The sequence below is a fragment of the Rhinolophus ferrumequinum genome, chromosome 23 (assembly GCF_004115265.2).
Source record: "Rhinolophus ferrumequinum isolate MPI-CBG mRhiFer1 chromosome 23, mRhiFer1_v1.p, whole genome shotgun sequence".
Lineage (NCBI taxonomy): Eukaryota > Metazoa > Chordata > Mammalia > Chiroptera > Rhinolophidae > Rhinolophus > Rhinolophus ferrumequinum.
Genome location: NC_046306.1, coordinates 25,746,550 through 25,801,754, shown reverse-complemented (window position 1 = coordinate 25,801,754; position 55,205 = coordinate 25,746,550). Strand labels below are relative to the sequence as shown.

At 46.9% G+C, this 55,205-nt stretch overlaps 2 protein-coding genes and 1 pseudogene across 5 annotated transcripts; 1 reads left to right on the top strand and 2 right to left on the bottom strand.

Annotated features, from left to right (window-relative positions):
• Positions 1-15,938: 15,938 nt before the first annotated feature.
• On the bottom strand, positions 15,939-27,137 carry MAVS (mitochondrial antiviral signaling protein). 2 transcript variants are annotated; one of them, XM_033095016.1, is made up of 8 exons: positions 27,039-27,055; positions 24,764-25,010; positions 23,662-23,845; positions 21,961-22,135; positions 20,604-20,776; positions 19,740-19,896; positions 17,277-17,791; positions 15,939-16,403 (listed from the first exon to the last, which is right to left on the bottom strand). In XM_033095016.1, exons 3-8 carry the CDS (start codon positions 23,776-23,778, stop codon positions 15,954-15,956), a joined length of 1,587 nt encoding a protein of 528 aa, XP_032950907.1. In that variant the 5' UTR covers positions 23,779-23,845; positions 24,764-25,010; positions 27,039-27,055; the 3' UTR covers positions 15,939-15,953. The 2 variants fall into 2 exon arrangements, with proteins under 2 accessions (XP_032950907.1, XP_032950906.1); XM_033095015.1 differs by lacking the exon at positions 24,764-25,010 and having other exon boundaries at positions 27,039-27,137.
• A 3,170-nt stretch (positions 27,138-30,307) lies between these two features.
• LOC117015793 (probable ribosome biogenesis protein RLP24) lies at positions 30,308-31,128 on the top strand (annotated as a pseudogene).
• A 14,414-nt stretch (positions 31,129-45,542) lies between these two features.
• On the bottom strand, positions 45,543-49,669 carry AP5S1 (adaptor related protein complex 5 subunit sigma 1). 3 transcript variants are annotated; one of them, XM_033095510.1, is made up of 3 exons: positions 49,300-49,666; positions 48,109-48,300; positions 45,543-46,744 (listed from the first exon to the last, which is right to left on the bottom strand). In XM_033095510.1, exons 2-3 carry the CDS (start codon positions 48,282-48,284, stop codon positions 46,318-46,320), a joined length of 603 nt encoding a protein of 200 aa, XP_032951401.1. In that variant the 5' UTR covers positions 48,285-48,300; positions 49,300-49,666; the 3' UTR covers positions 45,543-46,317. The 3 variants fall into 3 exon arrangements, with proteins under 3 accessions (XP_032951401.1, XP_032951400.1, XP_032951399.1); XM_033095509.1 differs by lacking the exon at positions 49,300-49,666 and adding an exon at positions 49,062-49,262 and having other exon boundaries at positions 45,544-46,744; positions 48,109-48,343; XM_033095508.1 differs by having other exon boundaries at positions 45,546-46,744; positions 48,109-48,343; positions 49,300-49,669.
• Positions 49,670-55,205: the final 5,536 nt, after the last annotated feature.

The following is a 55,205-nucleotide window of genomic DNA, read 5'->3' as shown; positions in this document are numbered from 1 at the left end:
CTCTCATGTACCCTCAGACGTTAACTTAAGTGAATGTCTTATAAAGTGTTATCAAGAGGTCATTATCGGACCTGTACTGATGAATAGATGAGGATGCTTAGTTATTAGTCATTATTTTGGGAGGTTAGTGGGGTGCTACTCAAATTCTTCAAAGATATTTTACTTTAAGCAGACCAAATACCTTCTTCACCCAATTAATTATCACAGCAGAAACAGTTTTCCTTGACTCTTCCCTACCTCAAAGCCTGTGTTTATGCTATTTCTGCCTAGAGAACTCCTTCCCCCACCCCAGCCCTAGGACCCATCTCCACCTTTCACTCTTTTGGCCCTTTTCCTGCACGGGTCTCAGTTTAAATGTTCTCTCCCTCCGAGAATCCCTTCACCATCACTCTAAGTAGGTGTCACTTCCCCACCCATTCCCCATTTCATTTTTATAATTTCCTTCCTCTCTATTCTAATTGCATTTTAATCAACTTTTTTGAGGTATAATTTACTATGTATAATAAAATGCATCCATTTTAAGTGCACAGTTGGGTGAGTTTTGATAAATGTAACCACCATCACCACAATCAAAAACTTTGTCATCACCCCAAAGATTCCTTTGTGCTCCTTCCCAAGCGTTCCCCATCCCCAATCCCAGGCAACCACTGATCTGATTTCTATCTCTATAGGTTATGTTTGCCTTTCCCAGGGTTTCACATAAATGGAATCATTCATAATATCCCTTTTGAGTCTGGCTTCTTTCAGCATAATGCTTTTGAAACTCATCCATGTTGTTGGTATGTCAGTAATTTGTTCCTTTTTATTGCTGCGTAGTACTCTATTATATAGAAATACCTTACTTTGTTTATCAATTCACCCGTTAGTAGACGTTTATGTTGTTTCCAGTTGTTGGCTGTTGTGAGTAAAACTGCTATGAAATTTGTGTACAAGTCCTTCTGTGAACATACGATATCCTCCCTAGAAATGGGTCAACTGGTGTTTGTTTAACTTTATAAGAAACTTATCCTCATTTGTTCTCCATCTTAATTCCCTTCTTAAAACTCTTTTCCATTGTATACATATTTATTTTCTCATTTCACACCCATCTCTCCACTAGACCACAATTCCATGAGGCAGGGATCCTGTAACACTGGTTTGTCACTGTGCCCAGAAGGCCTAGCACAATGTTTTTAATGAATATTTTTGATTAAAAGAAAAATCAAATTGACCTCAGCCTGTGTCAGGAGTGCAGTTTCCAGGCTCTCGGCCTCACGTGGGAAGTTACTGGCTCGCGTAGTAAATGGCCATCAGCTGTGGCTACTTGGCCGTCAGCTGTAACCAGTGAGCCATTGGCCACTAATATAACTGCTGTGGATATGCTAGCAGAAAAATGGGGGCTAGCAAGAAGATGGTGGCTGAGCTAGAAAGAGCGGATTTCAGTTAGCACGGCAGATTGCGGCTAGTAAGTGAGGTGGGTTGGCAGAGAGAAGTGGACGGCAGGTTACAGATAGTGTGGCTCCTGCTTCCTGTGTCTCCAACCCAGCCACCAGCAAGAATATGGTAGTATGACTCCCCTATCTATGGCTCCGTGGGTGTTCCTTTTTGGCCTCACCATGTCCTGCGTTCTTATGTGGGGAGCGGGAGCTGAGACCATGCATGCCACCCCGCGTGACAGCCTGAAATATCTTGAATTTGAAATCAAAGGGCTCAAATAAATGAGACTTTAAGTATAAAATCCAAAGGAATTTAATAATTTGTAAATAGAAAAAAAATATCTCTCCAAAATCCCTATCAGTACTGAAAGATGAGGTATGCATAGTGACCTAACTCCCCTGGAGACTGCAAAAGTCAGAACAGCTGGGGTTCTGGAAAGCTAATGCTTCAACATGACAGACCCAAAAAGCCATTGAGTTTCTGTCATGTGCACAGCTATCACATGGCAGTGGGACTGGCCCTAAGTGTGTCCAGAGAAGGCAGCTACCTATATGGTACAAATTAAGGAAACTTCCCTTCCTGTAGGAGGAGAATGTATTATCTAATTGGCAAATCTAAAGAAGGAAGCGAGCACGTTTGGCTGACCCTAACTCCCTCCCCTGCGGTTGTCAGGGGCTTGTAGGTTGTGTGCTTTCCGGTCTACTAACCACCTGGTAAGAGGCCCACTGTTGTGGGGATCAGAGAGAGGCCCGAAGTATCCAGACCCACCGTGAACAACAGATAAACAAGACTGTCAAATTCAAGGCTTGAGCACTCAGCCGTAGACCTAAAACCACATTCTCCAACCAGCTTCAGCAGTTTAAAAAAATGGTATTTTGCTTACTATCTGACTCCTGTCTCTGTCTCTCAGAAAAATAGAAAGGGGTGTGGTGCTTTAGGCCCATAAACCCCAACACTCTGTTCTTCCTGTTTCTGGGGCTAACCTCAAGGAGAAAACGTCTGGGTTGTAAATACTTTGAGAGAAGGAGCTGTGACTTTATCATTTTTGTGTACTCTCCCCCAGCCCAATAGATATGTGGCTGGCACACAGTGGTCTATCAGATGTAAAGGTAGAACTGCAGATAAGGTCATTGAAGCAGGCTGTGATGTGGCACCAAGCTGCTCTAAATTAGAAATTGTCTGATGCCAATCAACTCCTGCCCAGGAGCCAGCTGGATAAGGTTAGTGATGGTAGAAGAACTCTTCAGAACAAGCAAGCTTCTGGGACAGTAGTTCTCATCCCAGGCTGCACCTGGAAATCACCTGGGGAGCTTTGGGGGGGAAAAACGATAGCCAGGATGCATGCATCTCAGATAAATAAGGTTGGCATCTCTGGGGATGGGACCCAGGTATCAGTAGTGTTTAATACTCCCCAGGTGGTTCCAATGTGCAGTTAAGGTTGAGATCCAGTGTTCCAGGCTGCCCTTGCTTTGACATAATTAGTACTTTGTAAGAAATTCAGAATCTCAGGCCCCACCCCAGACCCACCTTATCTGCATTTTTAGTAAGAGCCCCAGATGACTCATATGTGTTAAAGTTTGGGAAGCACTACTGTGGAATACAGGCTTTGGAGACAGCCAAATCTTAGTTCTAATCCTGGCTGCACCAGACAAGTGATTTGGGACAAGCTGCTTAACCTAGCTAAACCTCATTTTAAAAAACTGTGACAGATCCGTGCAGTGGAACACTATGCAGCCATCAAAAGGAATTTGTAATATTGTTAGATACAATGGAGTGATTCCTACAGTATTTTAACTGAAGAAGAAAAAGCAAAAATATAGACATATCTATCATCTTTTAACAGAAAGATAAATTTTTAAATGGGCTTTGGGGAAAAATTAAATAATATTTGTAGAGCAGTTATTAATAGATTGTTTCTGGTACGTAGTAAGTGCTTAACAAATATCAGCTATTTTTATTCCTTTGTTGGTGCAGTTACTAGCTGATAGCTCAGAGAAATGGTGTAGGAGCTATGACTCTGTGGTTTCAGCAAAGCACCGAGGGAAGTCTTGCTATCAGGACACAAAAGGAAAAAAATGGGCTTCTTAACCTTTTACTATGGAAAACTTCAAAAATGTACAAAAGTCAGGTATCATGAACCCACATATTCTGATCACCCAACTTTAACAACATTCAATTCATAGTCTTTTTTGTTTCATCTTTACCCTCACCTCTTCCATTACTTTATTTTGAAGTAAATCCCAGAAATATCACTTCATCATAAATATTTCAGTATGTAACTATAACAGATGAGGACTCTTTTTTTTAATACTCCCACAGAACCATTGTAACACCTAAAAAAATCATAATAATTTCCATTATAATACCTAAAAATTAATAATAATAATAATAATAGTATTAATATCATTAAATACTAGTCAGTGTTTAAATGTCCTTGATTGACCATCTTTTTTTACACTAGTTTTGTTCAAATTAGTTTCCAAACAAGGTCAATATATTATATTTGATTGCTTTGTCTCTTAAATCTTTTTTGACATATAGGTTACCCCTCTGTTTATTTATTAATTTATTAAAGATTTTATTGGGGAAGGGGAACAGGACTTTACTGGGGAACATTGTGTACTTCCAGAGCTTTTTCCAGGTCAAGTTATTGTCCTTTCAATCTTAGTTGTGGAGGGTGCAGCTCAGCTCCAGGTCCAGTTGCCGTTGTTAGTTGCAGGGGGCACAGCCCACTATCCCTTGCGGGAGTTGAACCGCAACCTTGTGGTTGAGAGCCCACTCGCCCATGTGAGAATCGAACCAGCAGCCTTCGGCATTAGGAGCACAGAGCTCCAACTGCCTGAGCCACCAGGCCGGCCCCTCCTCCGTTTATTTTCCCTTGCAATATATTTATTGGAGAAACCAGGTTATTTGTTCTGAAGAATTTCCTGCATTCAGGATTTTGACGACTGCATCCTTGAAGGTTAGCCTGTTCTTCAGTCCCCTATATTTCTTGTAATCTGATAGAAGTAGAGGCTTGATTAGATTCAGATTTGCTTTCTTTAAAAGAAGTCTTCATAGGTGATGCTCTTTGTTCCTATTTATCTCATCAGGAGAAGAGAAAACTCCTTCATAACATTAACTACTTATTTGCATTATCACCTCTTTTTGAGATGTCAGTCAGTTCAGGGACCATCAGACTGGTCCATCCATTATAAAGTTTTCCATCAGCTTTTCACCCACTTGTTTTAGCAGCTATTGAGGGATATTGCCTAATGATGATATAGTCATTATATCATCAGGGGCTGCCAAATTGTGATATTCTAATTCTATTGTCTCTTCTGCAATTAATAACTGGAATTCTCTTATAAAGAAGAAATTTCTCTCATCAACTCTTTGGTATCCTGAAGTACAACTTGTATAGAAAAAGCAAGATTGATTCTTTCTCTTTATTGACCTGTTTTCAGAATGAACTGGTTTACTTGCATCCTCTAGAAGCAATTAATGAATTATTTTCTTTTTAGTATTATTATGAATTCATGCATTGTATAAACCTATTTAATGAATTTCAATCTACTGGAGTCACTCTTCTTTTGGATGTTCAAATTGTCCCACCTTTAGCCAATGGAAGCCCTCAGGATTGACTCCTTAGTCATTTAAGCATAATTCTAGTAGCCTTAGATATATTCCTTTTTTTCTGGTATGGCAGAGTTTCCAGCCTCAACTCTGTAAAAATCCTGCCCAGATCTTGAATGAGCTATTTCTCCAAAGAGTAATTATCCCTTTCAATGGGAAATGATATTTAAAGGCCACAATTTGCACACTAGGATTGCTCATTGCTACTGGGTTGTTCATTGTTTCCAGGCTCTTGTGGTAGATAGAACTAGAAAATAAATTCTTTTTTTTTTAAATTTGGGGAAGGGGAACAGGACTTCATTGGGGAACAGTGTGTACTTCCAGGACTTTTTCCAAGTTAAGTTGTTGTCCTTTCAATCTTAGTTGTGGAGGGCACAGCTCAGCTCCAGGTCCAGTTGCCATTGATAGTTGCAGGGGGCGCAGCCCACCATCCCTTGTGGGAGTCCAGGAGTCGAACCGGCAACCTTGTGGTTGAGAGCCTGCATTCCAACCAACTGAGCCATCTGGCACTGGCCTATGTGGGAATCGAACTGGCAGCCTTCCACGTTAGGAACACGGGGCTCTAACCGCCTGAGCCACTGGGCCAGCCATAGAAAATACATTTTTAAAGAGAAAACTATGTCATGAATTTATACTAATATTTTCCATTCATTTTTAAGGTTACAGAGTTTTTACTTAATTTTTTTGGTGTTATATTTCTCTTGTATCTTACCTGAAAATCTATTCTTAACAATATTCACTATTTTTTTTTTGCTTTATCATTAAATATATAGATAATATTTTCAGAACAAAAATACTGATATTGCCAACAATGGGATTATTAAATGCTGTTTAAGGTTTCTTTGCAGTTCTTTTTGTCCTTAGAATGCATTGCACCAGAGATGAAAAATCAAATTGTTGTGCTGTAAAGTCATTTGAAATAATTCCCCTCAGTGTAGTTCAGTCATCAACTCAATACACAATTGAGTCATTTTTGTCCCATTTTGATTCAATTTTTAAGGATTTTAAATATTTTTATTTAATTTTGTTATATAATTATTAAAGTACTAACATGGTTCCAAAGTCAATAAAGCAAGGTAAAGTATATCCAGAGAAGTCTAGCTTCTATCCTTGAACCTTCCACCCTGTTTCTTCCCTCCCTCTCTCTGTGGTAACCATGTTTTTAATTAGTGTTTGGTCTACCCTTCCTTAAAAATAGACAAGGGAGTCCAGTCTCACCTCTTATATTTTTGGTTTTAGTAGTATTCATGGCTGAGATTTATTACAGGGAAACGATACAAAACAAAATCAGTAAAGGATCAGTCCTGGTTAGTACTTGGATGGGCGACAAAATCAGCAAAGGTAAAAGCTGCATGGGGTGAAGTCCAGAGGAAACCAGACCCAAATTTCCAAGAGTCCTCTCCCTGTAGAGTCACACAGGATGCCAAGCTCAACTCTTAAATAAAATGTTATTCTTTCTTAAATAAAGATTACTGTATACTAAATACATTTTTCCACTTTTTTTTTCATTTAGCAGACATCATGAAGTTCACTCCATAGCAGTATATGGATAGTCCTCATTCCTATTTAGAACTGCATAGCACTCCAGTGTAACGATACCATGGGTTATTCAGATAGTGTCCTGTTGATGGAAACCTGGCTTATTTCCAGTCTTTCGCTATTTACAAAGTGTGCCATAATGATAGGTCTTGCACGTACATCTTTGTTTATTTTTGCCAATGTATCTTTGGTTTACATTTTTAGAAATGGGATTGCTGGGTCAAAGAGTAAATACATATGTTGTTTTGCAGGACAGGACCAAATTCCCCCGTAAGATAGAAAATCTTCTAAAATGCTCCCAATGAACCCTACTTCCTGGTAAATTGCCCTTTGAGTGCTCGTTACAAAAAATATGGGATGTGGGCCGGCCCAGTGGCTCAGGCGGTTGGAGCTCTGTGCACCTAACTCCGAACGCTGCCAGTTTGATTCCCACATGGGCCAGTGGGCTCTCAACCACAAGGTTGCCGGTTCCACTCCCACAAGGGATGGTGGGCTGCACCCCCTGCAACTAAGACTGAAAGGACAACAACTTGACTCGGATGGAGCTGATGAGTCCTGGGCAAAACATGCTACTGTTCCCCAATAAAAAGTCCTGGAAATACACAGTTCCCCAATAAAGTCCTGTTCCCCTTCCCCAATAAAATCTTAAAAAAAAAAAAAATGGGATGTCACTTCCAAGATTAAATTACAAAAGACTGACTTCTGCTTTGCTGTCACATCCTCTCTCTCGTTCTTTTCTCTTACTTGCTCTAATGAAGCAAGCTGCCATGTGGTACGCTCCCCTATGGAGAGGCCCCTGTGGCAAGGAACTGAGGGCAACAGCCAACAAGGAAGTGAGGCCCACAGAGCAACACTTCAGTAAGGTACTAAATCCTGCAACAACCACGTGAGCAAGCTTGGAAGTGAAACCCTCCCCAAACTGAGCCTTGAGATGGCTGCAGCCCTGGCTGACACCTTGATTGCATTCTTGTGAGAGACCCTGAACCAGAGGACCCAGTGAACCTGCTCCTGATATCTTAACCCACAGAAACTGAGATATTAAATGTGTTGTCTTAAGCGATTAAGTTTTGGCATAATTTTTCACACAGCATTAATTAACAGAGACACCTCCATTGGGGCTGTGTTATGTATACTTTTAACTGTTAGATGGATATGGAGAGAGTAGAATGCTGATTAATTGAATGAGGTCAGTTGGTCAGTGGTCTTGAGTAGCATTGTGTGGGGCTCTGGCTCTCGCTCTGGCTGTACCCTGTTCTTCATTTCATCAGTGGTTTAGGTATCGCATCACGCACACGGTGAGAAAATATTCAGAACCAGAGGGCCCTCAACCAACTGCAAGAAACAATGACCAAATTGTTTGGATAGTTGTATAAACTCAACGAAGACCTATAAGCTTGACAACAATTCTTTTGTGGTACACCACAGGGAGCTCTAGAGGAGGCTGGGGGCCAAAAGGCCCTGCACCCCACTCCTATAAACAGGACCTCAGAGAGTGTCCCTGGACCCAAGCCAAGGATGGGATTAAGTCAGGGCTATCAAATGGCACAGAAGTGCACAGAGAAAGGCAAGGAATGATGTCCCCTGAAAAGAGAACAGGGTTGCAGGGGGGTGAAGGGAATTTTCAATTATTGTCCTTTGTCTTTCCTCAAAAAAGTCTCCTTAGAAATGCAGTGACTCAGTGAGTCAGCACCTGCCTTTAGCAAGATCCCCAGAGGATTTGTGTCTATACTGAAGTTTGAGAAACTCTGGCCTATACAACTGAATTTGGGGATTTTAATTTTTTACGGCGAGCACATGTTCATGTACTACCTGCATAATTAAAAGCTGTTTTAGAGACTAGATTATAAGGAAGGTGAAAATTCAGAGGGGAGATTGATCCCCCTGGACTGGGTAGGAAGGAATAAGTGCACTGAGCCAGCCCGGAAGGTGACAGGCTTCTCAGCCCTGACAGCAGAAGAGCATGTCTCTGCATGGAAGGGTGCTGAGAGTGAAGGCAGCAGGGGAACGGGGGAAAGGTCCAGAACAAGCCCTCCAGACTGAAAGTTCTGTTTACATTCATGAGCAGACAAATAGATCCTCATAACTGCAAGTTGAATGAAGGCAATGTTAAAAGATCTTAATTCTAGAAGTAATAATAGCAGAATTACTGCAAAAGAGTGTCACTGGACTCGCAATTCTAAGGACATCGTGACAGCAAGTAAGAAAAACAGCAATTCTTTCATCAGTTACCAGTTTCTCTCTTTCCCATCTCCTTTGGATTAGCCTCCTGCAAGAAGCCAGTTTCCAGCTGCATGCGATAATGAAAGGACTTTTCTTTCTTCTTACAATAAATACAAGTGAACTGATTAAATGTGTACAGCAGCTGATTGCTAGGAAATCAGTGATTCAAATAGTAAGGCAATGACATGTGTGGATGGCGGAGGAGGGGGCTGGAGGGGGAAGAAGCCTGTGCAGTGTCAGTCCGAGCCAAGGACATTCACGGACCAATGGGACTGAGGTCTGGAGGAGGAAGGATTTGACACCACCTGGTCCAGCCTCATGGTTTGTGGGTCCAGGAGGGTAAGGGATGCCAGAAGCTGGCTGTGGACCCAGTTGACTGTGGAAGTAGAACCCAGAGCTTCCTCCCCTTCTTCACCCTTCCCACCTCCACCCATTTTCCTCTCCCCACTTCCACCCTTCTTGCCATCCCCCAGCCCATTCCTTCTGTCTGAGTACCTTTTTCAGTATGTATATTTCACTTCAATAAAAAGTTGTGGGTTTGAGGAGGGGGTTTGGTTTTGGTTTTGTTCGGTTTTTTTTTTTTTTTTTTTTTAGAAACAGCATTGAGTAAGTAGAAGGAATATATTCAGTGTAGGTTTTTTAAATGCAGGCAAGGAGATGGGAATTTACACTGCAGGCAGGGTGTGAGGTAAGCCACGGGAATTTAGGAAGGCTAATAAATGAAGTCTAATCAAAGAAGGCTTCCAATAGGAGCTGGGCTTTCAGCCAGATCTTAAAGGAAAAAGGAACCTTGGTGGGTGCGGTAGCTAAGCGATGACTTGGAGCTGGCTTGGAGCAGAGGGCTCTAGCCAGTGGCCTCATCCTTACAGTGGCACCACTGACCCCAGGGAGGGACGCAGCGCTGGAGGAAGTGTGTACGTGCTCACCTGCCTCCTATTTCAGCGGTGGCGGCCCCTCTCAGAGCCCATACTCTTCCCTCTGAGACACAGAATACCCAAATGGGCAATGGTCAGACCATATATGACAAAGAACTCTGACCGAAACCTCTGCAGTAACGAGCCTGGAAAGCCAAACCACAACCCCTGCAGTAATGGGACAAGAACGATCAATGTCTGCCAGCTTCTTCCAAATCCCCAACCACTCCTCCCTCTCTTTCAACTCAGGACCAACCAGAAAAAGCCAAATATGCTCCCCAACCAATCACAGAGATACCCCTATTCTAGTCCGGCCCCCCTCCAGTGTTCCTCTCTTCACCGCAAAGTTTTCCCCACTCCCTGCCTGCCTTTGAGCCCCCGACCCCCACCCCACAAATGTACATGATAGTGGCTGACTCTCTTGCAAGCTCTGAATAAATAGCCTCGTTTGTTCTCATTTGGGTGATCTTAGTTTATAACTCAAACAGGGAATATTGACACAAACTGAACATACACATGAAACCAACACCCAAATCAGGAGATAGAGTCACTCCCCAGAATGCTCTTTCAGGTTCTATCCCTCCCAAAGGTAACCGTTTTGACTTTCAACGCCATGGATACGTTTTGCTTGTTTCCGTACTTTTCATATGAGTGGAATCACACAATGGGGACTTTTTTTGTGTATACTGACTTCTTTTGCTCAATGTTATATCTGTGAGATGTGTCCATGTGGTTTTGTGTAGCAATATGTTCATTCGTACTCATGGCTGTATACTAGTATTCTACTGTGACTTTACCACAACTTACATAATGCATTCCACTGTGGATAGACATTTGGGTTGATTCCAGCGTGAGGCTATCAGGAACAGTGCAGTTAGAAACATTCTTGGACGTATCTTGGTAGATAGAAGCTCTTGTGTGTACATACCCTGGAGTGGAACTGCTAGGTCATAGGTTATGCATGTGTTCAGCTTTAGTAGGTACTGCCAGTTTTCCAGAAAGTTATTATATACCTACTTACATTCCCCCAAAAGTTCATGAGAGTTTCAGTTCTGTATTTTCGTCAACACTTGATCTTGTCAGACTTTCATTTTAGCTTTTCTACTAAGAGTTTTTGTAAATTCTGTGTTTCCTCAAAAGTAAGACCTACCCGGAAAATAAGCCCTAGCATGATTTTTCAGGATGACATCCCCTGAACAGAAGTCCTAATGAGTCTTTTGGAGCAAAATTTAATATAAGACCCAGTCTTATTTTCAGGGAAACACGGTTTATACTTAATAGTTTTCTTATTCCCTATAGGCTCTAAGTGTTACTGTTTTCCTGGAATTTGTTATCATTACTAATAGTATATAACCGATCAGAACTACACTTGTCCCTCTCCCTACCCCCACCCATGTTTCAGGAACACTCCTTTAGACCATCACTATTGTATTGGAGACAAGAGTGGTGGGTGGAAAAGGGCCCTTAGGATCTTTGCTTCATTATTCTGTGTCTCCAAGGCCTTTCCTAGTACTCTGCACACAGTAGGTATAAAATAAATATTGTATAAATACCTGAAAGGATGATGTGAAAGCCTATTTGTCTCCACCTCACTTTGTGAGCCATCTCCAACCACTGGAGGGTATGCAGGTGTCTTCCTCATTTTCAGCCTTAGACCTGGCACAGGGGAACCCTTTAATAAACAATGTCTGCTAAACAAACTGGTCTCCGGAAGGCTGGCATGTTAGGCTTGTGCCCCCTGCCCTGCGTCACACAGCCTCAGGCCATTGCACCTGCATGCACACACAGTGACAGTATCCCTGACACTGTGTTAATTATGTATTGCACATTATTATACTAGTATAGCAGGTGGCAGATCTTCACACACTGGGCAAGGATGTGTGGGTGTGACACCTTAAATGGGGTCCTAGACTCCAGACACCCAATCAGGTATTGGTCATGGACATAGAGAATATTCAGCTCTGGAGCTCAAAGGTCAGAGTTTTTTCCCTTGCATTGTCCCTTGCATTCTACTCTTGATAGACATTTGAGTTGATTCCAGTTTGGGGCTATCATGAACAGTGCAGTTAGAAACATTCTTGCTTTCCTCTCAGTCTTGCAGACTAGCTATAAATTGGGTCTTAATGGTACCCCTTTCGTAGGGTCATTGTGAGGATTAAAAGAGTTAATATAGGGTGGCCAGATGGCTCAGTTGGTTGGACCGGGGGCTCTCAACCACAAGGTTGCCAGTTGGACTCCTCGACTCCTGCTAGGGATGGTGGGCTGCGCCCCCTGCAACTAAGATTGAACACGGCATCTTGAGCTGAGCTGCCGCTGAGCTCCCAGATGGCTCAGTTGGTTGGAGCCATCCTCTCAACCACAATGTTGCCGGTTCGACTCCTGCAAGGGATGGCAGGCTGCGCCCCCTACAACTACTAACAGCAACTGGACCTGGAGCTGAGCTGCGCTCTCCACAACTAAGACTGAAAGGACAACAATTTGACTTGGGAAAGTCCCAGAAGTATGCACTGTTCCCTAATAAAGTCCTGTTCCGCTTCCCCAATAAAATCTTTTTTAAAAAAATAAGGACGGGAGTTAATAAAGGTCAACTGCTTAGCCAGCACCTGGCACACAGCAAAGTGTAGGATAAATGGCAGCCCTTTTAATTACTGCCGTTTGTAGCAGCAGCAGCAGCAGCAGCAAGAATGAGTAATGCCGGGCGACCATGACCAACATCAGGTGCGAACTTCATAGCCCTGGGCGACAGGGAAAAGAGCAGAAAGGTGAGCACAGGAGAAGCATGTGATTTTCATCTATAGTTATCACTTCTATCACAGGTTAGATCAGGAACCCTGGACACTACTTTCCAGGGGGTTGTTCTTGGCCATCAGCTTTGCAATGGTACATTGGTGGAAAGCAAGGACACCAGGCCTGAATGACTCCCTTCCTAAGAGCCTCCCTTGAGAGCAGGAACCATGCTGTGGAGTTTGCATCAGGCCCAGTGGGAGTTTCTGCCTCCTGGAAGGGTTCTGTCAGAGCCTAGAGGAGGCTCCTGGCGCAAAGGGGCAAAGTACCCTGGACACACCTGTCAATCATCTCTCTGGGACTAGACACCTTCAAGGAGTTTGTCAATGGAGGAACCCTGTTTGGTCCCCTCCTCCTAAGACAGGGACCCAGTGCTGCTCACACTCTGAACTGGCTCAAGTGTGATGTCACCCGCAGAGCCCAAGAAATCAAGAGGGAAATGCCTAATGCTGACTTAAGAGAAGATAGAGGGCCTCTTCCACAAAATCCTCCCACCCCAAGTCTGCCATTTGGCTTTCTGAGCCCCTCACTCTCTGACTTACAGAAGGAACCTGTACAGAAAAAGGAGAACAGAGCAGTGATGAATAAGACTGCCCATGAGTCCATATTGAAGCTGGGTGAGGGACATATAGGGGGTTCTTATTCTATTTTCTCATATATTTCTTATATATTTTTCTTATATTCTATTTTTGTGTGTATTTGAAAGTTTTCCATAACAAAAAAAATTTCTTAAAATCTATGAATAAGCTGAAGCCTGGCAGGGTAAAGGGCATCTTCCTGATCTTTGACTAGAAATTCCCCTACATCCAATTAGACCTGAGCACATCCAGATGGGAAATAAGGTGAGGCTATGGCATTGGTCTGGCTTCAGTAGGTCGAAACAGAAGCAGTGGCAGCTTTTGAGCTTTGAGAGAAATGTTATTTCAACAGGAGAGAGAAGGTGGCAAGAGAGATATACACAGGTACCTTGGCTGCTGATGAGTCTGCCCCAAGCGCAGGATGGCACTGGACCTCTGGCCCCAGCCCAGCCGTTAGCCTGAGGTGAAGTATGCTTTCCCAAGTGCATATAGGTGGCTGAGCCAACCACTGGGGATGGAGGCCCTCCCTCCCCTCCTTGGGTTCTGGCCTCCATCATCCAGGCCATGGCTATGAGGGTAACCTGCCTGGTCTCCCTCCCATATGCAACCTTCTGCAGCTGAAAGCCACTCCAAAGCCAGCACTCCTGAGACCTAACACGTCTTACCAACTACTCCAAGCCCTCTCCTGGCCACAGGCCCCAATACACTGGCCAGCTTCCAACCCTACTTGAAGTTGGCATTTTAGAGGCCTTCAGGTTGACAGCAGACAAAATAGGGGTGCTGGTCAATGCAGGACAAGGCAGGGTTTCTGACCAGCGTAACATGAAGTGCCAAGTAGGTCCCGGAATGCTTTCTACACAAATTTACCCAAAGGTAGCTCCCACACATTTGGGAAGGCACACTTCACCTTGGGCTAAGGGCTGAGCTGGGGACAGAGGTCCAGGGCATCTTACACACTGGTCACTGTGCTTGAAATGCCACGATTTAAATAGCATTCTTTGAGGCTACCCATTGCTTTCTTGAGATATTTTTTTCCAAAGGTACTCTGGGAAGGAAACACATTAAAACTAGTAGCACCTACCGGTATGCGTGAATTGCTCACTGACCTGGGTATCTGGGAGGGAGGGGGAAGCACCGAGGGCAGGTTAAGAGTAAGGGTGATGGGGAGCTGTACCAACAGCTTGGGTAAGGACCACTCCCGGTTTCAAGGTGCAGGATGTTGGATTTGCAGTGAGGGTTGAAGAGAAGTTCAGAGGTAGAGGTACAGATCATTGAAAATAGAGGTCGTAGAAGTCCCTGAGGGCAGTGCGGACTGTAGCAGCCAAAGCAGGGCTCAGAACACTGCAGGCTGACAGCCTAGGGGTGGGCCACAGTGACCTTCACCCCCCGATGTCTCCCCAGGGCTCTAGTCCCTGTCCCTTGTAGAGCCCAGAAATGGAAGCAGCTCCTGAGGCTCCTGTGCCTGCCCCTTCTCCAGCGATGGCCACGCAAAAAGAAGCCACAAGGATACCCCCAATCCATCTGGCTGCTGGGGGTCATCCCAGCCCCTGTACTACAGTTTCCCCAGTGGACGTGCCTTTCTCCCCACTCCCCAACAATTCCCCAACACAGAGGATATAGTAAGAGGCAAACTTAAAGTCAGGGGAGGCAGTAGGATCTGAGCACACCCTTAAAGGTATAGCCACGTGCTCCAGGCCCTCCACTTTGAATAGTGATAACATGTTCCCCACCCTTAGTAAATGCCAGGAACCATTCTAAGGTTTATAAACTCATTTAATCTTCACAACACTAGGAGATATATATATCTAGATACATATTTACTATTCATCTCCCCAAGAGCACAGAACGAGGGAGAGGCAAAGCAGAATGCAGGCCTAGATCACCCTATACTGCAGAGTTGCCCCCTTACCTACTGGGCACTCTGCCACTCCTGGCCTCATCTCTACCAGGCTGGGCAGGGGAGAGGTGGGAGAAGAATTTAGTGGCCACCCCCTCTGGACCAGGCACTTGACAGACACCTCTATGCGTCAATCTCTGAAGATCGCAGTAAAAGATGAGCCATGACACTCATAGTCCACGTTGAGAAGCAAGACCAGAGACGTTGATCATCGGCCCAGGCCACACAGCCCAGGAAGGGGTGGAGCTGAAATCCAAACTTTGTCCTGAGCTTTGCCCCACAGGTCCCCTCCCCAACCCTCATAGGAATGGGGACCAAGAGAGAGCGAAAGAGGAGAAGGGGATGAGGAGGCTGGAAAAGGGCTCCAGACAGTGTCCTCAGGCCTCCCCACGGTCCACAGGAACCTCTGGACCTCGTCCCCACCTTGCCTAGCATGGATGGAGAACCCAAGGGGCAGGGGACCAGAAGTAACTCTGGTGCTCTCCAGAGTAACGGCCTCAGGCTGGGCCACCGGGGGTAAGGAGCAAGGTCCTGTGGGTCTCCCACCCCAGACATCTGCTGTCAGCTGCCAGGGACCAAAGCAGGATGGGAGGCATTGCCAACGCCCTGTACCCTCCAGTGGCAACTCCTGATCTGTGGGCTTGGGCAAAGAGGAATAAGGCCTGGAAGAGGCACCTCCTCCAGAGGGCAAGGGTGACAACCCACATTGTAGGCTGGATGAGGACAGGAGTGCATGGGGCAGCCCAGGGCCCAAAAAGCTGAGGATGGTGAGGGAGCTGCAGAGTGCACGAGCTGGGACAGAAATACTGCCATCCAGGACTCAGTCGGCGGTGCAGGGTCTCCAGCGAGGCCTGTGGCCTGTGGCTCCTCTCTGACCCAGCCTCTGCCAGCCCCACGAAAGGGACAAGGCAGGTGGGACTGGCTCCATGACTCGGGCTAGATGTACCCCAGGAAAGGGTGCAGACGCATGGCAGGGAGGGCTGAGGGAGTTCACTGGGGTAGGCGCCGCCGGTACAGCACGGCCAGGAGCATGGCCAAGAGTGCCCCAGCAGCAGCTGCCCCAAGCCACGGAGCCGAGTGGGCCCACCCACTGCACAGCACTTCCTCCTCCTCCACCTGGATCTGCTGGGCAGCGTGTGTCCCGGGGTTGCCAGCCAGGTTGTCGATGCTGGCAGCCTCCTCCACGTGGATCCTCAGGATGTCCGCTGACCTATATTCATTCTCCTCTGGAATGTTGTCAGGGCCCACGCTCAAGTTGTCACTGTAGCTGATGGCAAGGTCCGCGGAGCAGCCAGAAAATGGCTGGCTGTCCATCCGGGATACCAGCATGTTTGGCTTGCTCAGCTCTGACCCTGAGCCCAAGCTCTCAACGCTGCTGTCTGCACCGGGCGAGCTGCCTCCAGTGGTGGCACCTGTGGACGCCGGAGACACTGGAGTGTCCTGGTAAAGAAAGGCGAGAACGGAAGGGACTGAGTATGGCAGGGGGACAAGCCAGGTTGGGCAGCCCCAGTCCTAGGCGAGGGCATGAACGAGCACCCCAATACTGCAATTCCCAGCCCACAGGGCCCATGATGCCACCCTCTCTTGGGGAGTCAACCCACTGAAAGTGCAGAAAGGGGAGGAGGAAACCCAGACCCTACAGCCACATCCTCCAAGGCAGCCCTGTGGCTTCCTGTGAGTTCACCCCCACCCCTGGGAGCCCTTGCTGGTATGTGGCCCCTCATGCATCAACATTCAGCCAGGGCCTGAGGGTCATGGAGTGGCTGGGCACAGGGTCACAGGCCTGGCCATGTACTCGCTTCCTCTGGGCAGTCGTGGGGTCAGATGTGCAGGCAGAGAGGCAGCTGTGAGGGCTGCTGGGTCCGAATGGCTGCCCAGGCTGGGTGTGCTGGGACTGCTGCCTGTAAAACTCTGGTCGTGGAGAGACAGGCTGGGTATCCCAGTGACGAAGAGCAAAGGGTCGAGGCAGCCAGGCCACCCTGCTCTACCCCTGACTACTTTCTCATCTACAAAATGGCATTGCCAAGCTTACCAGGGAGCTGTGGGCCCTAACTGGGTTAACGCATGTGACCAGGGGGGTGGCCCACCACGCCTGACCTCACTGAGATATCCACACTTAATAGCCCTAATGATTCTTATTACTCTAAAGGACATGGTGTGGGGTCTGGATGAGGCTGGTACTCAGCTGTCCCTACACCCACAAAAAGAGGCTCTGGACCTGCCCAGGATGGAGACAGAATGGAGACGAGGAAGGGTCCGAGGACAGGGCCAGGGGACGGGACTAGATCACTGCCAGGAGGGACGAGGACTCACCTTTGAGGGTCTGTTGCTGCTCCTGACGGTAGGTACTGGGTTGGCAGGCGCCTTGCTGGGCACCGTGCTCATGGGCATCGTGTGGTCAGGGACCGAGCCAGTAGGCACCTTGGGTGGCACTGTGCCAGCACGCGTTGAGTTAATGGGCAATTTGGATGGTGCTAGACTGGTGAGCACATTAGTGGGCATTATGCCAGAGGGCTTTGAGCTGGTGGGTAATTTGGAAGGCACTGTGCTGGTACTTGCTGAGTGGAGGGGCAACTTGGAGGGCGCTGTGCTGGTTGTCACAGAGTTGTTGGGCACCCCTGCCCCACTGGTGCAGATGGTAGTCTCAGCCTGGTCACCAGCGGCCCGTGCCGAAGGCAAGCCAGTGGAGGAGGAGGAGGTACCAGTAGACAGAGGTGACACTGGGGGTCCAGGCAAGCCGCTTGCCCTGCGGGTGGAACGGGGCAGGGCTTGAAAGGAGACAGTCGGAGACACAGGCCCACGGGGCAATGTGAGGCTAGAGACCACGCCTGCAGGTAGCAAAACAAAAGGGGAGACACAAACCCACAGGAGTGTTACCCTAAAGTCACCGTCTCCCTGGGATCAGAGGGCTGGAGAAGGGTCCCTCTGCCCTAGCTCACACCATCTCTACAGCACTGAGGCCTCCCAATCTCCTACCCATGGAGGAGACTCCATAATCCCTTTGGTCACTGCTCCCAGGCCTGAAGGCCCGACAACTGCAGGCACATGCTTGGGCCTGTCTATCCTCAATCCTTGACCTATAGCCCCGGGGCTGTTCTCTCGTAAGAGTGAAATGGTCCATTTCTCTAATAGCCTTGAAGATCATTATTAATTATTCACTTGCTTGTTCTTCTCTTGCCTGGAACACCCCTTTTTTCTCCTGTGTCTGCCTTTTCCATCTTCTCCTTAGCCTGGAATCCTGGATGCTCCTCCCACCGCCATCTTTTATTCCTGCCCCTCCTCCAGGGGGAGCAATCCTGGACCAGGGCCAGGAGCAGCAGAATGGCTCAAGCAGAAGAGCTCATACCAGACATGTGGCCCCAAAGCCCCAGTCAACCCCCAGTGTGTGAAAATCTCCTAGGAGGCCTAAGGGCTTGGCGTAGGGCGAGTAGGGGGTGTGGTGTAGGGACAAAGTCACCCGGGGAGAGGGCCTGCCCTGGGGGAAGCAGGTGGTCATAGTTCATAAAGGCAGTAATCTCAAGATTTCCCTTGGAACTCTGAGAATGCACGTGCCTGGGCCTACGGCTAACAAAAGCCCTGAGTGATTCTGATATGCCCTCCACCCCAAATCTAACACCCCAGAATCTCGTGGAATTCTGTGCCCAAGCGCATATTGAAATCTAAGTGCCCTTTGCCTTCCAGGTCCACGCAGCATTTCCTGAAAGGTATTCCATGGCAAGCTGACACTGCAAAACGCACGTGGGTGCTTAGGGCTGAGTTTTGAGGTGACAGGAGAGGAGAGCACGAAGATGGTCTTTAACTGCTCATGTGCCTTGTGGCTGTGCCAGGGGCACTGAGGGCTGGCGGGGCACCAGCGTCATGTAGAACACAGTTTGGGAAATACTGGTACAGAGAGATGCCAGCCTAGGGAGTCACAGTAGACAACTCTATATTCCTGAGGGGGAGTGTCGAGGTCTGGTGTGGGGTTCCAGGCCCTTGGCTGATGAAGACCATACTTCCTCTGGGGGCTGAGCAGTTTTAGTGCTTTCCTGGCGGCCAGCAACCCCTTTAGGGTAGAACAGCGCCTAAGGGCTCCCCTGCCAGCAGCAGGCCCAGCCCTGCACTCTCCCTTCTTCACTGTCCGCCAGGTGCTGGTAGATCTCTACAGACTCACCCTGGTAGAGCACAGCAGTGGCCCAATTCTCTTCTTCTACCTGTATCCACGGCCTCTGCAATGTTACTTTGTCAGCTCTCTCACTGAGGGATGGAATCTGTTTCCCTCCTCCTTGACTCTGGGCTGGCTTTGTGCCTTGCTTTGGCCCACAGAGTAAGGCAGGAGGAACACTCACTCCACCTATGCCCTAGGAACCTTCCCTTCCTCAGAACTCTGCTCAGCTGCCAAGAAACGGGTTTGTCTGCTGGAGGATGACAGACTCATGGAAGAGAACTAAGGTGCCCAACCAATAGCCATCAGCAAAGCTTATAGGTACAGTAGTGTACACAAGAGGGATTTCAGCCAAGATCTGAAGAAGTATCCAGCGGAACCAGCCCAAATTACTGACCCACAGAATCATGAGCCAAATTAATAATCATAGTTTAAGCTACTAAATTTTGGGGGACGTTTGTTAACACAGCAAATACTAACCGATACACTTTTTAAGGAATTGGGCTGCTCTATGGGCTGAACTCCCTTTATTCCCACCCTTGCCTCCTGTTCAAGGAAGCCAGAGGGGCAACTCTAGTCCTCACCCTCACTGAGAGGTCAGAGAGGCCCTATAACTCCAGATTCACACATACCTGCTGTGTGGGTACTGCCCAGTTCTGTGTCCTGCTCCGAAGGCCCACTGGAGGTCAGAGGACTGAGGGCTGCCATGTCAGAGGAGGGCTCCACGGGGCCACCGGGCCTGCTCAGTATAGCCCCAGAGCTGGATGTCTGTGGGGCCTTCTTTGAGCTCTGCAAGAGGGAAAATGTGGATAAGGCAGATGCTTCTCCCAGGAGCTGGCAAAGGGCAGCTTATACTTGTGGGGCAGCTTCTGTAGGCCTGAGCCGACACCGTGGAGCACAGGAAACAAGGACGCCCTTGCCTTGGCTTTGGTCATTGTCATATCCTCTGACTACAGGTGACTTTGAACCTACCTCATAGAAAACACGCACACCATCCCCTGGAGAGTCCCTAACCATCTGTCTGGCCCTATAGAAAGGTGCCCTTCTCTAAGGTCATTGCACAGACCCCTTTCTTGGGCTTCAAGTCCATGGTTTGGAGTCTCCGCACAATCACTGCCAACTCATCATATCCCACCACTAGAATCAGTCATCTTTCCCCCAAACTTCACTTTCCTGGCAATAAATACAGCTCCACCACCCACCCGCAAGCCCATCACCTCCTGCTCCATCACCCCCCCCATCTGGTCAACATCTCACATGCACCATTGCAAAGACCTCAAGCTGTGACCTCACAGCTGGTTGACAAGAGGGCTGGGGCTGCCACAGGGGGCAGCTCTGATCAACAGACTGAGAAAGAGCCTCACTGGGGGAGCCCTGGGGTTCTGAGCAGAGATTAGGTACGATTTGTCGGGGGCAGGAAGGGGCTTCTGGACGATTCGGTGAGCAGAAGTGGGCAGACAGCAACAGAGAATACAGGGTCGATTATGAGGACGCACCTCCCCCAGGGACTCTGGTGACTGGGTGTCTTGAACAGGCATGGGGTAACTTGGATCCTCGTCTCTGTCGCTGTTGTTGGAGGCACTGGGGGCCACAGCAGGTGTGGAGCGCCCTGGAACCTCAGCAGGAACTGACGGTGACTCCAGTGGGGCAGGAGGGCATTTCTGGTTCACTGGAAAACAAAGATATAGTGAAGCCAAGGAGGAATCAGGGGGGTTCCCAGTGATAAGAGAGGCCTCGGTGCTCTTGTACCCCCAGGGCCATGGCTATTGGCCCCCCACAGCTCCAAAAGCTGTCCTGATATGAGATGTACTCCTCAGAGGAGACAAGCTTCACTGAGGGAAGGACAAAAAGAGGAAGGCAGAGCGAAGGGGGAGGGGTGCCTCACTGGCCTCTCACCATCCAGACTAGCTCAGCAGTCACCACTTCTGTCCCTGGGTGTTCTGAGACCCAGTGGCTTTCTCCTCCTCCTTGTGAGTGTCTGTCACCACTAACTGACCCCTGACCTGATCCTGCCACCTCAGCCCTTCTCCTTTGCCCCCACCACAGCCGTTTGTATTCAGGGGATCACTGTTAATCTCCAAGTGAAGAGACAAGTTTGGAAAGAAGGGAGGGAGGGAGGGAAGGAAGGAAGGTAGAGATAAAAGAAGACAAGCAGGGAATGTTCTAAGGCTGTATCTCTAGGCAGGGCCTCAGGAGTTGTCTCTATTCTGAAATATAAATAAAGCTGGTTTGAGTTTTCTTCCTGTCTCAGCCCCTCAGACCTTGACCTCACAAAATCCCCCTCTGGGCACTTGGCCTGGCAGGGAGCATTGAGGGAAGCTGAGGGGTAACTGGGGAGCTGGGGTGGAGAACCTAGAAGGCTTTAAGGAAAACCAGGGGAGTGGAAGAGACAAAGGGAAAGGAAGGAAGAAACCCATGGGAATGAAAAAGGAGACAGTGAAGGGAGAGAAAAAGGAGAGAGCAGTGGAGAGAGAAAAGGTGAACTGAGGAGGAAGTGAGAAAAGGAATGGGAGGCAAACGTCACAGACACAGAAATGAGAGGAGGCTCCATTTGCTGAGTACTTGACATGCCAGCGTCCCGTGGTATCCACCGCAGCCCTGTGAGGTAGATGTTGCCATGAGCCCTGTTTTGCAGAGAAGACTGAGGCTCAGGGAAATTAAGGGACCTGGCAAAGGGACACAGCTATTAAGTAGCTACGCTGGGATGTATAGTCAGGTTTGTCTACTGCCCAGGAGTGATGGGAGGGAGGGTGACAGAGGAAGGGAGGAGATACAAGGGCAAGGGGACAAGGAGAGGGGAGGCTAGGGGAACAGACAAGGGTTCCAAGAGGAGGGCCAGGGCAGGAGGCTTACAGGGCAGGTTGCTCTGGTAGACATGGGCCACTTCGTCAGCGAGACCAACCAGCTCACAAGCCTTCAGTCCCCGGATGAGGTATTCCACCCAGCCAGTCCGGCGCTGAAGGCTGTTGAAGAGTTCCCAGATGGTGTTCTGGTTCCCTCTGCGGTCGTAGCAGGCCCGCAGTAGGTCCTGGAAGACACAGCCCATCTCCTTGCTCAAGCCAGGTGGCCCTGGCCCCTTCCCCACTCAGGAGGGGCACCAAGAGGAGGCAGCCGCCTGAAACTGGGTCAGAGCCCAGGACAAGGCTAGGGTTTGAATCCAAGTTTAAAGGCAGCTAGCTATCAGGAAAGAGGCTCTTACTGTGTCCCAGGCTCTCTTGCTCAGGGTTTTGTGTGAATTATCTTATTTAATGCAACTATTACTCCTACTCTGCTGATGGGGAAACTGCGGCTTCGCAGAAGTAAGGCAGCAAAGATCCTACAGCAGTGGGGCAGGAATCCGAACCCAGTTAGTCTGATGCCAAAGCCTAGGGTTTGCCCCCAAGGCGAAAGAAAGGGTTTGGATTGGCAAAAGAGAAAAAGGTATGTAGGAAACAGTAGATGAGGGAGATATAAAAGAAAAGAGAGGGGGTCAACTATAAGAAACAGGGAGCGGGGTGGCCGGTTAGCTCAGTTGGTTAGAGCGCTGTGCTCTTAACAACAAGGTTGCCTGTTCGATCCCCACATGGGCCACTGTGAGCTGCGCCCTCCACAACTAGATTGAAACAACTACTTGACTTGGAGCTCATGGGTCCTGGAAAAACACACTTAAAATAAATAAAGGTTAAAAAAAAAAAAAAGAAAGAAAGAAAGAAACAGGGAGGATGAGGGACTGGGGAGATTCTGAGACAATGAAATAGTTGCAGAGCTTTTAAATCTACCTGAATCCCTGCATACAAACAAGCAACCAGATAGCAGAAACAAAACCCACAGAAAATACAGAGGGTGCCAAAAAAACGTATACACATTTTAAGAAAGGAAAAAAACTGTATTAAAATTCTAATACTCAATATATACTGATAACAAAAGATGAATACAAGTCATGTGTGTAATCTTTTCGGCACTCCCGGTATTTACTGAAGAACAAGGTGTTGAGGTATCCCTATAAACCCCAAAATATAAGGGGAAGGGGCCAAACCCCATCAGCCACAGACCCACATGCTACCAGCATATGTGGGGAGGAAGCAGAGAACAGAGGGGTTCAATCTGCGAACAGCAAAAACTGGGAAGGGTCTGGCTGGCTTCACGAGGTGCCCACAGCAAGTTCTGAGGCGGCTTGGGGTGGTCTGGCACCCATACACTCTCAAAACTGAGCCCTGGGATCCCTACCAGGACAGGGTCTCACAACAAGGAGAATGAAATAAAAACTGAGTCGGAACAAGGACAAGAGAGATGAAGAAAAAGAAGGTGCCAATAGAAGTGGGTGAGGGGCCCGGAGCCTGGAAACCTCAGGCAGCCAGCGCCATATTGTTGAGCATTACATCAAAACGACACCAGAGGGAGCTCAGGAAAGTTGGATAGGCTACCCTGAACCATAATTCTGAAAGTGAGAGAAGCCACCAGGGCAGGAAGTGGGATACAGACAAGATGGAAGGAAGGAGTCGGCTCTGGCTTCGGTGAAGCTCTGAATTCCACAGCCCTGCCCCCAGTCTGGCTACCTGACATGCCCTGGCTCACCTGGTCACTTGGTGTGAGGCAAGACAGGTGAGGCAGAATCTCCAGAACATGAATACGGTCAAAATTTCGGTAATGATAGCGGATATACTGGAAAGTCTTGTCCTCGGCAAACGTCATCACTGTTCAGGCTCTGTAGTGACCGAGGGCTCTGGCCCATGGATGGACTGAGACAGAGGATAAATGACTGGAAGAAAACAGATCACACATGGCAACCGGGTTGGGAGTGGGGTTGGGCAAAAGGCAGTTCTTTCTGGTCTCTGGAATTTTGGCTTTTCTCTTTAATCAACGTAGTTCATGGTTGCCTGAGTCCCAGAGGCCCTCGAGGAATTTGCTTAAAAACAAATTGATGACCGAAAAAAAAGAAAAATCAGACCCAGAAGTCTTAGGGCCCATTTCTGCCCTGCAAGTTGTTCAGTATTGGGGGGGGTCTGGCTTCCCACCATTGTCCTCAGACCTGTATGTGCCCCTAGCCACTCACAGCAAGAAGACTCCACTTAGAAGTGCTGCTTCTTTGAGGTACACTAGGAAAAAAAAGAAGCCCAACATAATAACAGGATCCATCCTACTTTAATGGTGAAGGAAATGAAGTATTAAGAAATAAAGGGGGCTTGCTTGTTAGTGCAAGAGCAAAGAACTGAGGTCTTCAGGATTCAGGATCAGATTCTTTCCAGAACACGACTGCAGGGCCACCATGAAAGCAGTTTGCTACATACACGTTCTTAGGGTAGGAGGCTGAGTTCCACTGTCCTGAACTCACTATTGACCTGGGGCAAGTTACCCGTCTTTTCCAGGCTTGTCCTCACCCCTACAATGGGTCAGGGAGCTTGTTTTGACAATACAGTAGTTCGGCCTGATGAGCTTGAAATTTATAAGCGCCTCAAATACAAGCAAGTACCGCCAGTTGCTTATGGAGCACTTACAATTTGCAAGTACATGCATTTGTTTGTGTGTTGTTTATTTGCCTCCCCTCTGGGGAGAGCTGCAGGGAATAAGAGAAATGAGATTTCTGCCATCATCCAGTTTATATTCTACTGGGGTGGGACAGATAACAAATCAGTAAACACATACATAAATAAGAATCCCAGAGAGTAATAAACATTACCAAGAAAACAAAGCGGGGTAACGAAACAGAAGCCCTGGAGAAGGGCGTGCTGCTTGCACTGGGATGGTCAGGGAAGACTTCCTGAATTGGCTGCATTTGAGTTGTGCCGTTCGTTCGGTGTTTCAGGCAGAGGCACTAGTGAGAAGTCCTAAAGTGGAAACCAGCTCAGCGTGTCTGAAGAATAGAAAGCAGGTCTCAGCGCGTCTGAAGAATAGAAAGCAGGTCGCTGTGGTCCAGGTTTAGAAAGCTAGGGGGAGGGGTGGAGATCAAGAAAGTTGGGAGGAGCTGTTACAAAGAGTGTTACAGGAAAGGGTGTTGGGTTTCATTTGGAGGGTTCTGAACAGGGAGGGGAGGGAGAGGATCTATGTTAAAGACCTCTCTGGTGATTGTGAGGACCTTGGACTATGGAGACGCCAGGATAGAAACAAGGAAACAAGTCAGGAGGCCACAGCAGGGCACAGACAAATGTACGGCTGGGGTGGTAACCAGTGGTGGAGAGAGAGAGGTGGTTGGATTCCTGGTGTTTTGTGGGTTTGGGAGGTGAGGAAAGGAGAAAAATCAAGGATGACTCTTTGGGCGCTGGGTGGATGGATGGTGCTATTTAGCCAGTCAGAGAATCCAGGGGAGGAGCAGAGGTGCACAGGGAACTCCAGAGCTCCATTTTGAATAAGTGAAGCTTGAAATGCTATTGAATGTCCAAGTGGGTTTTCAGGGAGGGAAGGGGGCACAGAGAGGGCCAGGCTAGAGTAGAAACGAGGGGTCAGGCTTGAGTGAGACCTCTAGGAGACAGCGCTGCAGAATGCCCAAAAGCTGCTGAGGCCGCCAGTCTCTTGCCAAATGGGAAACCGGGCAGCAGTCCTGTCTCCTGGCTTCACAGCTTCAAGTTGCATGACTTGCTTTGCCAACCACCAGATGCTACATTCCTACTGGGACAAGTGCTAATGATAGAGGTCAAGAGGATTAGGGAGGGAGGGCCGGGGTTCCTGGGAGATTTCAGGAGATGAGCAAAGAATAACTGTGGTAGCTAAAGACCCTTTTCTCCTTCCCTCCCATGGCATCCAGGGAGGCATCAGGAGAGAGTCAGGTGATAACATTTTTCTGCATCCCAGCCTCAGCCCTTAAGGCACAGAGTTTGGGGGGCAATGGGTTATGATATGATCCCACCAAAAAGAAAAGAAGCCCATAGTTGTTCACATTTATTGAGGATCCACTATAGGCAGAAACTTATTAAATAAGTTTCTCTCATTTAATCCTTGCCACAAATTCATGAGAGAAGTGATGCCAAGGTGCACAGCTGACCAGTGGCCCTGACAGGATTTGAACCCAGGACTTGATGTCTCACTGCAGCTCACCATACACTTTGCAGGTCATAGAAGCCCCTGCAGCAAGTGAAACTCAAACAACCCCTGCCTTCAAGTTCAGGAAAGGGCCAAGGTCACCATCTGAGTGAGGGGGGTCACTGGGTGAGGGTGCACCTGGGAGGATGCAACATTTAGTCCTGAACCGAACCGTGCCCTCCACAGCAGCGCGGTTCTCAGGTCGCTGACTCTCCTTCCAGATGTTTTTGAGGCTCCACAGCATCTATACGGGGAATGTCGTTTGGGATTTTGGGGTTTGTTGTTGTTTTTTTCAATGTTTTCCTGGCACCTCTTTCCGATCTCAGAGATGGGCAGCGAAGGTTCCGGATCCACTCGGCGAGGAGTTTCCGACCCGACTGTCCCAGGGGTCTGAGTGCTCTTGATGAATATCCACCCACGCGGGAAAGGCGAGGCCTCACAGCCCCATAGACCGAGGTCCACGGAGGACAGGGAGGCTGTTCTTCTGAGCAGGTGTCACCACCGAAAACTGTCAAAACCTAGGGGAGGGCGGTAACCTCCACCCCGAGGCACGGCCAAGGCCACAGGAGGTTGGCGCACTAGAGCTAGGCCTTGCCCGGGGGTCACCCTGGGCCTGAGCAGGGCAGCGGGAGGGCCTCAGCGGCCGGCGCCCGTTTCCTTCCTTTCCAACCTTCCCCCGCAGCCCAAGCAGACGCTCCTTGCCCCCCACTTCCCGACCCCCTGGGTGCCCTCGCTGTCCCAAACTCCAAGTGCCTTAGGACTCTCTCTTCCCGAGCCCCGCGCACCCTGTCCCCTCCCCGGCCTCCCGCGCGCCCCGGACCTCCTGAACTCTGGCGGATTCCAAGTCCCATTTGGCTCCTGACGCCGCGGGCCACCTCCCCGAAAGGCGTCTGTACGCCCTGAGCCCAGAGGACCAGGCGCGTGGGCTGCGATCTTACCTCGGGTAGCCACGACGCGGCGACCTGCGGACAGCCCCGACTGCCACCGGCCGCCAGAACCCTCCCCCGCCAGGGCGGGGCCATTGGTCGCACGGCGGGGGCCGGGCTTCGCGGTCCGCGCAGGCCGCTGGGAGACTGCGGGTGGCACTAGGCCTAGATTTAGAGGCCAGGACGCTCCGGGCGGACCTACGTTCCTGCAGGGGAGCAAAGGAGCAAATTATTGTCTTTCCCTGTTCGTCTCAGGCAGCTTTCAGGGGAAGTCCAGGGTCTAGTTAAAAACCAAGTGGGCTCCAGACCTCCGAGTCTGTGCCCTGTTGAGTTCCCAAACTTTCTACACAAAGCAATCCCTCCTCCTGCCCAGTGATTTTAGGGGGGAGAGGCTTTATGTGGTTTGCTCTTGGAAGCCCAGGGTCTAGCACACAGTACTCAACAAACGTGCCCAGCCAGGTGAGTGCCCAGCCAGATGAGTGCCCAGCCAGGCGACGCGCGTGCTGGGCCTGAGAAAGCAGGATCCGAGTGCAGGGCGTAGGTACCAAGGCTGCTTACCTGGCTCCCTCAGTGTGGGCCATGAGTGCTGTGTGAGAAAGGCCTCTCCACCCAAAGGTAAGGGGCGGGTGACTTCCCGCAGTGCTTGCCAGCCGCCTGTCCTTCCTCTGATGGGGCACAGGACACTCACAGGGGCAGAAGCTGGCAATTACTGAGGGCCCCCTGTGTTCCAGGTACAGGCTTCAAGTTCCTATCTTAGGGCTCTTTAAATGCTCTCATAATAATGAGATAGAAGTTTATTTTTTCTGTTTTAAAGAGAGACTTAAAGCTTTGGGGAAAGGTTTGGCTATTCTTACTAAAGTTTAAACATGCCAGCCGTCTCACTCAGCAACCACTCCTACCTATACATCCACCTAGAAACACTCACAATAGATAATGTTCATAGTAACTTTATTCACAATAGGCACACTCTGGAAACAACCCAAGGGTCCATCAGCAGGAGAATGGAGAGACAAACTCTGGTGTGCTCACACCATGGAATAATATACAACAGTAAAAAAGAATAAGCTATTGATACACACAACTTGCCTGAATCTCACCAGTATGAATGGGCACCATGGCTAACCAAGCCAAGCACAGAAAGTTCATGCTGTCTGTTCCAAGTCACAAGGTAAGGGTTGAAAACAGGCAAAACTCATCTACATAAATAGAAATCATTATCACTAGCTACCTCTAGGGATGTTGAGGGGTGGGGTACAAGGGAGCCTTCCGGTGGGATGGAAATATCCTGTGTCTTGATATGAGTGTTGGGTACATGGGCTTGTGCATACGTAAAAATGCATCAGCTGTACACTTAAGATTGTTACTGCAACTTTAAAAGGAAAGACATCTGAGAGGTTAAGAGGTTTGGCCTAGATCACATGCAAATGCCTGAATACATGCCTGTCTCCAAAGCCAGAGCTCCCAAACTGAATTGTAGGAGGGATGCTTTTTCAGATGATAATTGATTACTTGGAAACCTTGTGGATATTTCACAACATTCAGTATTTACAAAATGTTAATATTACACCTGAACTCAACTAACTGTAATAAAGCCACATCTGCCTTGTTTAGCCAAGACAGCGTTAACATTAATTGGTTCAAGAATTACTCCTGCCTGCTACCCACCCCAAATCCAGTGACCTCATATCTGATTCTTGCAGGAAGAGTGTTGGAAGTGCAGTGAATTGCTTCTAAATGTAGTTGCCACCCTGTTTTTGTTGGACTTCATAGGGCATTAAAAAAAAAAAATACAGCTTCCTCAAAAACACAATGAGATACTGTCTTAGTCCATTTGAGCTGCTATAACAAAAATCCATAGACTGGGTGGCTTAATCAACAAACATTTATTTCTGAGTTCTGGAAAGTTGGGAAGTCCAAGATCAAGATGCTGACGGATTTGGTGTCTGATAAGGGCCCACTTTCTGGTTCATAGACATAATCCTCACATGGCAGAAGAAGCAAGGTAGCTCTCTGGGGTCTTTAGAAGAGCACTAATTCCACTGATAAAGGCTTCACCCTTATGACCTAATCACCTCCCAAAGACCCCCACCTCTAAATACCACTACGTTGGGGATTAGGTTTCAATATATGAATTGTGGGGTTCGGGGGACAAAAACATTCAGTCTATAGGTATCAACCATTGGGGTGGCTATTATTAAAACAACCAGAAAATAACAAGTGTTTGGCAAGGATGTGGAGAAATTGGAACCCTTGTACATTGCTGGTGGGAATGCAAAATGGTGAGACTGCTGTGGAAAACAATATGGTGGTTCCTTAAAAAATTAGAACTAGAACTACATCCGATCCAGCAATTCCACTCCTGGATACATACCCAAAGAACTGAAAGCAGAGACTGGAACAGATATTTGTACATTCATGTGCATAGTAGCATATTCACAACAGTCAAAAGGTAGAAGCAACCCAAATGTCTATCAATGAATGAAAGGATAAACAAAATATGCTATATACATACAATGGAATATCATTCAGCCCTTAAAAGGGAAGGAAATTCAAACACATGCTATAACACGGATGAACTTTGAAGACATTATGCTAAGTGAAATAAGCCAGTCACAAAAGGAAAAATACTAAATGATTCTACTTACGAGTATATGAGGTACCTAGAGTAGTCAAATTCATAAAGATAGAAAGTAGAATGGTGGTTGCAATGGAGAATAGAGAATTGGTATCGAACGGGTAGAGTTTCAGTTGAGGACAATGAAAAAGTTCTGTGGATGGACGGTGGTAATGAATGCACAACAAATGTACTTAATGCCACAGAACTGTACACTTGAAATGGTTAAAATTGTAAATTTTATGTATATTTTGCCACAATAAAAATTCTGACCTACTTGGTTTCCTGTCACCTTTATCAGGAAACCAAAGGAGGGCACAACCTCACATCTATGGTATACCTGCTAAAACTCATAGTCAAGAGGAAACATCAAACAAACTCAAAATGAGGGGCATTCAACAGCTGTCCTGTCCAATGCAGCAGCCATCTACCACATGTGACTATTATTTTAATTAAGTAGAATATAAGATTCAGTTCTTCAACCCCACTAGCCACATTTTAAATGTCATTTTTCATGTAGCTACTGGCTATCATATTGGACAGCACAGATGCAGAGCATTTCTATCATGGCAGAAAGTTCTTTTGGAGAGCTTTTTTTTAAAAAAAAAAGTTGTATTGGCCTTTCAAGCTTGGCATTTGGGTGGTGGGTCCCCCTGGCATGTTCAACATGAGTATGGAGACATGTTATTTCTGGTAGGGACCCATATATCCCGGCCACTGCCTGATGTTTGTCCACAAGGATTGCAAGGTGTTCAGATTCTGTAAATCCAAGTGTCATAAAAACTTTAAAAAGAAGCACAATCTGGGCTGGCCCGGTGGCTCAGGCAGTTGGAGCTCCATGCGTCTAACTCTGAAGTCTGCCAGTTCAATTCCCACATGGGCCAGTGGGCTCTCAACCACAAGGTTGCCAGTTCAACTCCTGCAAGGGATAGTGGGCTGCGCCCCCTGCAACTAGCAACAGCAACTGGACCTGGAGCTGAGCTGCACCCTCCCCAACTAAGACTGAAAGGACAACAATTTGAAGCTGAACGACACCCTCCACAACTAAGATTGAAAGGACAATAACTTGACTTGGAAAAAAAGTCCTGGAAGTACACACTGTTCCCCAATAAAGTCCTGTTCCCCTTCCCCAATAAAATCTTTAAAAAAGAAGAAGAAGAAGAAGAAGCACAATCCTCACACGTTCAGGTGGACTAAAGCATTCTGTAAAGCAGAAATGAACCTGTCAAGTACCAGCGAAAGTTGTGGAATAAAACTATTGATACAATGAAGAGCGCAAACAGAAATGCCAAGTGAAATTTGTAATGAACAGGTTGAAGAAAAATAAAGAACTACAGAAAGTTCAGGACATTAAAGAAGTCAAGCAAAACATTCATCTCATTCGGCCCCTTTTGCATGCCAAGGAAAGCATCTGGAAAACAAAATGGTACAGAAATTACAACAGGATGTGACATGAAAGTTGTTTCTGAAAATCTTAACTGTCTGTAACCATTCCTATGAGTGCATTGGAAAACCTCCGTTAGAGACTTAGAACATCTAAATTAGTTTTTTTACATAAGGTGACTCAAATGAAAAAGTGATTAAAAATACATCTCTTCTACATTGCTATCTGAAAAACATCAGATATTATGGATGCTAGATTGCATCTCAATGTTAAATCTTCACTGATAGATGTGTACTTACATAAATCATGAAAATTTTGTGAACACAGAAGTGAATCGTGGACATAAAATGGTCATGCCACTTGGATAATGGCACATTTATGTAATAACTAATGACAAAAATTCATGACTAGTGATATATAAAATTTTCTTTGCAGTAAAATAAAAAAAGTTGTATTGGATAGCGCTGATCTATAATGTCAAGGCCATAAAAGACAAGGAAAGACTGAGGAGCTATCCTAGATTAAAGGAGAATAAAAAGGTATAACAATTGAAAGCAGTGTGGGATCCTGTGTTGGACTCTGAAACAGAAGAAGACATCAGTGGGACAAATGAGCCTTACTAAGGCTTTTGGATTAGTTAATAATATTCTATCAGTATTAATTTTCTGGGATTGCATCCCACCCTATTTCATGAGTAGAATTCACTGATCATTGTCCATTTATTAATGGAAGGGCGAGTCTGGAGAGCAATCTATATGCCAGGCCACCTGCACCCCCGGGTGAGGGCTTTGGAGACCGCCTCCCTGGTAAAGTTCATCCCCAGGTGGCCAGTGTCTCCAGGCCAGTGCTCAAAGAGGGCTGTGGCTCATGTGGTTCACATGTGATGACTCAGCAATCGCCAGCTCACATTTCCCTCCAGAGAGCAAAGTCAGACTCAAAGATAGTGCCTGAGGGCCCCACGAAGGGATATGTTCTCATATCTGACTCCCTTCAGACCTCTCCAAGCCTGAAAAACAAAATATAAACCCTGCCTTTACAACCTCATTGCAAATAAGTTTTTAAACTGTTATTCTTTAAACTATTTTATATTTTCATACTGTCAGTTTTATTACAAAAAAAATATGCTCAATAAAGCTGGGGGAAATTAATATATGCTTATATAGTTAATATGGGGGGAATAAACATGTTTAATAAAGAAAATAAAAATCCGTACTCATAATGCCACCATCCAAGAGAAACTGCTGGTGACACTCTGGTGTCTTTTCTCCAGTATTTTCTTTTCTATAAAGCAAGGCCTCTGAGTCCTCTGGCTTCTCAGAGTTCCCCTTGCCTTGACCAGACACATGAGATGATTCAAGCCATGATATGGGACATAACGGAGTCTGGTATGAGCCCTTACTTCTCAGGGGTCTCAGAACGAGGGGACTTGGACCATGTCAGATGGTGGGTCAGTCCCTGCTGCATCCGGTTCCCCAGGGCTGTCCAGCCCCTGTGGTCAGCATGGACTCCTCATCAGCCTCAGGGCATTGTGTTGCTGGTCACCTGCCATTCAGGGGCTGCCATCCTGCTATTCCTGCCTGAGAACCACTGACATGAGTTACTTGGCAATAGACATTGAAATGGGGGGTTGGCAGGAAACAGGGAAATGAGCACATGGTCAGCGTTTACCTTCAAAGTAAGGTATCAGAGTTCCTAAAATTCACAGACCTCCCCCAACGCAGGAGACTTTTCCCTGGCCACCTCACTCCACGGCCCCAGCTTCCTACCATACTGCTGGTGCCCCTCTTGGTGTCTCTTGCTGTGGGGCCCCTCCCCTAGTATCTGGAGCTCGGTGCAAAAAAACAGAAACCACTGTAGGTATTTTGTGCATGGAAGAGTTTTGTTTCTTGAAGCATAATTTACATACCATAAAACACATCAATCTTAAGTGTGCAATTTGATTAATTTTTATCCAAGTAAATACCTGTGTAACTAGATCAAGATCTGGATTGTTTTCCGTCTCCCCAGAAAGTTCCCTTGTAATCTTTCTTTATCAATCTCCATCCCCAATCATTATTCTGATTTCATCAACATAGTTTAGTTTTACCTGTTTTTGAATTTAAGACAAATGGAATCGGATAATACATACTGTCTTCTCTCTAGTATCTTTCCTTCTTTACCCACTTCAGCTTTCTTTAATAGAGAATCAGAAGAAAGTATATGACCTTCCTATAAAACCAAATAAACATGAGCTCAAACAGATCAGGAAAAAAGACAAAGCAAAACAAAATATTTTACTCAGTTTTTGTTATTGTTGCAATTATTCAGTTATTTTATTTATGTTACAGAAATCTGTGAGGAGGGTGAAAAACTTTAGTCAAAAAGGGGTAAGAAGTCTATATGAAACTCATCTGTTTTTTATTCCCCCTTTCTTCCACCACTCTCCACCCCCCACTCCGGTTCAAGCAGTCGTTTCTCAGTCTAGTTGTGTAGGACGTAGCTCCCTGGCCCATGCTGGTATGAGCCTTGCGCTCCTCGCCGACAGAGGCAGTCGGTTTCCAGTCATGGGTCGGCCGCTCACAGCAGCTCACGGCAGCTCTCGCTGGCTGGCTGGCTGCCTGCCGCTCACGATGGCTGCCGGCCACCCATGGAAGCACACAGCAGGCCCCACAGCAGCACACGGCAGCTCAAGCTAACCTCCGGGTGCTCAGGGCAGCCCAGCTCCAAGCAGTCCAGCTCCAGGGAGAGCTGTTGTTCACAATCTTAGCTGTAGAGGGCGCAGCTCACTGACCCATGTGAGAATCGAACCTGCGACCTCCGTGTTAGGATTTCGGTGTTCCAACAACCTGAGCCACCAGGCAGGCCTGAAACTCATCTATTTTTATACCATTTAAATCTTTAAGATTATTAAGACTATTGCCAGAGGTCTTAATAATTAAAACTCTTTAAAAAGTCAATTATTAAGAATGTAAGCATCTCACAAGATGTTTCTTCTACTGTCACACTACACTGTTGCTGAAGCCAAGGGTAGAGTTTTTTCTATACCAACGCATTCTATTTAAATCACATTTCTGAATCCACTTGAGAATAAAACTACTGTTCAAGGCATTTTCCAGACTCCACCTCTTCCAGAAGGTGATGTAGAGCCACATTGCAAGGGTGTGAATAAAAGGGTGGGATGAAAAGTCAGGGCAATCTATCACACTAGCCCATAGCACCCACCATACCTCCCACTCCCAGAACCATCCAGCAAATCCCAAGCACCCTATTACTTTTTTGTGCAAAGCAACAAGAGTTTCTGTGTCTTACCTTTTCTGTTCCTTCATTTTGTCCTGTTTCCTGGGTTCCTTATTTTCCAAATCTTCTAATTCATTTCTAATGTAAGCAATATTTTTATTTTCTGAGAATTTGTTCTTGTTCTGTTGTTCCTCTCTTTGCTTTATGGATGTGATACCGTCCTGAATCTAATTACTGAGAATAGTAATTAAGAGAGCCTTTTTAAAAATAATTCTCTTGAGGCAAGCTCTGTACAACAGGGTTGCCAATTCGATTCTCACATGGGCCAGTGAGCTGCGCCCTCCACAACTAGACTGAAGACAATGAGCTGCCGCTGAGCTTCTAGAAGGGTGGCCAATGGCTCAGTTGGTTAGAGCGTGAGCTCTCAACAACAACAAGGTTGCCGGTTCAATTCCCACATGAGATGGTGGGCTGCGCCCCTTGCAACTAAGAATTGAAACGGCTACTGGACTTAGAGCTGAGCTGTGCCCTCCACAACTAGATTGAAGGACAATGATTTGGAGCTGATGGGCCCTGAAGAAGCACACTGTTCCCCAAAATTCCCCAATAAAAATTTAAAAAAAAAAGAATTTTCTTATGTCCCCTGCATGGTTTTCCTCTGAAACCATTGTTTGCTGTTTGCTTATTTAGTTTCTCTTTTTGTGTGGCAGGCTTCCTCCAAATGTCTGGTGAACTTTGTTCACGTTAAGAATGAGGCAATAAAAAGCACTGGGGAAGTTTTGTGCACATTTCTGGCTTGTGGCTTGCTTTTGGGGGGACCAGGTGGGTACCTGCCTGCAGAATAGCCTTTACAGGCCAAAACACGAAAGTTTCATACATGGGGCTGTTCTGTTTCTTTAAAGCATGGGTGCTTAACCTAGGTCAGACCAGTGATTCCCTGTGTAGTAAAGTCCACAGGCCAGAACAATGTTTTTAAATGCATTTAAAGGTACATAGGGTTACAAAACAACAACAACCACAACAAAACAAGAACAAAAAAACTTGAAATACAATTATTAAACTAGTAAATGTTTGTTTCAGTAAATAAATATTTAAGTACTGTCATGCATAAATGATAATCTGAGGTATCTGCATCAACTCTATGGTGATATGAAAATATCCGTAATTTTTTTTGGTGACCCAGTCTCTGATTCATTGTCATTTGTGGCTGACATTTAAAAAGGAAGGAAATTACAAAAGGCACAATTTTGCAAGATAATGAGTACGTTTATTATCCTGACTGTGGTAATGGTTTCCTGGGTATATTATATATATGTCAAATCTCATCAAATTGCACACTTTAAATATGTATAGTGTTGGGGAAATAAAGAATCCTGCCAACAGAAAGACCCCCATATAGAGAGAGAAAACACTAGTATTGAAAATGCAATCAGATTACAAACATGCAGGTACTTCATGAGATGATATAATCTGGACAGCATTTCACACTTTTTATCCAGTAAAGTAGAAGAAAGAACAATGGAAACTTCTCTTATATCTTGGGAGACGAATGAAGCTTGTGGTATTTTCCTGTCCAGCTCACAAGAGATTCCTGAGTTAATTTCAGAGGTTGGTGAATAGGGTTCTAAGGTCAGAAGGCTTGCACTGTGAAATCCAGAGACTGGGTTTATGTAATTTCTGACCAATAGTTGAGCCTATAATGTTTTTAAGGACTCATCCTACAGTGAGGGGAGAAGCAGCTACCTCTTCTTCATTAAATAACAACAACAACACTTTATTTATCCTTACTGCAAGGCTTGCGGCGAGATAATGAAGCTAAGAGAGTCAGGCGGGTTGAGAAAGGTGAGTGCTTTATTCTGTGCTCCCGGGCAAGGTTCACCGGTCCGCAGACGGGGCCGGTGAAGTCGCGCCCAGGGCAGAGCGAGGGAAGCATATATGCGATTTTTGGGGTGGGGGTTGGCTGAGTGAGGTGGCAGTTGGGCAGGCCCCCCAGCGCAGATCGGGCGCGAGCGGCTGCATCCGGAGTTGTTTATCGCACCAAAGGTTCGCTGCCTCTTCGGGGAAACGCCAGGGGCCCCAGTTTCTGTCATGCGAGGAGGGGTCTGACTTGGCAGAGGGGTATGACTTGGCTCCTGGCCGCTTTGACCATGCCCATAGCTGACCTAACACTTACAGCTGCTTATTGTATGCCAACTGTACCTCATAATCCTGTAAACATTTTCCAAAAGAAAAAAAGAAATGTTGATTTCAATTAGTGATTAGAGAAAAAGACGCAGTTTTTTTTTCCTGTCTAAGTTTACAGAATCCCCTGAATTATATCCATAAATCCCTTGAAGATCTGTAGCTCCCAGGTCCCATTGATGTGGGTGATGTTGGATCTGCGGGCAGTTTCTGGGTGTGGGCCGGGATCCTGTCTCGTGAAGCCAAAGAATGGAAACACGGACCAGGGAGAGGCAAAAAGTTTTAAAAATAGGATAGTTTATTAGAAGCAGGAGAAGAGGTTGCAGCTCCCCAGCGGCTGGGGGTTCGAATGGGGGTGCCCCATGAGTGAGGCAAAAGCTCTTACTTTTATACCTTCCCTTGCCTGCTTGGGGAAGGGGAGCTGTTTGAAGAAGGGAACTTGTTTGAAGAAGGGAACTGGTGCCTTCTAGTAAAATTCGTCTACCAGGTTTGTTCTGCTTGCCCATCCTGGAGGAATTAGCAAAGTAACCCACTCTTACCAGATCTGCTCCATTAGTCAGGCCAAAAGGAATTTTATGATTAATCTCAAGGCCTTGCTACATTTTGTCCTGGAGTGAAGGAGTGATTTCAAAACCTGAAGTTTTAGGATATGGCTGTCTTTGTTTATTCCACCAGGGACCTGTGTGTCTACCTAGGGACATGCTCACTCTCCCGTATCACCATTATTGTCCCAATAATGCTCTGACAATAACAATTTTTATCATGACGCAGGATCTAGCCTATGATCACACATTGCCTTGAATAGCCATATTTCTTTGATCTCCTTTAATCTGAAGCAGTTCCTCAGCCTTTTACTACCTTGATAAGTTTGAAGAGAACAGGCCAGAATTTCCCTCTATGTGGGTTTGTCTGCAGTCCCCTCCTGATCAGGTTCAGGTTGACGCTCAGAAGTGACATGTGTCCTTGCACTTCGGGAGGCATGGGATGTCTGTTTGTCCCATTACTGGGGATGTTCACGTTGATCACTGGGCAAAGGGCGTGCCCTCCAGGTTTCTCCTCTTTAGATTTGCTCATGTATCCAGTGCTTCGAAGCCCAATATTCAAAATGTCAGAGTTCGGAATAAGGAAAGGTCTGTTGATGGAGAAGGCACTAGCTCAAGAAGATGGGGGGCCTTCACACTTCCACAAATCCATCATAAGAGCACCCCAAATCCAGTAATCTTTTATGTCAAGGGAAGAGAGGAGGGGCTTAATTACCATAAACAGCGAGGTGGACAGAGACCCAATGCAGAGCACGAAAGCTCTGAGTCTCTTTGCTCCGCTGGGTCGGCAGACCCCTGCTGATCTGAGACCCGTCTTGAGGCTCCTGTAAATCTTTGATAAACAGTCATTATTTTGTGCATATTTCCCCATCTCTTCAGGAGAGGCACCTTCTGACAAGGAGGCTGTTTTGGCAACATACTCAAGCCTCAAGCAGAATTCCTTTAGTTAATTAGCCTATCTATAGCAGGAGCTCTTAGCCTGTAGGCCATGGGAGAAATGCAGGCTGGAATTAAGGTAGAGTCAGAGAGGAGCACTTCACTCTGTTACAGAATTACTATGTCCTCATTTTTAAGTTAATTTCCTCATTAATAAGTAATTCATGGAAAGGTACTTTGAGGCTATGTTAAAATCCTGTTCCTCATCAACCTTTTACCCACTGGTTTTAGCATCTCAGTATAGTTCACAGGTCTTCTTTATATAGACCCAGTGTATTTCTAATTATATCTGATCATAGGTATTTTATATTTTTTGTCTTTATCCTGAATGGAATCTTGTCTTTCATTATATTTATTACCTCATTATTCATGGACATAGGCAAGTTATTTTTACTCATTACTTTTTGTTATCAGCCACCTACTTGAGAGACTCTCCGAGTCAGGGAAGGCTCCTTTCTTGGCCAGGACTTACTTCGTTTTTTTTTCATCGCACAGATATTACAGGACCACATGAGTGAGAGACCTGTCAGAGGGTTTTAACGTCCTTTTACTTCTGATCAAGTCTCACTCCCAAGCAATGCCCAGATAGTGAACACTCTGCTCCGAGCTCTAGCTTAAGGTGAAGGCTTTGCTGGTCCAAAGACTTCTGGACCCTCAAGCTGGCATGGCTTGTATAATTGGAGTGAACACAGAAGGTGTCGTTTTGACCACTGCCAGGCTTTGTAAACCCAAAGTCACAGGCTTTGTGACTGTTTCAGAGAGGCAAGGCATTCTGACCACTTTACTCACCTTTCCCAGGGGCAGAAATCATAGGCCTGTGGCGATACCCAATGGTAACTCTGCCCTCTTTCAGAACACTGAGGGGAAAGCGCATTCCTATTCATTCATAGCGGTGTAGAAGGCAAGCCAGCATAACTTCTAAAGATGGAGGGTCTTGTCGCAGGAAATTTGGAAATTTGCAAATGCTACATGATTGCTTCCTTTGCTGTCACAAACAGCTTATCTTTTAGGAAAGGGACGTGTGGTCCTGAGCTATCATCCTTGAGAGATAACAGACACCATCTAATGTTTCTATCTGCTTCCTAGGAGAAAGAAAAAGTTGTTACAGGGTGACGTTGCAGCGTCCTTGGCTCCTATAAACCACCTATTCGTTCATTCACTTGTTCAATATATACTGGGTGCCTGCTAGGTGCCAGGTGTTAACGTAGAGAACAAAAGACACAATATGCACCCTCCTGGAGGTTACCATCCGATAGGCAAAAGAAATATTAAACTAAAAAACACACAAATAAACAGTGGTATGCAATGGGGGATGGGGGTGGGGAGGTGGAGAAAGCTGTTAAAAAAAATTAGTACAGCTAAACCTGCTTTGTAAGGGGAATGTATGATTCATCTCAGAAGGAAGTATCTTTCTATGGTCCAGCTTACAGACACTGCTGGGGAAAAAAGTCTTGCCTGAGATTTAATCATGTCCCATGAGAGCTTGTGATTTCAAAGCAGAATTGAAAACGTGCATGGAGCTGAAGATGGAGCCCCAGAACAGTCTTTTTCTTTCTCTCTTTTTTTTTTTTTTGCAAAAGTTTAATAAATAATATCTTGTATTTACATACTCATCTAGCTTTTAAAGTTCTCTTCAAAGACATCTCACGCAGACTACCCAAAAATCTTTTGTTTCCCTCTTTAAAGATGAACAGATTTGGAGAGGTCGTTATGACTGTTGTTGGGAGGAGACGCTCAGCTAGGAAATAGCACCTGAACTTGGGCTTTCCATTGCCAATCCCCTGGCTCTCTTTGCCTCCCCAGACTCTTTGTTTCCTGTTGTGTTGGGATCAATGGACAGTGAGCATTTCCATTTATTAGTGAACCCTGAGCACTGAGCTTCTCACCAAAGCCCACCCTGAGCTCTGTCGCATCCCCTTCCCTGTCCTGGCCAACAAACTCCTTCTCAGGAGCCATCTTTTCCTAGCCCAAAGCTGGGTGGTTTGATCTGACTATAACTTACGAGAACTAAAGGTCTGAATGATCAGCCCCCACATTAGAGGATCACTGTGCAGCGTGAGCCACGTTCCGGGTGCCACTCTCTTTCTCTTTTTTAAGTGGGCACAACTACGCCATCAAATGGTAGGCCTGGAACCAAGCTGGGTGGGGGGAGGCGCCCTAAAGGGCTCGGTATGTACAGGAAAGGAGGAGTGAACTGGAATGAAATGAGGGTGTTGGTGACCAGCGAGCACAGGAGGGAACAGGAGAATTACTGCTTGATGGGTACAGAGTTTCTGTTTCAGATGATGGAAACAGATGTAATATTGTGAATGTACTTAACGCCATAGAACCGTACGCTTAAAATGGTTAAAATGGTCAATTTTATGTTATGCATATTTTATAAGAAAAACAATTTCTAATTTAAAAAACAGTTAAAAATAAGGGAGCAGCCTAAAAGTTGATGGGAGGCCAAGGCGTTGAGGGTTGGGGGCAACTAGGAGTGAGAAGATCCCTTTGGGGAAATGGTCAAGAGACTCAGGAAACAGGAGTGTCTAACAATACATCTTAAGTTTTTTTGCTCTGTCATTCTTCTAAGATAAGTCTCCTCTATCCCCCTAAACTTTAGTAAATGTCTGTTATTCCCAAATGCCTGCTTCTCTGGGGGACTCAAAGGAGAGACAGCAAGGCAGAGAGATGGGAGGAGCCACCACCTGAGACCCGAGTGAGACTGAAGCAGATGAGATGCCTAAGAGTGACGTGCTGGAGCAGTACTGAGTGTCCCACTGCAGAGAGGATGAGGGATCAATCAACTGGCACTAGGATACTAAGGGGAGGCTCAATACCACAAGGGTGGAGGAACTGGAACTTCCAGAAAGCAGAAATCTGAGCCTCATGAACTTCAGAGCCTGCAGGCAGGCTCTCTCCTAGGTTAAACTGGTTGAACTAGGTTTAACTGGGTTAAAATGGGTCCAGTGGGGCTTTTGCTCTGCAGTTCCTACCTTATTGAAAATAAGAGATACACAGGCAGCCGGGGGCTCAGTTGGTTAGAGCATGAGCTCTGACCGACGGGGTAGCCTTAGAGCGGATGGGCCCTGGAGAAACACACTGTTCCCCAACACTCCCCAATAAAATGTAAAAAAGAAAAAGAAAATAAGAGATACATTTTCAGGAAGTGATTGTGTATGTGTGTGTGTGTGTGTGTGTGTGTGTGTGTGTGTGTGTGCTTTCTGGGATCTGCCACGGAGAGCTAACTAGGCGTAATTGGAATCCCTGAAGAAACAAAAACAATGAAATATAATAGCCATTTAAAGATATAACTCAGGAAAATGTTTCTGAAATAAAAAAGGATTTCAATCTACATTTGAAAAAAACACAACATGCTTACACTACAAGATATATTCTAGTAATGTTACTGGTAAATAAAGAATCTTTGGAACACCCAGGCAAAAAGATCAAGTATAAAGGCTCCAAAATGTTTTTCCTGAACATCCAAGAACTCAGGAATATTGTTTTTATGAGGTCATGTAGAAATAGAGAATCAAAGAGGAAAAAAACTGAAACTTAAGATTTTCTAGAAAACACCACATGTCATAAACTATGGGATACAGCTAAAGCAGTGGTCAGAGGAAAATTCATAACTTAAACACTGATACCAACTTTTTAAAAAAGATTGAAAACAAAAGAATTAAGCACCCTTAAAGAGAGCTACAGATAAACCAAATAAAAACAGAAGGAAGAACTTAATGAAAAATACAAGCAGAAATTAATGAGTGGGTTTTTTTCCCCTTAAGTTGAATGCTGGTACTCATTATATAATTCTAAGCACCTTTTTGTAAACGTGAAATATTTCACAGAATTTTTAGGTTTGTTAAATGAACTATACTATATCCACACAATGGATAATAAAAAAGCATAACAATGCTATGTACAGTTATGAAAAGATCTCCAGTACACACTGTTAAGTGAAACAAATGAGCCCAGAATCCTTTAAATAACAGGCAGACTATTGGGTAAAAAATCAGTGCAGGCAGGAAATAGAATAAGAACACATGTTCATATTTGCTTATATTTGTATAAAGAGAAATAGAAAGACATGTAGGAAACCTAGAAAGCTACTGACCATTGGGGCACTAGGGGGAACAGAGGTGGGAGTAAGTTTTTCAATGAAAATTTTTTACCATTTTTATTTTCTAAACCATGTTACCTGTTTGGAAAATAACATTTAATTTAAAAAATAAACATGTTAAAAACTTAAGGCTGGCCCAGATAGGTTCACTGGTAATTCTGCCAAACATTTAAGGAAGAAAATATACCAAGTTTCTAAAATCTCTTCCAGAATATAAAAGTAGAGGGAACACTTCCCAACTCATTCTATGAGGCCAGCATTGCCCTAATACCAAAACCAGACAAAGACATTACAAGAAAAGAAAACAACAGATCAATATTGCTCACAGACATAGATGTCAAAGTCCTCAACAAAATATTAGCAAATAGAATCCAACAATGTATAAAAAGAATTATATACCAGGATCAAGTGGGATTTATCCCAGGTATGCAAGGTTGGTTCAACATTTGAAAATTAATTAATATAATCCATCACATCAACAGACTAAAAAAGAAAAATCACATGATCGTATCAATAGATGCAGAAAAGAGCATTTGACAAAATCCAACATTCATTCATAATAAAAACTCTCAGAAAACTAGGAATAATGGGGAACTTCCTCAACTTCATAAAGAATATCTACAAAAACCTACAGTAAACATCATACTTAATGGTGAGAAACTAGAAGCTTTCCCACTAAGATCAGGAACAAGTCAAGGATGTCCCATCTCACCATTCCTTTTCAACATTGTGCTGGAAGTCCTAGTTAATGCAATAAGGAAAAACAAGGTATATAGGTTGGGAAGGAAGAAATAAAATTGTATCTATTTACAAATGACATGATGGTCTACGTAGAAAATCTGAAAGAAACAACAAAAAACTTTTGGAACTAATAAACAATCATAGTAAGGTTGCAGGATATAAGGTTAATATTAAAAATGCACTTGTTCTCCTCTATACCAACAACGAACAAGTGGAATTTAAATTAAAAACATTACCATTTACATTAACACCTGTTTTGTGAAAGGGCCATGTACGCAAAGTGACTGAAGAAGCCAAAAAGCCAAAGAAATGAGGCAGACAAGTCCAGCATGCATGTTTAAAGAGCTTAATAGGGAACTTACACACAGAAAGCAGTCTCAGGAGGCAAGATGAATGTTTCCCCCTGCCTTCCACCCCCCAGACACAGTTATTTATAGCAAAAAGCAGTGAGAATGTATGGAAAATCAAAGGGACCAGGTGCCGGGAGTCTCTGGTGCCAGAGCAAGTTAAGAGAAACATAGAGGGCACTCCGCTCTGTAGAGCACATTAATGGGAGTCCTGTGTGATTATATCCCAGAGTTCACAGGGGAAGTGGAAGGGATCAAGGGTCCAGGTTCACACGTATGTCAAGATGGCAGATTAGCTTTAAGATGGAGTCACGTATGTTCTGTATAACACCCCCCAAAAATGAAATACTGAGGTATAAATCTAACAAAATATGTACAAGATCTATATGAGAAAAACTACAAAATTCTGATGAAAGAGAGCAAATAACTAAATAAATGGAGAGATATTCCCTGTTCATGGACAGGAAAACTCAGTATTGTCAAAATGTCAGTTCTTCCCAACTTGATCTATAAACACACAACAATCCCACTCAAAATCCAGCAATTAGTGTATATTGACAAACTGATTCTAAAGTTTATATAGAGAGGCAAAAGATCAACTCAGTATTGAAGGAGAAGAAAAAAGTTGGAGGATTGACACTACCCGACTTCAAGATTACTATAAAACTATAGTAATCAAGACAGTGTGGTATTGGTGAAACAAACAGATCAATGGAATGGAAGAGAGCCCAGATATAGACCCACATAAATATAGTCAATTGATCTTTAACAAAGGAGCAAAGGCAATACAAATAGTATTAGAACAACTAGACATCACATACAAAAAACAAAAAATCAATGTAGACACAAATCTTACATCCTTCAAAAAATTACCTCAAAATGGATTGTAAACCTAAATGTAAAGCAGAAAACTATAAAACTCCTAGGAGATAATGAAGGAGAAAAATCCTTTGGATGTTTAAAGCACTTTGGATCAATTCAGTGATAGTCAACCTATGCTGCTTTGCAGGTACCCGTGTCCAGCTGGCTCTCCCGGACCCTCGGGGGCTTCTTGTACCCTACATAGCACTTAGCAGTGTCAGGCTCAAGGCAGGCTCGATGAAGGTGAAGCATAAAAAGTTGTGGTGGAAACCCGGCTCAGAGGTGCTGGGCCAAAACTGGAAATGTACCGAAAGAGTTCTGGGCAAGCTTCGGGGTTAAGGAAATCTGGGTATTAACTGGGCATCTAGAACAATGAAAATCAGGGGCTCAGTGGCTCCAGGGCAGGGTCTCAGTCTCCGCCATTCCCTGCACATCCTCTACCTCATAGGAACCAAGACCACCAGCCCGCTTAACCCCAGCTTCCCACAGCTTTTAAGTGAGATGGTCTCACTCTCTTGATCAAGTTCAGTATGAAGAATAGGCAGAAAGGTTTCAGACCAGACAAGCTTGGGCCTTTCAACAGAGACCAGAGGGGTTTGCTTTTGTGAAAACACGGTCACTGCTCCAGAACCACCAGCCCAGAATGAGGGGAGGGGCAGCTCAGAAGAGCAAACTGTTCAGGGTAGGGGTGTCACTGGGAACCTGCGGGACATTTCCAGTAGCATGACTTGACACACACACCTGAGGTTCCTTTAGGTCTTCAAGGTCAGAGTGATCTGTGGAGAAGGTGACCTCGTCCCAATGGTGATAGCAGTGATGAAAGGCACAGGATGGTTGGTAGCCTTGGCTGAAGACTTGGAAGGGCAAAACCCCAATCACAGGTGCTGCCTCGGAAGTGGGTGTGGGTGGGTCCTTCCTGGATGCCAAAGGGCCACTGATGCTTGGCAGGCACAAAATGGGGCTGATACCAGCATCCTGACTGCCTAAAAAGAGGCTTGTTCTGCCCATGAAAGAAAGCACCTCACAGATAACAGGGCAGATCATGAAAATAGACGTAAAGTGAGGTTATTTTTTCCAATGGAATCATTTTAGTATGTGTGCTGCCGAAGTGAGCACTCAATGGAATCATTTTAAATCACCACTAGGAACGGCTGATTAAAGACTCCCTAACAGCGCCCAACCCATACCCCTTTGGGCTGGACCATTGTCCAGGGCCTGAGAGCTTTTTCTGGGGGAAGAGCCAGGGAATTTGCCCTGGGACCAACTCACGACCACTTGACCGAAGGCAGTAGCAAACAGCCACATATTCTCACCCCTCAGGTGAGGTCATTCAGAGATGACTGTTGTGCAGTGGTCCCCAGAGACACAAAGCTCCCTATCCCCCCACCCCCCATAATGCATCTGTATGGGCTACCTCCCGTCCAGTGCTTCCTGGAATCACCTCCCACATAAACCGCTTGCACCTAACCCTTATGTCAGGCTCTGCTTCTCAGGAATCTACACCAAATCACCACATTGTGGTAGAGAAAGCAAGTGCTACCATCCAAAGGAGGCACATAAGGAAACAGAGGGGGTAACCTTAACCACAAAGGCTCAAACACCCAGCCCAGAACCGTACAGAAAGGCGCTCACTTGCAGCAGCATATGCATTAATCATATTCACAGAGATAGAGGGTGAAATCACACAGTTGGTGCTTTTAATTCAAAATGAAAACAATAACATCATCCAGGCCAGACCTCTTGCACCCATCTGACGGCACTTTCTCTCCCTGGGGACCAGGGAAGCCCATCATTCTCTCAAAGCGGCCTGATGGGCATGGGCTGCGCCCAAAAGGACCTACAGAATCTTCCCCTGGTGAACGACTGACACATCTGTGAACTGTGGTGGGGCTGGACACCAAGCAGGTCCTCACCGACAAAATCCTTGTTGACGATGTTGCTTAAGTGGGTGCAAAGGCAGGGGCCAGATCCCCCACCTGGGAGTCTCAGACTCCTTTTGCACTGCAATGACTGGCTTTGGAAGAAGTAGGTGGGCTGAGTTCCAGGTAGCTGTTCCTCCTGCCCCAGCACTCGGGGCTGGTGGGCTGTTTGGGGATCGCCGGTGGGGATGGGAGAAAGTAGGGTTAAAGACAAGCAGGGCTGGCCCACAGCAGCAGTCTGAGTAAGTCATGCGGCAGCTCCCTGAGATTCCTCCCTTCCACCTTTTCTGCCACCTTGTCCCATCCACTTGTCCTGGGTGTGGCAGCACACCAGAGCTGGGAGCAGGCGGGGCAGGAAGCAAAAGCCAAGTTTCACCTGGCTGAGCGTTCCAACATCCCCATGCTCCCTCCTTGCCCTCTCGGAAAGTCCCATCCCAGTGAGGGGTCAGCGGGGCCAGGCAGCACTGAATTCTTTCTCCAGACCTTGGACAAACTGGTCGTTCAGGAAGAGCAGCTGCCCATGGGGCAGGAAGCGGACGAGGATGCCTTCAATGCGATCAGCTCGCAGCAGGAGGTTGGCGCCGGGGGCCAGCAGCCGGAGGTGGTCGAGGAGGAGGCGAGCCAGCAGCCGAAGGGTGCCCTCAGCCAGCAGCAGGTTCTCATGGGCGTCCAGCACTAGAGCGAAGCCTAATGAGAGCACACCCAGCCACACCACTGTCCGAGGCTCCTGGAACGGGTCCCCTGCCGCCAGGCGGAAGGCCCCATGTGGGGCTTCATGCAGGGGCACTGGCTCATCTGAGGACTGGGGCTGCAGGTCTGTAGGGGGCCGGCCGGATGCCTGCTGCTGCAGCTGGCACATGGACTCCACCTGCCTGTGGAAAGTGGGTGAGTCACCAACTTCTGTCATCCTCATGATCACCCCTAGGGCTGGGAGCTGCCATTATCCCCGTATCTCGGATGTAGAAACTGAGCCCCAGAGAGCCTAAGTGACATACCCAGGGCCACAGAGAAGGAAGTGTGAGCTGGAACAGGAATCCAGGCTCCAGACTTCAGGCCCTGAACCATTGCACTCAGTGTGGCCAAGAGAAGGCAGGTTTTGAACATGGCTCCTTGGGTTGGAAAAGGGTACCAGGAGAAGATCCTGACCCACCTGCTTTACAGAGGTCTTCTCAACATAAAGAAAAGCAACCGATGAGAAGTGGTGTAAAAGCCACATCCAGCCCAGGTCATCCAACCTCTCCACCCTCATCCCATCCTGCAACCCTCTCCAAATAAAAAAGAAAAGACCTTCCACTTGGCCATCCAGGCTTTTGAAAGCATTCTCTGATCCCTTCTGAACTGCTTTCCAATTTGGGCTGTGCACAGGCTGGTCTTAAAGGTATCTGTTTGGTTTTCTGTGCCACAAGAGGGGGCGGAGGCCCAGAGGAACAAGGGGATGGCAGGAAGCGGGCACAGGACTGCCCCAGAGTATTAATCTACCACCCAGAACACAGAGGTACCAGGAGATTCTGGCACCTGCTGGCCCCATCTGGAATGGGAAGGTCCAAGGCCAGCTACCCCATCTGGAACAGTGTTTCCTAATTTGTGCTCTGTGGATCCCAGGCTCTGGGCATAAAGAGTTCCCATGTACCACATTTTCTCTCCTCCTTAGAGATTACAAAGTCTACAGGCACGTTAACGGCCCTGAGAAGTCCTGTACTACAAAGTATATCTAATCTGTACTAGGGTTTGCCTGCCTACAGTCAATTCCAAGCTCTGTTTTCTAGCTGCATAACCTTGAGCAGTTCCAGAAACTCTGTACCTCAGTTTACTTATCTGTAAGGTGGGAACAATAGCTGTTCCTACCTCAAAACACTGTTACAATGACTGAGTTACTATATATGACATGCTCAGAACATAAATGCTTAGCACATAATTCAGGCTCAATAAACACTACCTATAATAGTAATAGTATTAGCTTGGTGCAAAAGTAATTGCGGTTTAAAAGGTTAAAAAAAAAAAAAACTATAAAAACCGCAATTACTTTTGCACCAACCTAATAATAGCATTATTATTCATATTTTCTGTAACCCTTTTTCATGTAACACTTGTGAACAACTGTGGAAGACTCTTTGGAAAATGCTACTCTAAAATTTTCCCTCTGTTTCTTAGTCCTCCTGTTTCTCCACTCCAAAAACCTATATCCAGCATAGTACATTCAATGAAGGTGTGGGGCTGGGCTGGGCTGTGTGGTTACCTGGCCACAGCCAAAATCTGCTCCTTGCGGAGGAGCCTGTCTCTCTCAGCACCATGTGGCCGTGGGTCATCGGGTAGATTCTCAGCACCAAAAACGCAGGAGTAGAGCACTCGGCAAAATCCCATGTCCTCGGCCTGTGGGGCCCTCAAGGTGTGGATGAGGAAGGCATGGACCATGGCTCCAGGGTGGGTGCTACAGGGAAGCCAGAAACCTCGGTGAGATGAGCATGAAACCCCTACAGAGGAGGCAAACACAGAAAGAGTCTGGTCTAGCAGGATCAGGCAGCATGTTTGGAGGCTGGTGTGCCTGGTCATTCACTGGTCCTACTCTGCCACCCAAGACACACCCCCAGCCTTTGAATAAGGACTCTGATCAGCACCTCCTATGCCCAAAACAGTCGGTGGTAAAAAATCTGACAACCCCAAACTAAGTACTACAAAACAACTGGCCAAGAATCTTCAAAAGTATCAAAGTCATGAGAGTCAAAGGAAGCTGGCGGGCTGTTCCAGACTGAAGGAGACTAAAGAGACAGCACAGCTGAATACAACGTGTGTTCCTGGGGTCGTAGGCCAAGAAAAAGGTAGTTTCAATAAAGGGCATTATTTGGACAACTGGAAGCATTTAAACATGGACAAGTTAGATAATAGTTTTGATCAATGCTTCCTGATTTTGAACGTAGGGAAATGTCCTTGTTTTTAGAAAATACACCCTTATATACGTCTAAATGTAGACGCTAAGGATCATTGTATCTGCAACTAAATTATCAAAGGTTATACGGGTTATACTTTATAAAGGTTATACTTTATAAAAAATTAATTAATTTTTCTATAAGTTCGAGATTATTTCAAAATAAAGACTACGCAGATATCTGCAGTTAAGGATAAATAGATCGCCAGTTTAAATTGATCAAACAGGAAGGTTCCCAAGGCGCTTTGAGAATGGGGCACACTGACCTCCAGTGACCCTCTAGCGGCAAGAGGAACGCGTCATCAGCCCTCTGCACCGCGTCCCCCCATAGAAAATGGTAGCGGCCAAGACCCTTTACGTCACTGCCTCGCGCAACCCTGCAACGCAGTGCATTTTGGGGGTTGTCGTTCCTTGCTCCAGTGGAGCAGGCCTGGGCGGGAAACCCCGCCCCGAATGTGCAGTCCCTGCAGCCCCAGACCGCTGTCCTCGAGGCGCTGCACTCACCCTTCCTTCTGCGCTCGCGGACTTCTACTAACAGGCCGCTTCGCTCGGCAGCAGGAGAGCAATGGCGGCTGCGCGGCCCCTGCACGCCTGCGCACACAAGGATGACGCGCGCAGGGCGGGCGGGGCCCTCACGTCCAGTGCAGCGCTCCGGGGACCAAGCGGGGGCGACCTTTCAACGCCTGGTCACAGGGCACGGACAACCTTCATAATCGGACGAACGCCTCCTTGCTCCGAGCTGCCGGCGTCGCTCCCTCGCGTTACTCCCAGATCGGGTACGCGAGGTCCCCGCTCGAAGTCCTGGAACAGCGGAGCCCCAGGCCACCTTCCCCGGCGGCCGCGAGGGGGCGCAGCGACCCGTCCCACAGACCTTTGAGTAGAGGCCGGGGGAACGCGTCGTCACCAGTGGGCGGGGTTCAGGCCCCTATTGCCCCTGCCAACCTTGTGAGAGGCTCGCGGGGCCTGAACGTGCATAGCCGAGTTCTCAAACTGGCCAATAATGCGTGGGAATCATTGGGGCGTCTGACAAAATGCAGATTCCTTGGAAATTATGACTTTGGGGGGGAAATACGTATTTAGGCAGTTTTCGGGTCAGATTCCGGGTTGTGGGTACCTGCAGAGGATTAAACTAGGGCTCGGTTTGGAGTAGAACGATTCAAACTTTGGTCCCAACCCTGTCACCAGCTGTGTGTCCCTGACATGTCAGTCACTTCGTTGGACCCTGGTGAAGCCCATAGGGCTTAGTAGGCTGGCCAGTTTTTACTTTCATTCTCCCGCCTCTAACCAGCTCCCTTCTTGTCCCCTCTTTGAATGAGGCCATCAGAGGCATAGTAAAGAGGCTTGTACCTTAAACCTGAAAGGGTCTCTGCCAGGTGCCAGCTTCCAGAGCCCTGCAGTGGGGTAAAAGCCCCAATTGGAGGCTTGGCCCAGAGGGGTTAAGTATCCTTGCCTACGCCCCATCCGCACCCCCAAGTTCTGTCTGGGTCTCATTGCCTGCCCTGGGCTCCCCCCTTCCCCGCACACATACACACTGCTTTACCTCTTGACATTGAACTTGTGGAGCCTTCCCAGATGTGTCCCGGTGTTCTGTGCCTCACAGCGCCCCCACTGTGTGTCCCCTTAGCCTGGAAGGCCCTTTCCTCCGTCTTTTTGTCCTTCAAAACGTGCTCAGACCAAAACTTAGGGGAAGCCTTCCTGCCCAAACTTCCCATTAGCATTCAGCTGTCCCCTTTGCACCCATTATGAGGGTCTGCTGTAGTACTGTCTCCTATGAGATCCAGCCTGGTTATGGCACCTAGCTACACTCTCCAGGGCTATGCACAAGGCAGGCCTGGAACCAAGCTGGACACATTCCTTGGCGACTAAAGAAATGAAGGACAAGAGCACAGCAGCCTAGGCAGGGACCATGGAGCCAGGGCCCTCCAAGGGCGTGTACTCTGGCCCCCTCTGGCCATAGGACCTGGGAAGGGGGCTACTGAAGAGAGGCTAGAGGAGGTGGCCTGGGGCTGGCCAGGGCATGTGGGTGTTTTTGACTGCAGATACAACACATACGTAAATATATTTGTAGGTAGAAGGGCAGGCCCGGAGAGTGTGGGGCCTCAGCCACAAGGCTGGGGTGATGTTGGCCAATTCCTGGTCCCCGGTCCCTATCACTCTCAGCCAGCACTCATTTCTGCCAGCTGATTACAGCAGAGAGCTGGCAGAGGGCTCTAGTCACTGGGGGCCACCTGACATCTGGAACCCAGTATTCCAGCCTCTGTCTACTCTTCAGGCAGTGAGTCCAGTCCAAATCTCAGGCCACTTGGGGACCAGCCTGTGAGGTGCATGGAGGAGACTTCAGTGAGAAGCTGGCCTGAGCCACCACTCTGGAGCTAGTGGGGGATCCAGACGGAGGTGGTGTCAGATAAGTGGGGCAGACCCAGGTGCCGTTTCTGACATTTTACAGCCTTCGGCGAGCTTGTGCTCCTGAGATCGAAAGCTATATGCCGAGGACAGTGAGGCAGGAAAGAGCCTGAGTCCCTGAGATGCTGCAGAACCTTCCTGCTAAGTGAGGAGCATGTACTTTAGGTTTGTTAAACTTTTGTATAGGGATTACATGCAGCTTAATTCCTTCCTAAGTGAGGCAGCGTGTGCAGTGGGCAGGATGGAGCCTGGCTCTAGTAGGCACTCAGTAAATCAATAAATGTTGACAACTATTAATCTAGAGGCAGAACAGGAAAGCAGAGCTTTCTGGGGCCTTCTGGTTTGGTGGCAGCTTGGAGGCAGGGGGATGGACAGGCTGAACTTCCTGGTGCTTCCTCGGGTTACAAGACCCACCCTGAAGACAAAATGGAACAGTCTGAGTGTGTTGGGGGCAATGTGTATGCATGTTCACTTGTGCGAGTCTTTTCTAGTGGTTACCCTAGAGATTGCGGTGGGCCAGGCACACAGTTAGTAGGTACTGATGTGGGTTTGTGGGATATGGATAGAGAGGCAATGTGAGTGTGAGAGGGACAGAAAAAGAGGAGAGCAGGAAAAAAAGTAAAATTAAATAAAGCAGTACAAAACAATTAAAGGAGCATGAAGGAAGCAGATAGATGGCTGGATTTGAGGCCCGGCCCACCTGCCTAGATGGGACCTGGAGCCCACCTTCCTGTCATTTCCCTTCCCCTCCCTCTGGCTGTGGGCAGAGGTGACCATCACCGCATTCCCCAGCCCTGGGTGGCCTGAATTGGGAAGGAGTTGCCTACAGCCGCTCAGATAGGCTCTTCCCCACCCCCTCCTTTGCTTTTTACCCGTGTCAGGGTGAATCCTTCCCTACAGTGGCAGACAGCATGGTGCTTGCCTGTTTCAATCCCCCTTGATGCCCACCAGTGGGGATATGCTTGGTGACCGATACCCAAATTGGAAAGCAGGGCCCATTCCCCAGCTACCCCAGCAAAGCAGTATCCTGAATTGCTGAGGAGCAGCCAGCTTCCCCCAGACATTAAGACCAACCCCCAGGTTGCTTACACACCTCCAGAGGCTCAGAGCTCACTCTCCTGGGACAGCTCCATTGTTTTCTAACAGCTGGAAATCCTTATGGATGATCTTTATAGACCCTGAGACTTCATGCATACCAATCGAGCAAGCCACCACCTACTTCTGGATGTGGGGAGGGCAATTAGGTGGAATCTGCAGCTTCAGGCAGTGTGTTTTTCTTCTTTTTCTTGACTTCCTGATAAGGATAGCTAGCCATTTCTTGAAGATTAGAGCCGGAAACTAAGAGGGGATCTGCTTTTTTGAGAATACAGGCAGGCTGAGATTGAGTGGATATGGTTGACCTAGAATAAAGTGGGCCAAAGTCAGGCAAGCATTCTTCATTCTGCTCCCACTCTCAGAGCCAGCTCAGAGATGACATTGCCCGGTGTGGGCAGCCACCCATGGGCCACCCAGATGGCTTTCTCCTTTGTCTCCACTGAACCCCCATTCACAGCCTCCTAACTGCTTCCTACCTACAGTGGCTGGGTTTTAATCCTGTAACCCATGACCCAGGGGTTGTCCATGTGCAGAAAGGGGAAGAAACCCCCAGAATGGTCCCCTTTTTTAAATTAAATGTTTTTAGGCTCATCCTTTTGCCTATCTGATCTCCTTGTAATCCCCAGATGCCCTAAGTGTTAACAGCCATAGCAGACTCATGTATGGCACTATACACCAACGCAATCAATCTAATCCACAACCCTTTGAAGGAAGGGCTTTATTATCCCCATTTTACAGATGAGAAAATTGAGGCACAGCGAGATCGAGTAACTTTCCTGATGTTAACACATATGCTCAGGGAGGTGTGCATGTTTATAGATTTCAGCTCGCCCCTTCCCCTCACCTTTTCCCCCTGTCCCCTTACAGTCACACCAGGGGCTAGCTCAGCCACCGCTCCCAGCTCTGGGAGGTCATAAGCCCTGTACTGCATACTCCCTACAACCCACCCCTGGGAGCTTCATCCCACCTGGGTTGGATGACCTCCTTTCCCAGTGCTCCCAATCCCAACCCAGCAGGATCCCTTCCCCAGCCCTCCTTTCAGGGAGCCCCAGGGCCCTTGGGAGTAGTGTTGGCTGGGCCCCAGGAGGAGAGTCCATGTGTGATTCGCCCTTTCAAACGGCCTCACTTCCTGTAGGGCTGAGAGCCAGGAGGCCCCACGAGGTGGCTCAGGCCCAGCCACGTGAGGCCCCTTCCCCTCCCTCCAGCTGCCCCAGGCCCCATGACTCAGAGCCTGGCAGCTGCGGTAGCCACCCCCTCCCAGGATGTCTGTGCCCGTGTGGGCTGGGTGGGGCAGAAACAACCCAGCATTGCTGCCTGGCACAAAAACTCCCAAGTGGATTGGGTGGGATTGCTTCTTACCTTCTGTCCCATAACCAACGTCTTCTTTGAACAATAGACTGAATAACTTCACATCATCCAACATTTTCTCAAGGCCTGACTTTCATGGCTGCAAAACAGCCACTTCTCCATTATTACTCAACTTCCCTCTCCTGATTGTTTCCAGATCCCACGTGGCCATGGACCTCCTAGTCTAAACACCCTTCCTTTCTGTACCACTAACAGTTTATTGCCTCTGCAAAGGACTGTGCCTGTATGTTCAATTCTAGGGATAAAGACTTTTTAGAAATCGTAAGTTTTCTAGATGGTTGTGAGCTGTCGTCAGTGGACGGACACGAGCCAGTGACATAACAGCCAATTAACTCCAGAGTCATTTTAACTTTTTAAAGAATCTGACAATAAAAAATGAAGGCTAAGGCTAATATTTTGATATATGAGAGTCAGAAAACAGGCTGGGTCTATGATGCTCGAACCCCTGCTACTGCTACGTCATGGTATGTAGACTTGGCGTTGACAAGAGAGCTATATGCTATATACAACAATCAAATATTCTGGGAAAGAGAGAGATTAAAATTTACCGATTTTGATGGGAATATGGAGCAAGAGAACCCTCGGCCACTGCTGGTGGGAAGTAAATTGGTATGGCAACCCTGGAGACCTGTGTGGAAAATACTAAAACTGAACATATACACTATGACCCAGCAATCCACTCCTGGGTATATTCTCAGTACAATTTGAAATAGTCCCAAATAATCCATGGAGGGCAGAATGAAAATGTTCTCTATCTCGATTGTGGTGGAGGTTACACAACTGTATGCCTTTGTCAGAATTCACAAAACTGTACACTCAAGCGGTTGAATTTTACTGCATATAAATTATACCTTCGGTTTTTTTTTAATTTAAAAACCAGAAGAAAAAAAGAATGAATGAGTCAATTTAGGAGTACCATGTAATGGAATACTACACAGCAATGAAAAAGAATAAACTGCTAAAGGAAACACGGATGGATCTTTCACTTATGCTGAGTGAAAGAAGCCAGATACAAAAGAGTAAGAACTTACAGAGGTCAAAATAGGGGTGATCTCGGAGTTCAGGTAACTGGGAGGGACCATGAGGGAGCCTCCTGGGATGTGAGAAGGTCCTATATCTTGAGCTGTGTAATGGTTCCTCAGGTCTGTGCTCTAAGTTGTGTGCCCTTGAGGAGATTGATTATTCAAGTTTAAAAAAAATATATTTTTTTTTCAAATTGTCATTGCAAGTTACCCAGAGAGTAGTTCAGATAATGCCCAGACCCCACACGCACCCGCTGACTTGGCTAGGCCTGGCACAGGCCAGCTCCCGGCTGGTGCCCAGCCCCACGCAGCTCTTTAACCATGTGAGCCAGCCACACATGGCTCCTCAAGGGCTGGAATTCCTGCCCCGCCCTGGCCCAAGCAAAACAACCTTTAAAACTGGCCAGCAGCCCAGGATTTTAAACTGCTTCCTTGTCTGATCCTGCCCTCTTTATGAACATCCAGGAAGAAAGTTACAGCTTCTTTGCAAGGGGGGCAGGGCGATTAGGGCACCTCTGCTTC

Bases quoted from the DNA above. Each gene is read 5' to 3' on its own strand.
- MAVS (XM_033095015.1), bottom strand. From the start codon at position 23,778: ATGACGTTTGCCGAGGACAAGACTTTCCAGTATATCCGCTATCATTAC. The intron at 19,897-20,603 runs GTGCGTCCTCAT...TCCCTCTTGCAG, and splicing joins CACCAGAGTCCCTGGGGGAG to AGCTCAAAGAAGGCCCCACA. The intron at 16,404-17,276 runs GTGAGTCCTCGT...TTTCTTTACCAG, and splicing joins GCAGCAACAGACCCTCAAAG to GACACTCCAGTGTCTCCGGC.
- AP5S1 (XM_033095508.1), bottom strand. From the start codon at position 48,284: ATGGTCCATGCCTTCCTCATCCACACCTTGAGGGCCCCACAGGCCGAG. The intron at 46,745-48,108 runs GTAACCACACAG...CACTTTCCACAG, and splicing joins CAGATTTTGGCTGTGGCCAG to GCAGGTGGAGTCCATGTGCC.